At 50.1% G+C, this 68,355-nt stretch overlaps 17 protein-coding genes across 17 annotated transcripts in view; 9 read left to right on the top strand and 8 right to left on the bottom strand.

The window, feature by feature from the left end:
• Nucleotides 1-2,943, bottom strand: part of PV10_00017 (uncharacterized protein) — a 4,580-nt gene extending 1,637 nt beyond the window's left edge. Inside the window, exon 1 of the mRNA XM_016364038.1 lies at nucleotides 1-2,943. This exon is cut by the window's left edge and continues 1,637 nt beyond it. Coding sequence (XP_016227687.1) covers nucleotides 1-2,506 — 2,506 coding nt within the window. The 5' untranslated portion in view covers nucleotides 2,507-2,943.
• Nucleotides 2,944-3,932: 989 nt separating this feature from the next.
• PV10_00016 (uncharacterized protein) lies at nucleotides 3,933-5,345 on the bottom strand (the record flags this gene model as incomplete). Its single annotated transcript, XM_016364037.1, has 4 exons — nucleotides 3,933-4,169; nucleotides 4,225-4,258; nucleotides 4,314-4,667; nucleotides 4,714-5,345. The coding sequence occupies 4 exons, from the start codon at nucleotides 5,343-5,345 to the stop codon at nucleotides 3,933-3,935; spliced, it is 1,257 nt and encodes a 418-aa protein (XP_016227686.1).
• A 725-nt stretch (nucleotides 5,346-6,070) lies between these two features.
• PV10_00015 (uncharacterized protein) lies at nucleotides 6,071-7,385 on the top strand (the record flags this gene model as incomplete). Its single annotated transcript, XM_016364036.1, has 4 exons — nucleotides 6,071-6,278; nucleotides 6,325-6,493; nucleotides 6,544-7,111; nucleotides 7,161-7,385. The coding sequence occupies 4 exons, from the start codon at nucleotides 6,071-6,073 to the stop codon at nucleotides 7,230-7,232; spliced, it is 1,017 nt and encodes a 338-aa protein (XP_016227685.1). The 3' UTR covers nucleotides 7,233-7,385.
• Nucleotides 7,386-7,514: 129 nt separating this feature from the next.
• On the bottom strand, nucleotides 7,515-9,513 carry PV10_00014 (uncharacterized protein; the record flags this gene model as incomplete). The annotated part of the gene is made up of 2 exons (XM_016364035.1): nucleotides 7,515-7,582; nucleotides 7,668-9,513. 2 exons carry the CDS (start codon nucleotides 9,511-9,513, stop codon nucleotides 7,515-7,517), a joined length of 1,914 nt encoding a protein of 637 aa, XP_016227684.1.
• A 3,858-nt stretch (nucleotides 9,514-13,371) lies between these two features.
• Nucleotides 13,372-14,984, top strand: PV10_00013 (uncharacterized protein; the record flags this gene model as incomplete). Its single annotated transcript, XM_016364034.1, has 2 exons — nucleotides 13,372-13,732; nucleotides 13,782-14,984. The coding sequence occupies 2 exons, from the start codon at nucleotides 13,372-13,374 to the stop codon at nucleotides 14,870-14,872; spliced, it is 1,452 nt and encodes a 483-aa protein (XP_016227683.1). The 3' UTR covers nucleotides 14,873-14,984.
• A 3,015-nt stretch (nucleotides 14,985-17,999) lies between these two features.
• On the top strand, nucleotides 18,000-19,039 carry PV10_00012 (uncharacterized protein; the record flags this gene model as incomplete). Its single annotated transcript, XM_016364033.1, has 3 exons — nucleotides 18,000-18,086; nucleotides 18,154-18,357; nucleotides 18,413-19,039. The coding sequence occupies 3 exons, from the start codon at nucleotides 18,000-18,002 to the stop codon at nucleotides 19,037-19,039; spliced, it is 918 nt and encodes a 305-aa protein (XP_016227682.1).
• Nucleotides 19,040-21,946: 2,907 nt separating this feature from the next.
• PV10_00011 (uncharacterized protein) lies at nucleotides 21,947-23,274 on the bottom strand (the record flags this gene model as incomplete). The annotated part of the gene is made up of 2 exons (XM_016364032.1): nucleotides 21,947-22,212; nucleotides 22,260-23,274. 2 exons carry the CDS (start codon nucleotides 23,272-23,274, stop codon nucleotides 21,947-21,949), a joined length of 1,281 nt encoding a protein of 426 aa, XP_016227681.1.
• Nucleotides 23,275-34,070: 10,796 nt separating this feature from the next.
• On the top strand, nucleotides 34,071-38,160 carry PV10_00010 (uncharacterized protein; the record flags this gene model as incomplete). Its single annotated transcript, XM_016364031.1, has 5 exons — nucleotides 34,071-34,219; nucleotides 34,299-35,136; nucleotides 35,190-37,282; nucleotides 37,340-37,400; nucleotides 37,456-38,160. The coding sequence occupies 5 exons, from the start codon at nucleotides 34,071-34,073 to the stop codon at nucleotides 38,158-38,160; spliced, it is 3,846 nt and encodes a 1,281-aa protein (XP_016227680.1).
• A 501-nt stretch (nucleotides 38,161-38,661) lies between these two features.
• On the top strand, nucleotides 38,662-40,299 carry PV10_00009 (uncharacterized protein; the record flags this gene model as incomplete). Its single annotated transcript, XM_016364030.1, has 1 exon — nucleotides 38,662-40,299. One exon carries the CDS (start codon nucleotides 38,662-38,664, stop codon nucleotides 40,297-40,299), a length of 1,638 nt encoding a protein of 545 aa, XP_016227679.1.
• A 3,223-nt stretch (nucleotides 40,300-43,522) lies between these two features.
• Nucleotides 43,523-45,090, bottom strand: PV10_00008 (uncharacterized protein; the record flags this gene model as incomplete). The annotated part of the gene is made up of 2 exons (XM_016364029.1): nucleotides 43,523-44,798; nucleotides 44,852-45,090. 2 exons carry the CDS (start codon nucleotides 45,088-45,090, stop codon nucleotides 43,523-43,525), a joined length of 1,515 nt encoding a protein of 504 aa, XP_016227678.1.
• An 851-nt stretch (nucleotides 45,091-45,941) lies between these two features.
• On the bottom strand, nucleotides 45,942-47,143 carry PV10_00007 (uncharacterized protein; the record flags this gene model as incomplete). The annotated part of the gene is made up of 5 exons (XM_016364028.1): nucleotides 45,942-46,479; nucleotides 46,531-46,703; nucleotides 46,753-46,893; nucleotides 46,941-47,015; nucleotides 47,066-47,143. The coding sequence occupies 5 exons, from the start codon at nucleotides 47,141-47,143 to the stop codon at nucleotides 46,017-46,019; spliced, it is 930 nt and encodes a 309-aa protein (XP_016227677.1). The 3' UTR covers nucleotides 45,942-46,016.
• A 1,187-nt stretch (nucleotides 47,144-48,330) lies between these two features.
• PV10_00006 (uncharacterized protein) lies at nucleotides 48,331-50,924 on the top strand (the record flags this gene model as incomplete). Its single annotated transcript, XM_016364027.1, has 7 exons — nucleotides 48,331-48,423; nucleotides 48,489-48,577; nucleotides 48,632-48,792; nucleotides 48,852-49,049; nucleotides 49,095-49,625; nucleotides 49,673-50,069; nucleotides 50,117-50,924. 7 exons carry the CDS (start codon nucleotides 48,331-48,333, stop codon nucleotides 50,922-50,924), a joined length of 2,277 nt encoding a protein of 758 aa, XP_016227676.1.
• A 608-nt stretch (nucleotides 50,925-51,532) lies between these two features.
• On the top strand, nucleotides 51,533-52,813 carry PV10_00005 (uncharacterized protein; the record flags this gene model as incomplete). The annotated part of the gene is made up of 2 exons (XM_016364026.1): nucleotides 51,533-51,949; nucleotides 52,001-52,813. 2 exons carry the CDS (start codon nucleotides 51,533-51,535, stop codon nucleotides 52,811-52,813), a joined length of 1,230 nt encoding a protein of 409 aa, XP_016227675.1.
• A 4,349-nt stretch (nucleotides 52,814-57,162) lies between these two features.
• Nucleotides 57,163-58,878, bottom strand: PV10_00004 (uncharacterized protein; the record flags this gene model as incomplete). Its single annotated transcript, XM_016364025.1, has 3 exons — nucleotides 57,163-57,494; nucleotides 57,634-58,536; nucleotides 58,599-58,878. 3 exons carry the CDS (start codon nucleotides 58,876-58,878, stop codon nucleotides 57,163-57,165), a joined length of 1,515 nt encoding a protein of 504 aa, XP_016227674.1.
• Nucleotides 58,879-59,792: 914 nt separating this feature from the next.
• Nucleotides 59,793-61,595, bottom strand: PV10_00003 (uncharacterized protein; the record flags this gene model as incomplete). Its single annotated transcript, XM_016364024.1, has 5 exons — nucleotides 59,793-60,187; nucleotides 60,248-60,609; nucleotides 60,665-60,728; nucleotides 60,783-61,335; nucleotides 61,418-61,595. The coding sequence occupies 5 exons, from the start codon at nucleotides 61,593-61,595 to the stop codon at nucleotides 59,890-59,892; spliced, it is 1,455 nt and encodes a 484-aa protein (XP_016227673.1). The 3' UTR covers nucleotides 59,793-59,889.
• Nucleotides 61,596-62,263: 668 nt separating this feature from the next.
• PV10_00002 (uncharacterized protein) lies at nucleotides 62,264-63,078 on the top strand (the record flags this gene model as incomplete). Its single annotated transcript, XM_016364023.1, has 4 exons — nucleotides 62,264-62,475; nucleotides 62,552-62,654; nucleotides 62,710-62,867; nucleotides 62,931-63,078. 4 exons carry the CDS (start codon nucleotides 62,264-62,266, stop codon nucleotides 63,076-63,078), a joined length of 621 nt encoding a protein of 206 aa, XP_016227672.1.
• A 1,302-nt stretch (nucleotides 63,079-64,380) lies between these two features.
• On the top strand, nucleotides 64,381-66,416 carry PV10_00001 (uncharacterized protein; the record flags this gene model as incomplete). Its single annotated transcript, XM_016364022.1, has 3 exons — nucleotides 64,381-65,052; nucleotides 65,161-66,045; nucleotides 66,192-66,416. The coding sequence occupies exons 1-3, from the start codon at nucleotides 64,426-64,428 to the stop codon at nucleotides 66,414-66,416; spliced, it is 1,737 nt and encodes a 578-aa protein (XP_016227671.1). The 5' UTR covers nucleotides 64,381-64,425.
• Between the last annotated feature and the right edge of the window lie 1,939 nt (nucleotides 66,417-68,355).

The following is a 68,355-nucleotide window of genomic DNA, read 5'->3' as shown; positions in this document are numbered from 1 at the left end:
CACGTCTTCCAGCTTCGAGAACGAGCTGCTCTGCCACCCACTTTGTCTGCCCGTATCCATCTGCCAGCTTTGTGGGAACTTGATCAACGTCGAGGATGGTGTCTTCTGGCCAACCTTCGCGGGTAGGCTTAGGTGGCAGGACCCCGTTGGTGGACACGTATTGCACCGTGGCACCCGCGACGGCTGCAAGTCTCAATACTTCTCTTGTCCCGCGAATATTGGCATTTCTCAGGGCTGCATACGGATAAACGAGGTTGACAGTAGCACCGGCATGTACAATGACATTGACACGGTTTGCAAGGCCATCAAAGACCTCTGGAGACAATCCTAAACGATTCCGGGCAAGGTTTCCTGGCAAGATCTCAACTCGTTCCATGATTGAGTCCCTCCACAGACCCAGATCAAGCAGATTTCTACGCAATCTGGCAATGCCGTTGGCCTGGTCATCATCAGAGGGATCCTTGAAGCGAATAAGGCAGACAATACGAGCTGAAGTATTGTCCAGAAGATCGTTCAGAAGGAAAGCTCCCAGAAAACCGGTGACGCCGGTGAGGAGTACGGTCTTGGCTTTGTTAAGTGCGGTGAATGTGCTTTTTGATGGTTGAATATCTTTGTCGAGCACAGCGTCTGCACGTAAGACGGCGGGAAGATCTGCTTGCACAGCTGCGGTCTCGCCATCCCTGACACTGCGAACGGTTTCCAGATGGCCATTCAACGTGGCTGGATCGGCTAGCCGTGCGACCGGTACACGGAAACCAAAGCTTCTGGACAATCTCGAAGCAAGTTCTGCTAATGACAGCGAGTGGCCCCCCAAGTCAAAAAAGTTATGCTCGGCGGTGATGTTATCACGTGAAAGTTTGAGGGTTGACGCCCAAACCTCAGCGATATCCTCGAGGCTGATGGGATCGTCTCCGGCCTTCTTTTGACCACTAGTTCCGTTTGGAGAAGATGCACGTGGTGGTGGAGGCAGACTCTTCCGGTCTGCTTTCCCCGAAACTTCATGTGTTGGTAGTTCATCGAGCTGAACCCACAGAGCCGGTATCATGTATGGTGCCAAAGATTGTGCTAAAACACGGCGAGCACCAGGGCTATGTCCGGAAGCATTTATTTCAACAGGTGGGCGATCAGGGGAGCTTTCTTTGTCTCTAACAATGTACGCGACCAGTTGTCGCTCGAGACCTTCACCGTGATCGACGACGGCTGCCTGGCTGACGGCGAGACTGGCAACGATCGCGTTCTCCACCTTTCCGGGAACGACGGAATAGCCACGGAGCTTGATCATGGCTCCGACACGTCCAGTGATTTCGAGTAGTCCATTTGATGTCATCCTAGCGCGGTCACCTGTTCGGTACATAAGGGCTCCCGGGGTGAGATCAAATGGGTCGGGGATGAATGCTTTGGCAGTAGTCTCGGGCCGATTGAGATAGCCGCGAGCTAGAAGAGGCCCGCCGACGTACAACTCGCCGCTGACGCCTCGATCAACCTTCTGTCCTCCTTCATCCAGGATATAAGTGTGTCTTGGATCGAGGGGGGGACCGACGGGACAATAGCGAGACTTGTCGTCCAACATCTTGGAGATGTCTCCACAGGCTACCTCGTGAGTTTCACATGCACTGTAGACGTTGAATAGAGAGACATCTGGTAAAGCCTTGATTGCACGTCGCGCCAAATCGGCGGTGACAACCTCGCCGTTCAAATACAAGGTTCGTAGTTGGGGTAGTCGAGATCCCAGGTTGGAGTGTCTCGAGAGCAGCGCAGCCAATAATGTAGGAGTCATTAGCGTTTCGGTGATGCTTTTAGCAGCTAGCAGGTCGACGAGAGCAACGGGATCATAGCTTATGTCGTCTGGTACGGCGACGACAGTCGCGCCTCGCAGAAGGGGCCGGAGGATCTCCCATATGAAAAAAACATTGCAAGCAACGCGATCCCCCGGGTGGAGGTCGCAAACACCGAACCTCAGGTTGTAGGACAGAACAGGTGCGCGATGTGGATTTGCGATGCCTTTGGGCTTGCCTGTTGTTCCTGAAGAGTATGAAACAAAGGCAAGCCGGTCCAAGTCATGGTCATCCGGAAGCTGGGCAAGTGGTGCAGTTGGTGTCGTGGTTTGGCTCGGAGGTTCATCCAGTGTAATGACGGGTACTCCTTGCTTGATTTTGCCGACTTCGGCGCGATAGGTGACGACCACAATAGGATTTGCATCTGCGACAACGTCTGCTAACAGGTCTGGGGGATATGCCAACTCCAAGACTAAGAAAGCGCCGCCGGCACGGAGAGCTGCGAGGCATGCGATAACATAATCGGCGCTTCGTGGTAAAAGAACCCCTACCAGGCTGTCTCGCCCAACACCATGGTTGCGAAGGAGAGCTGACAGATCATCAACCCTCTCCTTGAGTTCGGCGTAGGTGTAAGTAGTCGACTCGTCCTCAAGGGCAACACTGTGAGGGGTCGCCTCGGCCTGCTTGGTAAACAAGGCCGAAAGATCCTTGGAGACATCGATAGGCGACATGTGGAGGGATGACGGGAGTTTGACTAAGGTAGGTGAAGGATGCAACGAGGGGTGCTCACCCCAGGGGTGGTAGAGCAGAGCTTTGGAGCGGCGTAAAGGCTGTGTGAATAAAGGTCAGATGATGCCCTGTTTACCGCACTGTGCCGCGAGAGATGAGGTTAAGTCTTTGACCACAACGAAAACCCTGACGCTGGTTGATGAAGAGCATCAGGGAGGAGAAACAAGTACAGATCAAGAGCTGGGGGCTTCCTGTAGTGGTAGTTGGGAGATGTTCGAAAATGGCCAGGTGTCGATTATAGCCTCAAAGCTTCAAGCACCTGTCTGGATTGACAGCCCAGGAATTGGATTCTCACAAAAGATAGGGATCTAGCACGGATCTAGGTAAAGTGAGTACCTATAGGTGGATGGTGTTTGTGCGTTTGAGATAGAGATTCCTCATGGCCAGTAGTTTTCCGCAGCAAAAAGAGACCAAAGCGACTGGGGGTGTTGATAGGGCAAGAGCGAACGCAAATGACGACATTGCACTTCTCCTTCCTCCGTCCTTAAGGCTTCCGTGGCTTCTCTCTCACCTCACAGTCTTTGTTGGGAATCACGGGATTTTAACCAGTACCTATTAGGTCACCATTGGCTAACAAATGCTTCGCACTAGCTTTTGCGTCTTGATGACCACGTACTTGGCTGCAGATATCTGCTACCAACATTTGCCATTTTACGGACGCAGTCTTGTACTCTTCGACTACACACTCATTGAATAGCCGATGATGGCCATGCAATGTCACTATCCGTGTCAATCTTCCTCTCCAGAAGTTCACATACGGTCATGTTCAAGATCGACGACACTCTCCACCAGCCCAGCTTGTTGCACGGCCTAAAGCAACCGGTTCTCAGTATGGGCTGAATCCGCACCCTAGTAACCCGGTCACAGGGAAACGGGTTTACAAAGCGTCAAGCTTCGAGCGGGTAAGAGTCTGGACATTGATACATTGGAATGAATCACGCAACATCTACCAGTTGTACGATGGTTTATGCAATGCCCGTGCCGCCGTAGGGTTATACTGTCTACATGAGGAATCCAGTCTGACATACCCCCTCTGCTCGCTTGTATACGAAGAGACCTTTTCGACTTGCTCCTCGACTCACGCCTTCTTTTGTCGTCTGCTTCAGTCTAACTAATGATCGATGTTACCTCCATAGGCGTACTTACTTATTGTCTTTCAATCAGAAACGAGCCCGCCTCCAAAGTTAGTCCAATCTCATGGATATCCTTGTCCCTCATATTTCCACTGCCGAGCCAACTCGACCTTCATGACTAGGCCTGATCTTTCAAACGGGGGCTAATTACACTATGGTTGCTCGGAGATTTAAGAAAAAGGACAGACAATAAAGCGAAAAATATCGTGTCCATCTGAAGTTGATCCCGGTGTTTTCACAGGAGAAGTGCCCAAACCACCGGAAATGCATAGCCTAACGCCCCAAGCCGAGAGACGGGGTTCTCAAGCCCAATACCACCGCCGGTCTCAGAGGCAGCTGGCGCTGATGACGTGGTAGTTGATGAGCTGCTTGTGGTGGGAGTGGTCGAAGTCGTTGGCGATGTTGTCGTGGTTGCTGTCCCGCTGCTGGACGAACTGGAAGACTGCACCTCTTCGTCTAATGGCGACATGACCTAGTCACAAGATAAGTCAATGACATCCACATATCCCATAGCAGGAGCAATATACCCGGTCAAGAACATGCATTACGCCATTATTGGTCCTAAGAATTGACAAGTCAGCATTTTGTTCTCTCAAAGGCTCTGCCTCGCACCCACATGACATTGGAGTTGATGATCTTGGCGTCATTGACAAAAATCTCGCCGTTCCGCTCGGTAATTTGGATCGTTTGGTTGTTGACACTGCGATATCTCTGACCATCTTGCAGGAAATTGGAATACAAGGGCTCGTTGATGATATGAAATTGAAGCAGACTGGTAAGGTCAAAGATGCTTGCCGTTGAATTTGGACTCCCCGCAGCGAGAAATGCGGCATCGTTCGGAGTCAAGCATGTCACGTTCTGCTCGACGTCTAGAGGGGCCCCTAGTCCGGTACGATCAAGTGATTGCCTGAAGGCAAGCATCTTCCATCTGCGAATGGTGTCGGTGCAGTTCAGCGGCAGCTGGAGGAATCTATTCTCTGTCAGCAATGCTTCCCAGAATTCTCTCCATCTCATACTTGTCCACAATCTGGAAACGGCCACCATCCCAATAGCCATCGATTGCTGTCATATTTATAACATGGCCTAGACCTCCCTGTACTTCGATTCGATCAGACTGCGCGTTTGTCTGGCGCAACCTAAACCGCTTCGCACCCGCCACCGACTCCTCTTCCTCAGGTTCGCTCGCCTGCATGAAGACTACCTGACCATTGTGAGGATCGCTCTCCGCTCCGTTCGATCCCAAGGCCGCTCCCGCAGATCGATTGTTGTAAGTCGGTCCTGTGAGAAACGTTGGTCGAGTGGTCCCATTGGCCACGGTAAAGTTCTCCGTTGTCAATTCGTCTACAAGCAGATGATATTGCAGAACCGGCTCCAGCTGTTCCACCGTAAGACTTCCAATCGGTGCTCCCAAGGCTTCTTCAAGCTTGTCAAACGCGGAATTGTCTGGCACAAGAACCGTTGTCTTTGTGAGTGATGTCGCATTCGAGGTCAGTAGTGCACCGGCCAGACCAGGATTATTGTACATGAGCGTGGTGAAGTTGGACAACTGGGGGAACTGGGAGATTGCTGTCAGAAATGACTGCGACATCCCCAAGGCTACCAAACCCAGCATGACGCTGACATGGTAGCTGCTTCTGAAAAAGAGCATTGTAGAGGCCAAGACGAGCACTGTAAATGACGTTCGATTCAAAGCATTATTGTCACCTTCGGGTGCGGAAAATTATTGCCAAAGTAACCGGGAAGGGATCATTGATTCCCTTTTAACAGTCAATGAAGCGTGGGGTGGCAGCCTGACTGGATCAACCCTTCGTGGTCTGTCCACCTATGCTTGAGGTTATAGCGACTGAACCCAGCCTCCCGGCCGCAGCTGAACTGCGATACGAGATTTCATCCCCGAGGTGCAGTGCAGCCCTTGGCTTTGCACAGCATTTCTCGTATCGCAAACTTCTAGCCCCGATCCTCTGGCCCCGATCCTCTTGGCTCCTACCACTAGAGCGAGCCCTCGAGACATGCGATCCATCAAGACTATTTTTACGGCGGGCAGTCGAATTTACTAATGGGGCTCATGACAGAACATAAGCATTGTTTTTGCAAGGTGTTTCTGGCGAAGGACTCGGCCAGGTTTTGTTGGAGGAATGCCCTCTCATTGTCATCGAGATGTTCGACCTCGTGGCTAGCGGCCTTGGTTCATCATCACGATAAAGATCATTACCAACTACAAGAAGCCCGAATACGAAGTGCGGCAAGCATAGAGTTTATTCTCACAGGTGCATGAGCGCCATCACAGCCCCCTCAAAGAGTACTTAAGCCACTGCATCTCGCATGCGCCAAGTTGGACAGTCAGAACAACCTCTTGCTAGAAGCATACCAGCCATGGTAGAGCCTAGACCACTGTACAGACCTGCGTTTGTTCGTTCCGAAATTCAGTCAACGTCGACCTTACAAGATCCATGGAACGCCCAGGCTCAATCCCTGGTAGCACCAACACCGACGGCTTCCTGTTATAGCCGAAAAGCCTTACTGCATCAGCGGCAGCAATCCGACTCACCTCCTACATGCGGGTATATCAGAGGAGATCCTGGTAAGTCCACCGACACCAGGTAGCCCCTAGTCTGAACGTGAGATAGCCTCTGCCGTCACGTGTCCTATCTCCTGGTACTGCGCAACCTCTCAGACGTACGTTGGATGCTGCGAGGCGTCCCCTGCGACATGTGTGGCCTTCTACACTACTTGCTATGATTTTCTCGGGAGCAATTGCGACAATGCCTGCCTCAATAATCCTCAAAATTTGGTGTGGTAAGTACAAAGATCGACTTTTGATTGATCAAACAGCTGACTTCCACTAGTGACACCAATCTTCCCTATTGTGCTGAGTACCTGTACGAGGGTGCATCGACTGGATACGGATGTGCTTCTTTCCGTGGCTATACCGTGGACGTGTTGTTGACATCAAAGACTAATCTGGGCGTCTTGACAACATCCACCCCACAAACACCAACATCAGTCAACAATAGCTCTGTGTCGACGACCAAGTCGTCCGCGGAGGCCGGTTCGGGTTCCCAGTCAGGCTTTGGAACTGGTGCCATTGTCGGCGTTTCTGTTGGCGGTGTTGCCATCATTGCCCTCCTTGCCTTGTTGATACTCTGCGTGCGAAGAAGACGTAACCGGGATAAAACTACAAAGAACGTGGCCTACAGTAACATTCCCAACTTATCCGAGAACCCGACACTAGAGGCCATGTCATATCAAGGTTATAAGAAAGAGTCTCCATCAACTCTCAATACATTTCCCAGCCCAAGATCCGACGCAAGGGGATACTCTTGGCAAGGTTCAACCACACAGAATGGGTCTCATTTCGGCTACCATGACCTGTCATCTAGCTTTCCAATGGGACAACTTCATCCCGTCGAAATGGTGAGGGACAATAGCCACTGCTGGGACAAACCTGACTAACAGCGATTAGCCCAGCCAACATGTGAATGTTTTCCCGAGCGAACTGGAGTCAGACACACGCCAGATACCAAGGACGAGTTAGAACTATGATTCAACCACCAACCTAGCCAGCCTTCGCAAAGGCAGATCAACGATACAATGACACGGAGACACATCAACAAAGTATCTCGGAAATCCCATCTCAAGATCTTCTGCGCCAACCTAACTTGGGAGTTCCACCGGGCTAATATCTGCTCACTCCTCTCCCAGCCGTAGGAGAGTAGTCTACTGTTTGCTGCATCTTCACTTCGTCGACAAAATGTGTGAATAATGGTAACAATCATCTCCAAAGGTAAACAATAACCGCAGGCTGATCGTATCTGAATCATGCAAATGGATTATTGTATCCAAAGTCGTTGTAAGGCGAATGGGTCGAAAAATTGAGATCAAACACTATTGGACTTTATGTCAGCATGTGGAAAATCGAGGTCGCAAATTTGGCCTCCTCGGGAGTCTCCCAGAGAAAGGCACGACGTACTCTGCTCAAAGGCGCCAAAGGCCTCCTCCAAGTGGTCATTAATGTACGGGACAAAGGTCTCGCGTTGAGCCGAATCAAAGAGTGCATAGGAGAAAGCAGGTTGAGCAGAAGCGTCAAGTGTGCTCATGTCAAGACCAAGCCGTGTTTCCCCTTCCAAGTCAGCCGTGCCACAACTTCCGGGTACCGGTGCTGCGTCGTAATCGGTTTCTGCGGGAGATACTTGGAGCGACGGTGACACCTTGGAATTAATGCCAGGCCGTGCGGCAGAAGTCTCTGTCCATGCCACGGGCAGCACGTTGTTTGGTCTTCGATGAGAGGCCAAGGCAAAAGTCTCAGGATCTGCATTCCTCAAGGCACTTTCCATCTCATGCTGTATCGTTTTTCGGTAGAGCTTCGTCAGAAGCTGGTTAGTGTATCGAGCAATGCTATTGGTCCTTTCCAGAGCTCGACTTGCAGAGATGATTCTCAAAACCCCGGATTTCGAGTCGCTAGCCAGCTGACTGTATGGAAGGCATGTTGGTGGGACACATAAAATGACTCCAGCGGTGAAAAGATGCATGAACGTGAATGAAAGAGCCAGGTGATGCTCAAATCGGCCAATAGGAATTCGGGAAATTCTCAAGGCTGCTGCTGCAGAGATTCCGAGTGAGTCTGGAATGTCCTTCAAGGCTGAGGTCAGGTCACTTGAGTTTGATATGCGACATTGAAGTAATGGCCGATGGGACATGATGATGGCAGAATCGTGCAAAACCTGAAGAACGACCCCTTGTAGTGCAAGATTGCGTCTGCACGAACGATCCTTTGCTGTACAAGACAAGTCGTCAACAAGAAGGTCGCCCCAAGGGTCAGAACCCGTCCAGTGGCTTGGATCAAATACAGGCGGCAATTCAGATCGCCATTTGGCCAGCTTCACTTCCGCCAATTTGACTGCTTGTACCAAAAAAGTAAGATCTTGTACTGTGATTCTAGGCCCAAGCTCTAGTGCCTTAGTCGCTTGAAGATGATCCTTGATGACCCCGTATAACTCAAATTTGAGGACATGAAACTTCAGAGGTGATAAAGGGGTGCTGCTGTCATTGAGGATCGTCAGACCTGCCGTCAATGGTGGAAAGTCTTGATCCTGTAGATCTGTCATATGTCGAAACCTGGCAAAGCTAGGATCCAGTGACGTTGGCTTGCCGTAGATCATAGACGCAAACAATTCACCAACGACAGCGTGATTCCAACAACGGATTCCAACTTGATAGGAGATATGATCCAAAGTGCTCCCATCGTCGCGATGAAGACCCAGCTTATGAGCACATTGAGCTGGAATACCAGAAATGTGCCGTGCGAAATTTAGGGAGCCAAAGTAGACATGGTAGATGTTTAATAACATGACTATTTGGTAAGCTTCGATCCTGGACTGCATAAGGACTTGATAGAAGTGGACGCCAACCTCTGTGAGTAGGGATTTCGCCATTGACATGGCATTAACGTTGAGAGGATTCAGCAGTTGATGCCCGTACCATGAATCGTCATTTGAAGCGCACTGAAAGCCTAAGGCGGCAACCATCAAGACCAGGATAACCTCACAAAGTTCTTCTTCCTCCCAAGTCGAGGTCTGGAGTATTTCAGACGCGCGGGCTGCGAAGGTTGGCTCGTGCAAAAGTTGGACAAACCAGTCGAATCGATCGAAATAAGCCTCAAGACCAGCATTGATCACCTCTGGCCAAAGATTGGATATGGTCTTCAAATGGAAGTGTTGTTGAGAATTCTGAACAGATGGTGCCAAATCATGTGGTGCACAATCGCCCCCAACATCATCGATGTCTTGATCTCCTATCAATACTTTAGCAAAGTCCATTGACGAACCCGAAGGTCCTGTCTGATTGTTGCCATGCACGGAAAGCGACCGGACGTCGTGACGACTTGGATATTCAAGACTGAACCCAAGAGGCATATCCTGTCCAAGTTGCAGTGTGTCGTTTTCCTTTAGCCATTGTTGTGAGTTTGCTTTAATTGCTCGAGCATCGGTTTTTCGTTTCCGGTTGTACAATGACCTCTCTTCCCCGGTTTGAGGCTGGCAAGATGCACCCGCCCGTAGGCATAAGGTGCAAGGTTTGTTGAAATCGCACTTGTAAAATCGGTATACCATTACTGTGCCGTCTCATTGTTGAAGAATACTCCTGCACTCACCTTTAACTTCTGCCTTCGGCAACGTGCGCAAGCAAATGTTGGCCGTGCCGAAGCTAAGGACAGGATCCCTCTCATTCTCGACACTCGTTCAACCCGCTCGCTGGGGGCAGTCAGCACGAATTTGACCAACCATAGAGCTATTATCCATTGAGTCACCGATTCAACGATATCGAAGGGAACTACAAAGCTCAAGACATTCTCAGCCGGTAAGAGGTTGACCAACAGGAGGGGTTGTGGAGACGTACAGATTTGCCGAACACAACTAGATACTCGAATGGGGGAAGCACGGGAAGGGACATACATATCTTTGTCATTGTCTGCCGCCTGACCTGGCTCATATGCACGCCCAGAAAGACCCAAGGCCGGTGGACCCCTTCCCTTCACGCTAAGGATGAGGGTCTGTAAGACTTGGCTCAAATGCGAGACTCCCTGAGGTGAATGAATTCGAGGCTCAGAGTGATTTCAGTTCTATTAACAGTGCTAGCAGATAAAAAAAAGTCTCAAAATCACCGAAGGCGGGGTTTGACACTAAGTTAATGCACACGATTCGTTCAATTTCATTTTCATGTCGACCTTGTCGCTTATACTGAGATACACCTAAACCTCATCGATTTCCGTGGTCAAGACTCGGCAGAGTTGGAGAACTATTCGACCACACATCTTATGATTTGGCGGCTTCATTTAGCTGCAACTCATTATGCAGACGTTTGCCAAATAGCTCGGCAGTTGCAAAGCGATATAAGGTAGCGCTCATATTTCAAGCCACGGCCTCGCTCGTTGTGGCCGCTTCTTCTTTCTCATCTCTCACCTCGTGCTTTTCGTCCTCCTGGTGATGCTCCTGACTCGCTGGTGTCTTACCGAAAAGCATGTCAATGTCTTCAAGGGCTAGCCCGCTCGTCTACTTCCGTTAGTCTCGAAATTTTGAATTTATCGGGAAAAAATTTACCTCGGGCAACCAAAACCAAAAGTAAATGGTGTGAACGATTCCCAACGCAATGAAGACAAGATAGTATCTCCACCCTATTGTCAGTGCAGCTGTCGGCGCAAGTTGCAACCAGAGGACGTCGGCCAGCGTCACCAGGGCGATTGCAATGCCAGTTCCTTGAGCACGAAGATGAGATGGGAAAACTTCGGCTGCAACAACCCAACAATGCGGATCAATGAATGTTCCATGACTGAAAGTTCAATTTGTTAGCAAGTCTAGGCCAAAGCTATGGCCCAACATACCAAAAGACGTAGAGAAACAAAAAGGTCAATGCGAGACCAGCCCACAGCCTTGTAGGAGTTTCACTGTAACGGGCCAGAAGCCCCGTAGCAACCACAAACATGGATGTGTTCGATATGAATCCGATCACTGAAAGAAGTCAGCAACATCAAGAGACAGTGGATTTATGGTCGTACATAGCAGCTTTCGGCGCCCGTATCTATCGGAGATGAAGGCACCTCCAAAATTCGCGAGCATTGCCCAAGTATTATACCCCGCGCCGACAAGAAGGGCTTCCGATGCGCTGAGTCCTAAAGACTGATACAATAGGGCATTATAGTTGTTGATAACCTGTAGATTTTAGTTTGCAAATCTGACTTGCCATTCAACGTCACTAACCAGGATGCCAGTGTTCTGAGACCCAACCGCCACCATACATGCCAGGACAAGACGTTTTCGATACGTCTTTTCCCTGAACAGCTGCCATCGGCCTCCGAGCTTTTGTTGTTTCTGATCTTCCAAGATCTGCTCACGAATTGTGACAAGTTCCTGCTGGGCGAAGCTGTTTTGGGGGTCATTTGTATCTCGGTGGAGACGGAACAAGATTTGCAATGCTTCATCTTCGCGGCCTTTGCTCACAAGCCAGCGAGGACTCTCCGGGATAACGAACGTCCCCGCGAGCAGTAGAAGAGCCCAGAGAACAATGACAGCATTGGGAAAGCGCCAGCCAAACGAAGTCCCTGAAGCCCAATAACACCCAAAACTAGAAATGTCAGCTAACATTATCATTGCTCGCATCTGAATGCTCACCCAATCCAGTTCGCCATGAAGTATCCCACATTGACGAAGCAGCCATGCATTCCCGCCATAATGCCTCGAAAGTGAGGTGGAGCAATTTCTCCGGTCCACACCGGCACAACGACAAAGATTTGGCCCATAGCAAAGCCGGTGATTATTCTCGCAGCAAGATACTGGGAAGCTTCAGGGAAAGCACTGAATGTGTGCTGATGAAGAGTACTCACCATACCTGCTGATGTTGCAGCAGTCTGAATGACACCTCCGATAATGCCAACCATGGATCCCAGCTGGAATACCTTTATTCGCCCAAGCTTTGTTGATATCAAGCCAGTGGATAGCGCTCCAAAGAACCCGGCGGCAAAGAACAGGCCGTTCGCACATGAGATGACGGTGTTGGTCCAACCATACTCCGGTGAAGTAGGATCGGGATCTAGATCTAAACTAGAATACCAAGTTGGTTGTCCTAATGTAGCAATGATCACTGAGAGAGTATAGCCACAAAATAGAGACCCGAAAGATGCAAAAAGTACAGCCTAGAATAGCGTCAGGACCTGTAAGAGTTCATGCTCCTCGGGGCATTGGCTCACCAAGACATTGAACCAGCTATAGGTTTCCATTTTTGAGAGTGCGAATAAGAAGAAAGTTGTGAGGTTGGATGAGAATTACAAAGACGTTCGGACTACTTGGACGTTAGGGTCAAAGATACCAGTCCTTGCCAGGCAATTTATATAGCCAACCCCGGGAAGCCATTGCCCCAACCCCGGAGTCTGAGAATGGAGAAGAACGATCCTTGTCCGGTGGACGAGGACCATGGTGATCTTGTGAAGCCGATGTTCGGGGAAGTGTTCTTTTGTTCATTCGTGCATAATTATCCTTTGCTTTATGTAAAGGTAATCGGGCGTCGACACGCGCAAGCCAAGTATTGGCTCGCGAGGGAAAGGGAGTTGATGGCACCTACACTCCTTTTTGGAAGATTTGGTCAGATGGAGAAGGATCATGCTAACATTGATAGATGATGTGATGTCAAGTCTCAGGCCGCATACGGTATGATGGCCAACAACCAACAAGTCCTCTCCTTCGAGGACCCCACGACTTCTCCGCAAAACCCCGAAGCTAGTCTGAGTCACGTTAGCCTTGCCCGGTGGACAAAAGGACAGCACCGTGCCCACTTGCACATTGAACGTGATGACAGAGATTGGATGACAAACACCAAATCAAGACCTCGAATGGATCTAGTGGTCATTGAATCGAAACGACCGTCGTAGAATGTTGCAATCCTCACTCGACTAGAATGATCCTGGTCGTGAAGATCAACACTCCGCGTACATAAAGGAAGGTGGCGGACCTTGGCCCCCCGCCGTCAGGCGTCCACAGTCGCAGTTTCTTACGACTACATTGATATTAAATCAAAACTCTGCGGCTTACGCTCCCATTTTTTGGATCCAATTCTTTGAAATTTCCTTCAACATACTGAGCCACACCTCCTAAAATATCAGCAACTGCTTTCTGAATCACGAACACAGAATGGCGGACCACGAAGCCATCACGAGACTAGAATCTGTGCTTGATCTGCAGAGAAAAGCCTTCATTCAGAACCCATGGATTTCGATTGCAGAGCGAAAAGCAAACATCAAGAAGATCCCAGAGATGGTCCTAAGTAACAAGGATGAGATCAGGGAGGCTTTAAATCAAGATTTTTCTTCGCACCCTGCAGCTGTTTCCGATTTCGTGGAGGTTCTAGGCGTTGTGGCTCGGGCAACCTATGTGATCTCCAAAATCGACGAGTGGACAGCTTCTGAATTCAGAGATGTCGATCCCCAGATGTTTGGAAAGTCGAAGGGAGAAATTCGATACCAACCAAAGGGCGTGGTGGGGAATATTGTCCGTAAGTAAAACAAGGCGTCTGGGTCTGAAAACACCACTAAAATTCCCAGCCTGGAATTTCCCGATTGACCTCTCCCTCGGGCCGTTATGCGAGATGCTTGCAGCTGGCAACCGTGTCATCATAAAGCCTTCAGAATACACTCCAGCAACAGCCAACCTTCTCGCACGCATGATCAAGGCAGCATACCCCGAGGATCTGGTGACAGTTGTGATCGGAGGTCTAGATCTGGCGAAAAGGTTCCCTCAGCTCAGGTTTGACCACATACTCTATACTGGTAATCCAGCCGTGGGGAAAATCGTGATGGGTGAAGCCGCCAAAAATCTTGTGCCAGTGACACTAGAGCTTGGCGGGAAGTGCCCTGTAATCATGACACCGGGCTCTGTGACGCCAGAAAACGTCAAGGATATTCTGGGTATAAAGATGATCAAGAGTGGTCAAATGTGTATCTCAGTTGATCATGTTTACTGCCCAAGATCAGAAATGGAGAATTTCATTTCCGAGGCCGAAACATATTTCAAGGACAACCTTGCCGATTTCGCGGTCTCTCCAGACAACACAGGGATGATCTCCGAACGACATCTTGGGCGAATCAAGCGCATGATTACACAAGCCGAAGATGCTCAAGTACGGTCTATCACGTTGGGTGGCCAGGCCAGTGTCTCTGCAAACACACGACAACTTCCCTTGACACTAGTCGTGAACCCTCCAAAGGACTTGGACATCATGACGGATGAGATATTCGGCCCTATTTTGCCTATTATTCCTTACGATGACTTACCAACAGTCGTTAATGACATCAATGTGGGCGAACGACCACTCGGCCTTTACGTTTATAGCGATGACCTTGCCACAGCCAATGATGTGGTCAATAAGACTAATTCAGGAGGCGCTGCGATCAATTGTGCTGCCATCCAGGGAGCTCTTCCTGCTCTTGCTTTCGGTGGGTCTGGTAACAGTGGGATGGGAAGACATCATGGAGTGGAAGGATTCCGAGAGTTTTCGAACCCGCGCGGGGTGTTCACTCGAGGGCGACCTGTAGAGGACTTGATCAATGTGTTCACTCCTCCATATGCCAAAGGATTACAGTTTGTGGTAGAAGGTGGCTATCAGCACGCTCTAAAATCGCTGCAGCGCGCTTGAGAACTGTTGGTTCGAACTGTCTGATGGGGTCTAACACATTCACTTGCTTTCGCAGCTCGGTCTCTATGTAGACTAAGCTAAGTGTTTCATTGATTTGAAATTACTATCCCATAATATAGGCACATGTTTCTAGGCTTTCTTTCCGGTGACTATTGGAGAAATACAACTCCTTGTGCGCTTTTGGGTTCTGTCTTGAATGTTTCCATAGTCTGTGAGAACTATCATAAACAACCAGGAGCAACGCTGCAGGGTATGACCCGTCCAATGCTTGGCCATAAGCACCGCGGGGGCAACTCACCACTACAATGATGGAGAATGTCTAGATACTATTCGATTGACAAGATAAAGCTTATGTTGTTTGCCATGTATCACCGTGACCATATCGATTGAAGGAAATCTGTTCAGACCAACATCGAATAGCCACGAGGAAACGCGGATCCGTGTTCCTCATTCCCTGCTCATTGATCCATCCTTCGATGGCATGACCAATGACTCTGGCTTGAGGAGTATTTGATCCTGCCTACAGTACACCATTGCTGAGTTGGCTGATTCGTGGTATCGCCATAAGCCATTGATGTAGAGGATAGCTCGCGCCACGTTGCCACAGTGCCACAACTGATATTTGACACCGGCTACAAAGTCTACGGCCACGAGAATCTCACATTTCCATCCTCAAGCCCCTTCAGAACAATTTCTATCCCGCCCGACTTGATGAGCCACTCCAAGCGGTGATCACGATACTGTCGCTTCATCATTCCACTCTGTAGAGCGTCATATGCCGTTGAACCACTCGCAACTCCAGTAGCGAACTCTTCTAATACAGACTTGATAGAAGGCCTTTGGTTTGCACGTTCATACCAGGACCTCAAAAGTGTTCCCTCCTTCGGCTCAAGACCATAGGTAGCAGACCTATTCAGAAACGGCCACACACATACATCAGCATAGCCAAAAACATCGCCTCCGAACCAGCTGTCGTTACCAAGCTGTTCTGTCAGCCAATGATGGATTTGATCGGTCTGGAGCTTTGCTTGACGCTTCAAACTATCCGCGAGTTGCCCTTCAGCTCGTTTAAATGTTGAGATCTCACCCATCCCCCAATTGATAGGCTCATATTGATTATCGCAGACATCCTCGATCATTCTAGCTTTAGCTCGCCCGGCAGCGCTTTCTGGCCTCAGGGGGTTTCCCGGAAATTTGTCCTCAATATATTCTAAGATGATAGTAGATTCGAAAATGACAGCATCACCATCTTGTAACGTCGGAATTTCCAGGCGATGATTTTGTTTGACAAACGCGGAGTCTAGAAGTTGGGTATTTCCGGTGCCTCCCCCTTTGGGCGTCTGAAAATGAAACGGGATTTGCTTTTCCCTTAAAGCAATGCGAACCTTTTGTGCGAATGGTGAGACTGGGTGATCCCAAAGAAAGAGTTCGGAAGTCATACTAGTGGGATATGAATTGAACGTGTGTTGCGAACTCCTGCTATCGGTACTTGTCGCTGCAAGTGATTTCGAATAACGATTAGCAGATGTAGAAAAGGTGTTACCCCCTCGAATCGCTTTCCTTCCTACTGACTCCTTATACCTCGACAAGTACACGAGTACTCGATTTTCCGCGATTTCTATCAGACATATTTTGCCGTGTCATCCTTGCTACAGTCGCTTTTTCCGTTTCCGGGCCACCTTAATTATCCGCGTATGGGCTAACACTTTTCCCGCCTCAAGACCAGGCTCACAGATAATGTCGTAGTCAACGCTCCATGCTAGCCAGCGCAGTTTGTGAGAGGAGACAAAAAAGTTGCCTTTGAAGGTTGATGACGACTACGGTGTCAAGGCGTCTCGTGGGAAGATATCAGTAGCAGTAAATCGACGTCTCGTCTCCTGTTGTATGGCACCCGAAAATAGCAGTGTTGCTATTCTCACCACGTGTCAGAAGTAAGCCAATGCTGCAAGAATCTTTGGTGCTAAACAATGACGACTATCTCGAATTCATCTATAGCGTGGTGCTTGGAAGAATTCATATGCCAAAGAAATCGACGCGAGTAATTAGAAAATCGGGTTCTTTAACCAAGTGTGCTCACTCTTTCCACTCTCATTGTGCTGGGCTTCTATGCGCCATATGTGTGAGTACCTAAATATTAACATGGCAAGTCTATAGGTATTACGATGGCGCGGATCACGTGAGTGAAGCACTGGGTTTCTATGAAGAAGATTCTGTCCTGGTTGGGGACCAACAGGTAGTTCGACAAATTCAGGCCACCTCCTAGAACTCATTGCCCCGCCCATTAGCGTAGTCTCGGCCAATTTCATAGTCTTCCCGCTTTTGAAGGCATCCTGAGGCCCTGACCTCCACGAAGTCTGCCAGTATGCAGGTGGTTATTGGAATTTGACCAAGGTACCTCATGTGCTAATGTCCATCGTGCCCCATTGCCAGAACAAATAGGATGAGGTAGAGAGTCCGATTGAGTCCCCAAAGAGGGTCCTCAACTAAATTTGTGGTCGTCAACATCACTGACTGACTCGCCATTTTATGCATACCTGGCCTTCAAGGACACCATTAGTCCCCGTCCGGGCTTTCCTGCCACATCTCACGCACTATAGTGGGACATGGCACATGTTTCTTCCCCCAGAGTGCTTTGTCATGCTCGTTGCTGGTGTCTATCGGCAAAGAAACCTGTATGTCAATTTATGTGATTCCTCAACGATCCCTACGAGTGCAGAAGGACATAAGAATCGGATGTTCGCCCTCCATTTCCCTCCTTCTATGTGGCCAAGCCCAGACTTAACGATCTCAGAGACCCATCACATTAGCTTTCATCTTTCGCTTTCGCGAAAGCATCAAGGAGGATTCTCCTTTTTCGCATGTTTCTTCGCTGGTTTTTGTCGCCGTTATACTGCTATTACTAGGGAGTCTAAAGCGATGACACTGCCAGATGAACTTCCTGGTAGCTACAGGGAGGAGATATTGAAGGTCAGCCATATTGCCCGCCGTATCTACTCCCATCCCTACAACATAACCTATCCCCCATAGTCTCAAAATTTGCCCAGTTAGGCAACATTTACCCTTTTGCTGGCTTTACAACCATTGTGAGTTTGCGATGCTGATCCAGTCAAAATGGAAGCTCCAGATAATGTTCATTGGGGGAGAAACAGCGCAACCGGACTCGGAGACCACCGCGCTGATTGAAGCGATTGTGAAGGAACAGGTGATTGAGATGGTACAAAGGCCTCCACCTCCAGCGACGCTAAAGTCATACACATGTAGGAAATCTAACATGCTCTCAGATTCTTCAAGCGTTGAATCTAGCAAATCGCCGAGGAATAAAAACAGTTTCAATCGTGGATATCGCATTTCAGATGCGCCATAACTGCTCGCGAATAGCTCGGTTGAAGAACTTTCTATACTGGAAGGACATACGAAAGAATGCAAAAGATTCGGACGATCGAGCCACTGATGAAGTTATTCCATTCGGGGATGGTGACCAAAAGGTGCAGTTGAAGACCTAGATGATGGTTCTGTCCACTTCAATTGACTAGTTGAAAGGAATCTGGGCAAGGATATCCATCCAAGTCGCAGCCCCGTCGTTTTAACCATACAGCTAGGATAGCTTTCCCTTGGGAAGACCCCTTTCTCTATTCAGAACAACCCCCAGAGATGATTGAAGATGAAGTGGGACAAGAAGAAGGAAGGCAGGAAATGCTGATCCAACTTGCGCTGGCCGACTACCGCACAAGTAACATGACAAAAGATGAATACGCCTACTGGTCTGATTGCCGCCAAGCTAGCTTCACATTTCGAAAGGCCAAACGATTTCGGCGCTGGGTGGGACTCGACAGACTGGTCGAAAGTAAAGTGAGCGACGATGTTATTGACGTGCTAGGGTTTTTGATTTCCGAGATTATCAAAACTCTCACGAAAGAAGCCATAAGTGTCAAAGAAGCCAATGATCGAGCAGAAGTCAAAGATCGAGCGGCTGCTATGGAGGAAGTAGCCAGGAAAAGGCAAGATACGGAACCTTGTGGCCTTTTTAGTAGACCACACGTGGATACAGCACCTGTCTCCTCAAAACATATCCAAGAGGCATATCGAAGGCTGCAAGTCATTCCTAAAAAGTACACTTGCATGAGACTTGGGGCTTCAGCGCCAAGGGCCTCATTAAGACTGATATAACTTGTTCAAGGCCATCGAACAAGCTGACTGTCCCTAATGCACAGAATAACCTGTTTGCCGCTGCATTATGCGCTAAGTAGATCATAGAGCGTCTGGTAGAGAAGACAATGTTTATCGACCTCGTCAGTCTTCGTTGAATCGAGCACGCTCAATAATGGGCCTTCGTCGCCAACCGGATTATGGACTCTGGAATGGCCTAATTCACCCATAGCCTGAGGTACCTGTGGCCAAGGTGGGCGGCCAAAGCCATAAGGATCTTTTGCGAAATCACACCATATCTTCTGAATGTAGCGGCTCAGCTGATGCTGATATGGCGTTGAACCATTGGGAGGGAATGTCCCAGATACCAGCGCGATCTCACTCGAGTGATAGACCCCTGCGTCATCAAAGATGTCCAAGTTTGGGAAGCTGGCGTTATAATAGTACCTCCAACTTGGAACACCTACCCGCGCCGTCTCCAGATGCACCAATCGTGCCGGGCATTGGAAGATAAAGTCACGGTACGGGGCGGCGAGTTGCTCGAACTCATTCATATAGCCATCGCTTAGAGGATAATTCTCTAGAAACGCATAGACCTGTTCATCTGTCGTGAAGCCTAAGAGTGGTTTTAGGAACGATGTCGCATTGATGGCGGAGACGGAATACAGTCGACCCTCATCCGCATTACTTCCACCAAGGATGGGAACACGGGCAAAGTCGCCAGGGTTTTCCTGGGTCGAATTGAGACGGTTTGAGCGCGCGGTCAGAGAACTGGTGACGTTATCAAAAATAGGTGCCCAAGGTACACGATTTTGCTCTTGGTAATTTCTTAGGTCATCCACAGGCACGCTCCGCATACATTCCAATATATCCGTTGCGTTTGTGCAGCCTACCCCGTTAACGAGAATATTCCATCCCGTGGCAGGATTTGCAGGACGCGCGCGGAATGTCGACGTTCCTGATTGCATGATAGCAGCTCGGAAATTGAGCGGTTTCGGCGGCTGAGTCAGAAAATAGTCGACACTATGAATCCAAGGTCAGTGCTATAATGAGACCTGTCCGAGCTGAAGTGTCGCATAAGAAAAGAAAACACGAAGCAATCTTTCTACACCCACCTTGCAGCTCCGGCACTCTCGCCAAAGATGGTCACTTGACCAGGATCACCTCCAAAGGCAGCAATGTTCCTTCTGACCCAATCTAAAGCCAGACGTTGGTCCAGAAGACTACGACCCCGGTAAGCATGCTTGAAATCTAGAGTTAAGGATGGGCCACGTACCCAGGGTTCCCTTCTGCTACTGGGATCTGAGGCGAACCCGGAAACCCAAAACCATTAGTTCTGTAGTTTGGCACAACGACAATAACATCATTGTTCACGGCCATATTAGAGAAGTCATACTTCTCGACTGCGTTGGACCCATATAAGAGGCCCCCACCGTAGTACCAAACCAAAACAGCCTTTGGCCTTTTATGGTGACCATACGGCGCATAAACGCAGACACTTAGGCAGTCTTCACTTTCAGCAGGAGTTGGTGTATTGAACCACAGTCGAATTAAGCCTCGTCTTGGCTCTGGGTAATTAAATTGCTGGATGCATGCTGGTCCGACCCTGCTTGCATTGAATGGTGCATTCCATGGCTTTGGAGACTTTGGAGGGCCCCATCGTAAGGGTTCATCAGCAAACGGGATTCCTAGCCAGGCGTTAAGCTTCTTCCCAGAAAGGAAATCAGTTTTGGTGAAACCAATCGCGTTGCCGGAATCGAGCTTTGCAATAGGGTTATCGCCATAGTTAGGGGTCGAAAGGACTCCAATCTGGAGCACAGCAGACCACATATAGAGGGTGATAAAGGATCTCATCTCGCTGACTTCAGTGACGGCAAAAGTGTATCTCAAAAGTAGATCAATGATGAGGGGAGTATTAAATCAAGTAAGAGCGGGCAGGACTATGTACATGTCGGAAGTTCATATATGCCGTGGTCGCACGGCAGTGACGGCACTGACTCTAAGACTTGATTTTCACCTGACTAGTAGAGGGCTCGGTACTTCTCTCATGAAGAAGACATGGCTAACACAGCCTCACAACTTTGAATGACAGTAGGTAAATACTCATAGACCCGGTGGCATCATGCCGGTGGGAGCGCTATAGAACTCCGCCGGATGTAACATCGCCTAGGTCTTGTGGGGGCTTCAACGCGGGGAAATAGGGTGATCTGTGGGGAATATCATAGATTGTTATGACTATACCCTTGGATCGCTTATGCCCCGTGATATTGAGCGCTAGTAAGAAGGTTTGGTTGAAGGTCGGTGTTAGCGGGGTATCTAGTAGGCTCGAAAACGATGTTGATCTACTCGAGGAGTAGGTTCTGTGTATATAATGCTTCTCTGCTGGCCTGATGTGTTTGACCCAGCGCCGATTGGCGGGATAGACCGCATTTATAAAATGTGGTGAGATTGGGGGCATCTTGACGACAAGATTATCGAATCAATCACGGATATCTCAGATGGCCCAAAGCAAAACATCAATTTATCACAGTAGTCTATGTCAAAGATTGAACTGTTTCAATAAAGAATGATGATATTGTATTTAAGAACAGTGCCTGGGAAGGAAATCTGCTTCGGAGAGTGATGATCGATTCGTTGATGACATGAAGCTGTGCTTGAACGAGCTGAGCGAGGCTTCTCCAGATTCATTCCCATCCTCATTATTACTGGAAGATCTCTGTCATGTCTGAGCTAGTCATGTTTCTCGCCAGATATCATGTCTAACTCAACGTCTCCATTCGGCTATCACCCCTTCTATTCCTCATTCCAAGACCAAAGGAAGACAAAAGAGACATTTCTCTGTTTAGTATTGCCCATTGTTTCAATGAGTGTGGGCCTCATCCCCTCCCTATTCCCCCAATGCTTTGACGCTGATTTCGTCTAGACTCTCTACAAGCTCAGTAGACGCCGGCTACGGTACGATGGCTCGGCTCGGTGCAGCTGGATTGGCCATTTGACCTTAACTCCAAGTTCGTTGGCCACCGTAAGAACGTAGCTTGGGTTTCTTGAGAACTCCCTCCCAATGAAGATCGCATCGGCCGAGCCATCTCTCAACACCCTTTCCGCCACAACAGACTGTTGCAAGATACCCACTGAGCTGACCAACAGTTCCGGAACCTGGGATCTGATGTCCGCCGCCAGTGGCGCTTGATACGCTGGTCCAGGTACTATCTTTTGGTCCGGGTGTAATCCTGCCCCTCACAGTTAGCCAGCAAATCGTCTACGCACGTATACTTTTGAGTCTTGCCTGATCCGGTGACATCTATCAGATCCACACCACAGCCCTTGAGAATCTTTGCCAGCTTCACCGTGTCGTGAATCTCCCAACCTCGGCCTTCCTCCAAGGAATCGGTGGCCGAACACCGGAAGAACAGCGGCATTCCTTCTGGGATGGCTGCTCGCACCGCCTTTACAATATCAATGGCGAATCGTATGCGGTTTTGAAAACTTCCTCCATAAATGTCTGTTCGGTGGTTGGAGACAGGTGACAAGAAAGTGTGGATGAGGTACCCGTGAGCGGCGTGGATGTCAATGACATCAAATCCGGCCACCACGGCCCTTCTAGCAGCATCGGCAAAGGCTTGAACACAGATTTCAATGTCCTCGACCGTCATCGCTCGAGGGACAGGGTGGTCCGCATCATAAGCAATGGCGCTGGGAGCAACCACGTCCTCGAGGAACCCATTGGCCTCCTTGGACGCCAGACCCAGACCAAGCCACGGAGCCAGCATACTTCCCTTCCGGCCAGCATGCGCCAACTGAGCACCGGCCTTTTGACCTTGCGAATGAATCATCTCGACCACGCGACGGAAGCTGGGAATCTGTTCATCCTTCCAAATCCCCGCGTCTTCTGGAGTCGTCCGGCCTTCAGGCAGGACCCCAGCAGCCTCCACAACCACCAACGACGCCCCTCTGCAGGCATAACTACCTAGCTGCGTCACGTGCCAGTCAGTTAACAGCCCATCTGACGACGAGTACTGGCACATGGGCGAAACCCAGATGCGGTTCTGGAATGTGACATCCCGTATCTGGATCGGCGTGAAGAGAATCGGCCGCGCTTGGCTGTCGTCAGACATGCTCAAAAATGTCCCTGGAGGAGGTTGCTGGATCGGGTGAAAGTATGATATACCGGGCATTGGGAGATTCTGGACAACTGTATCCGTGTTTGCTGCATCACGCTCGCTCCTGGATGGATCTTCGTGGTTGGAAGACTCCATCGCGACGGACATAGTCCTGAATGGCCGTGCCTTCGAATTCTCGAAAGTGTTTCGACTCGCTCGAAGCTTCGATTTCTTTTAAAAGCATGCAAGAAGGTTACAAAAGTTAGCTGTCCTAGTGTCGGGGGTTGGTCAAGAAAAAGAATTTACCTCTTTGGCCGCGGCAAACGTGCCCTGAATACCTACATCTCCCTACCACATGATAATATGCGCGATCCTTTCACATGGGCCGCCACAAGAGTGTTGTCAAAGCGGAACTAGGCTTCTCATTACAAACTCCAATCCGGATTGGTGTCTCGAATTAGTCAAACTAGAAGTTGACCGAAGATGGTCGGATTTACGCGAATATTACCTTAAATTGGAGTTGACACTCGTACCACCAGAGTTCTTGGTCGCCTTGGTCCGCTCCAGGGTTCAGACGAAAGTATGAGATTCGCTCATTCAATGTGCTCGGCTCAGATGCGGTCCTTGCCGCTGTTGAATTGTCCCAGATGTCGTAGTACACGTCTTGGTAATCATGAGGACTGCTGTGAATAATGAATACTTCCTTGGTGTTGGTAGATAAGCAGGCCGTCATTGGTAATACTGTTTCACGCTCTCGACAACAACTCACAATTGATAGCCGGCATCATTTCGACCATCCAAGGCGAGCCACAATGTTGGACATCTCTTGCTCAGGAACTCCGTATGAGGTACGCACCGTGTGAGAGTGAGGGGGATGTTCATCTACTTACCATCTTGTGCAGATTGGACTCAAGCACGGATCTGAAGCCAAATCTCAAGTCCATGGATCACTCAAATTTTACGAATCCATTTTTCAGACCATGTCAACCATGGAATGGCCCGAAGTCCGTAGACAGTCCGAAGCCTTTGCACCCTACATCGCCACCAATTACCCGCGGTACGAGCAGGAGATGCATGGCATCGCTGATGGAGCCGGTGCCGACTACACTGATATCCTGGCGCTCAACATCCGCAGTGAGATTGCATTCAGCATGTTTCAAGACCTAGCATCGGAGACATCCTCGTCAACATCCGTAGATATAGACAGTGACGGTTGCACGAGCATCGGGTGGATGACCCCCAATGGCAAAACATTCCTGGGCCAAAACTGGGACTGGAAGCCTCAACAGATGCAGAACCTCATCATCCTTAGAGTCACACAGCCAGGTACAGATCTGGTACCCTTTCAAATGATCACCGAAGCCGGTATCATCGGAAAGATTGGTTTCAACGCCAACGGGGTTGGCTGCTGTCTCAATGCGATCCGCGCTCGCGGCGTCGATCCACTGCGAATGCCTATACACTTTGGCCTTCGCACTGTGCTGGAGTCTGCCAGTCGAGAGAACGCACTTTCAAAACTGAAAAAGGCCGGCATTGCTGCCAGTGCGCATATTCTCATTGGCGATAAGACGGGTGTGACCGGCCTCGAGTGCAGCAATATCGGATTCGCCGAGCTCGCGCCAGACGGGCTGGGTCGCATCTGCCATGCCAATAATTTCCTTCTGAAGCACCACGGCGTCGATGAACCTGGCTGGATGGTCGATTCGCCCCTTCGAGCTGCTCGAATGCAGCAACTTGCCACATCTGATGTAGGTCAGAATGCGTCCCATGAGTCTATCATGGCATTGTTCAAGGATGAGGAAAATTTTCCCTCGGCTATCAATCGGAAAAAGCAGGGGCTTAGCACCAGCGAGACTTTATTCAACGTCGTGTTTGAGCTGACCGAGCGGAGGGGCTGGGTGTCTCTGGGTAGACCGACAGATGTGTTGGAACGAGTCGAGTTGGTATTTTAGATAGCATACTGCACGAATGAAATTCTCGAAAACAGTTTACACGTTGTCATCAGAGCCACTTAGTTCTACATACCCAGTACAGCGATATTGACTACGGTTGACAGTCATCGCCTCTAAGTTGGCCAATGCAGGAGGTGACACTTTGATCGAACTGTTCAGATGATAGAGCTACTGGGACCTGAGAGTCATAATGTTTTATCAGTGCTATCGCACACCGTCAGGCGACTTTCTCCACAGCCTTATCATCGTCACATAATTCCGTTACTTTGTCCTGCAACTGGAATTCTTCCATCGGGAGGCAAGTAAATGTCTCCATACGCCTTACGAGGCCAACATTAAGCCTCTCCTCGACGGCCTCTTCGAACTCTCGTACACGCTTCACTCGTAGATCTGCTTCTCAGTGGCCAGAATTGCCTTCAACTTGTCCGGAGATCTGGGGACAAAACGGATCAGGAAAGGCTTCGGGGCGTTGGCCACGCCGCTCGGTGTCTCGCCATATGTGATGTAGTCCGTGGGAGGTAGGGCATTCTCGTCTGGACATAGTCTAAAGGCCAAAATCAGGCGCATGAGGATGCCATACATGATTCGATTAGTGATTTGCCATGCTGGGCAGACCCGCGAGCCCACACCATATGCGTAATGAGGAAGACCAGGCCCGTTGATCTCTGGTCTTTCCAGCCATCGTGCTGGGTTGAATTCTGAGGCGTCAGGTCCAAAACGACCCGGATCTGTCAATCGCACGTAGAAATTAGGTTCATAATCTCGCAGGTGCCGCGCTCCGTATCCAAAACTCACCGTGATTGCCACCTTCGGAATTCATATACACATACGTCCCAGCAGGGATAGTGACTTCTGAGCCCTCCCCGTTGTGGACCTTGATCGCCGCTGTCGTCTCGCGAGGAAGTGAGAATGGCACGATGGAATAATATCGCAGCATTTCCTTATATAGCGCCGTCACGTATGACACCTTCTCCTCGCGGAAACAATTCTCGATTGCCTCCTCATCGGTGGCATAGACCGCACGGATCTCTTTATAGGCTCGTTCTTGGTACTCTAGTCCTTGGGGAGAGAGCAGCCCTCCGAGACCTGCAAAGACGTGAGATGGAATGGTTTCCACCCCCCCTTGGAGCATCGACATGCAGCACTTGACGGCATCTCCGAGAGTTAGAGATGCTTCTTTGTCTTTCAGGACCCAGGATGCGATGCAGTCGACTTGTTCTCCGCTGTCGATTTTCTCCTGTAGTTCCTTCAGGATCACAGCAATCATATCGTCCCGTTTCTTGGATGCGATACTTGCTACTTTGGCGTCTGTGGCCGCCCAAGGATTTAGTCGAAGTAACGGGACGAAATCAATCCAGGTGTTGGAGGCACCTCGGACCCTGCATCGTTAGCTTTTGGCCAAAAACAGTCATCGGCCTGTCTCATACTTTGTGATCTTCTGAGCATTCGAAATGTACTCTTGTAGCCAGGGGTCGTTGGCATTTCTGAACCTCTTGGCGAAGGTGAGTTGGAAGGCGATGTTCATGCTGACCTTGCGTAGTAGATCAAGAACTAACAGCGATTTGGTTCCATATCCTCCCTCTTCAGCCATGTATTGAACCAACTCAAACCCCTCACGGGCAAGCATCGGGTAGTATGATGGCCACAGTCGAGGCTGGGTTGACTTTAGCCCCGCTGTCCTTTGACGCTTGAAACTGTCGTTGAGGGAATGTGTTCCAAGGTCATAACCTGGGTTGGGCAAAAACATATCAGTCGCATCGGTCAATCCTTTGCCCGCAGCCATCTACGTACCGACAAAATGCTCGAAAATGTACTGTCGAGGCCTTCCAGAGGTGGAGTTTGCATTCTTCACGAACATCTCACGCACTGCATTGAAGGAGTTGGCGACGACGATTCTCCTGCTCCCAAACTTGCACTGGAGCAGCTCAGTATCAAGTCGCTTTCCCCATTGACTCCATAACATGGCGTCGTTCACGCCCGTGGCACCAGCATGCATATGGAGGTGGCCGATGAATGGCTTAGCCCCTGGAATCTCAGGGATGCCTGGGATCTTGCTAATGTCTGTAGAGTAGGCATGCTGCCGCCAGAGTTAGACCAAGGACTTGAGTTAAGTACCGAGATGGAACTTTGCAAACCTTCACAAGGAGCAATGCCAAAGAACCCAGTACAAATCCCAACACCATGACCCACTTTCCTTGCAGAGGCCCCGGTAGAGCCCCGGTAGGGTCATCAATATGGTGTGTAACGATCGTTGCCATAGTTGTCACTTTACGTCTTGACTTTGGCGTAGAGAAGTCGATGTCGATTCCCGGGTTGAACAATGCTGCCCATCTGTCTAAATATCAGCCTACCAGTGGTGACCCATGAGAACCACCTCTGTTCATCGATCATGCAACGAAATGCACCTGGGCACAGCAACTGAACATGTCCGGAATTATACATCCTCCATGACAATCTCCATGTCGCTCTCCCACGTGAGATTTTGTTATTCCCATAAATTTAGCGTCGCGTTGTTCCGCCGGGATCTCAGGCCAAGTCTGCTTATCAGCAGTGCCCCACCAGGCTATTCAGCTTCCATCGTGAGACCGGGGGACCGCAGCTCTCCCGGGCTGTCGCGTCTCTGGGTGACAATGTACTGCATAGTGTTTGTTTGTATCATTCCAGGCTTTCGAGTCTGAGGCTCCAGACACAGACATCCGAAGAGCCAACCTTGTCGATGTTCAGGGTTCCGGTAGCCACGTGCGTTCGTCTGCCAATCTAGAGGAGCTTCGTAGTATTAGTAAAGTGGTGATAAAAGCCATGCCTGGAACCAAAGACTTCAAGCAAGAAATCTCTTAGGTCCTGTCAGTGCCCAAGACATCCAGTCCTCTGTTCAAACAACCAATCAGACCATTAGAAAGAACAACAACATGGGCAAAAGGGTTCTGATCGCGTACTGCATTGATGTTGACGCCTGCTCCGGATGGTAAGAAATGTAGAAGGAATGTTTGGCGCCTTGATCTGACTGCTATAGGCTCAACACCAAGGATGGCTCTGCGGCCAATGCAAGTGATATCTCGCGAGGCATCTTTGGCGCCAACGTCGGTGTGGATCGACTGTTAAAGTACTTCACCGAGCGCAACATCAAAGCTACTTGGTTCATGCCGAGCCACACTATTCTGTCATTCCCCGATCAGATGGCAAAGGTTCGTGATCAAGGACATGAGATGTAGGCCTCTCACTTCTGTTTCAAAAAGCTATTCTAATGCACGTTCCTGATAAGCGGCCTCCATGGATACACGCATGAGTCTGTCTCTCGGTTGACAGAGGAGCAAGAGCGGAAAGTCATGGCCAAAACAATCAAAGTCTATGAAGAATTCACGGGCAAGTATCCCAAAGGATGGGTGGCTCCTTCATGGGAAGTGTCACCCAGATCGATGCAGATTTTAGAGGATTTTGGGATCGAATATGACCACTCCATGGGCCACCACGATTGCCAACCATACTACGTCCCTAATGTTGGCAACACTGTGGAGTATCCAGACTACTCTAAAGACCCAGACACCTGGATGATGCCAATGCGAGAGAACAAAGTGACGAAAGTGGTGGAGGTTCCAGGTTCTTGGAACATTGACGACTGGCGTGAGTATACAGTCTCTTGGGATCATGAAATGAATCGTCTTTTGTGCTGACTGAGAGTGCTCCAGCACCCATGCAATTCGCCATTCGCAACCCTGGCACACATGGTTTCATCAATCCAAGAGATATTCAAGTGCAGTGGGAAGATCAGTTCTCCTTCTTCTATCGCGAGTATGATACTTTCACTTTTACTATCAGTATCCATCCACAAGTGAGTGGTCGTTCGAACATCATGTTGATGCATGAACGTTTCTTCGACTTCCTCAAAGCTCACGAAGGAGTCAAGTTTGTCACTGCAGCTGAGATCTGTGCTGAGTACGCGATCACTTTTTCTTACGGCAAGTAAACGATAACTGACTCTTCTACAGGTTTAAATCTGGAAAATTAGAGGGTATTAAATCGATGTCGCTAGGGGTATGAGAGCACTCCATAGACAAGATCTTACATAGTCATTGATGTATGGTATATAACACCTCTATGTCCACTGTCCGAATATTGCTTGATTAGAGCTTCGAAGTCTTAGCAACCACTTTGAAGTCTGGATCATACTCATAGTAATACTGGCAGACGCCGTTTTTCGATACTTCCACCTCTCCCACGCTCATCTTAGCCACAGAATTGGCGCACCATTCTGGTGGCTCCATACCCTGATCTCGATCCCAATCGACAAACTTCTGGACTTCGTCATCTGTCATGATTCCAGTATATTTACGGGCCACCATGTCATTAATCATTGTTGTTCTGGTCAAACCGGGATAGACACCAAGAACCTTGACATCTGATTCCTCATGCCCAAAGACCTCAATGAACCGTGTCAGAGCGGCCTTGGTGGAACAATACTGCATCCAGCCGGCATATTGTATGCTTCTGTCCACCGCAGAGGATAAGATGATGATCTTTCCCCTGGACTGACGAAGATCAGGGAGAAACAATTGGCACTGGAATGTATCAGCCAGTCAGTAAGCAGGTGACACCCCAACCCAACAGGGTGGTATGTGTAATCCAACAACGTACCAAGTGCATAGGTGCGAAAACGTTGACGCTATACGTCCTGACGATACTTTCAGGACTCATCTGAGCCACCCGCTGAACTTGGCCCATGATGCCAACCGTGCAGACCAGACAGTCGAGGCCACCCAAGAAACTGTGCACTGCTTCCATGGCTTTAGCCCGGTCGTCTTCAGATGTTGCATCTCCCTGGACTATTCGGATCTGGCTGCTTGTGGATGTTGACTTCTGAAGCTCCTCCGTCACGTAGAGACTGAATACAACGACTTTGGCGTGATGCTGTTGAAGCAGAAAATTGCTAATGTGTGCACCAATACCCATGCCGCCACCGACCACGAGAACTCGTTTACCCATCGTCATTGTGCTGGATGCTTGACCGGCCGGAAATAGGATGTTTGACCAGAATTAGTGTCATATCCCCTGTGCGTACTCTCTCTTCTTTTGAAGATGCCCAGAAGCATTCGTCGACTCAGAAGTCTGACCGGCCTTGGTTGGTTAGTGACACAGCCTTGCTCCTCTCTCCTATCAAGTCCCCACGGTATACCGCTCCACTGTAGGGCAATGATCAACCGTGAACCCGTGCTGGCACGTCTGTTCGAATATTCCATTAGTCAAACGAACGCGTGAGGGGAAACGTTTTACCTGGCGTCGCGCAATCCCGACACTTGTGAAACCTTCCATGACCTAGTCGGATAGATACGAAAGAGATCCCGCAAGTAGCCAATCATGCTTTTGTTCATATCTACTGGTTTGGTCGCACTATGTCAGCACTTGGTAAAGAACTCGCCTCTTTCCGAAGCTTTTATTCGCTCAATAATTCTACCAATCGTCGGAAATGCGGCCGAGCATGTTACCGCAATCACCGTCGCCGCCAAGTCGAATTTTCCCAAACTCGCATCTTCGGGTTACCAGGTAACGCTAGGAAAGAAGCCTACAAGAAAAGCCCGGCGCTGGCCCTGTTGCTCACCATTTCTTGATCCATAATCGATCATACGATGCAGATGAAATACCGCTAGCTAGATCTGGCGATTAGAGGCCCCTCGGCCCCGACAAGCAATGCTGAGGCAGCCCAAGAAGGGGTGGCGCATGCTAAATGTTTGACTGAGCTGTCGGCGTAACGCGAGAGGGGTTTTGGGGTTCCCCAAATCTATGCCCTGCATCTTAGAATTCGAGGATGAACACGATTTGGTGACTCACTGTGGCCTGTTGGAGGAGCCGGGTCACACCGTCCCATACTCCAGAAGACTGGATGCTTTCATGACGTGTTTATCGACCCCCCCTATCGCGGACTTGGGATATCTTGTTATCGGGCTAAGGATATCTAGTCTAGTGATATACACTGAATTTTGTCTTTCGTGGCTGGATCATGCCCTTGGACATCGAAATCAAACGGCCTGAAATCGAACTACTATCGTACCTCAACAGGTCTTGAGTGTGCAGGGTCTATCTTGTCTTGATAGACGTCAGTCTTAGTATACACTGTGATCTTCTAGTCATGCAAGGTTTGGGATATATGTCTACCTTGCTCACCTCGTCTTTACCGATTTACAACATCAATCTTTTGTACCGGAGCAGAGGATCTTTTGCAGCCTTTGACTTTGCGTTTTGGGGAACAAGGTCTCCTATAATACTACTATATTACTACGTTGATCACAGGGTTGAGCTGAATCAGCCTTGTGTCCCACCATGGCGCCGCAAGTTACTGGTTACCGAGATGCCGAGGCCGTGGATAATGTTGTCGAGATGGGAATCACTGGCACAGTCCATCTGGTCGATCTGGATGGTTCGATGGGTGCGGTACACGACAAATCCCAGAAGGATGTTGTCTTGTACCCAACACCAAGTTCGGATCCCAACGATCCTCTCAACTGGAGCCAGAAGAGGAAGTGGTTAAACTCGTTCTGCCTTCAACTGTAAATTACCCCTTGATGGCCACAAAGATCTAGACCTTCAATTGATACTAGGACAGGTATACATTTATGATAGCTGGAGGGACCGCGACAGGATATGCTGTCTATCCACAGATCATCGAAAGTACTGGTATTCCTCTCTCAACTCTCAACTCTGCAATCGGAGTCATGTTCTTGATTCTTGGATGGGGCTGTCTGTTTTGGTGAGTACGCATACATGACTTGTCGAAGATACTGAGGCTGACCATCATCAGGTGCCCAATCGGTCTACAGTATGGCCGTAGAGGTGTCTACCTCATATCTCTCCTGGGCTGTATGGTAAGTCAGAGGTCAACTTCAACTTCGCCCGCTTAGAATTCTAATCTTCAGTGAAATAAGGCTATGAACTTGTGGGCCCCATACACCGCAAGTGCTGGCACTTGGTACGCGCACCGTTTCCTATATGGGTTCTTTGGTGCGCCTGTTGAGGCTCTGGTAGAGCAGTCCATGCCAGACATGTTCTTCACCCATGAGAGAGGTCTCCACGTTGGGCTCTTCTTGATGTGGCTTGGAGGTGCCAGTTTCTTGTTTCCCATTGCTGCAGGCTATGTGGCGCAGACTATGGATTGGAGGTGAGTCCCCGGACATGACATCGTCTCGTCTCAGCCCGCGCTGACCTTCTCCTCAGGTGGTGCTTCTATTTTCCCGTCATCTTTAAGGGAGCAAGCATTATCTTTCTCTATTTCTTCATGGACGAAACAATGTACGACAGGAGTCTCATGCAGCAACAGGCTCTCGCACGGGGACAGGCTGCTAGAGAGGCCTCCATGCCAGCTTCTGTTGAATCCCAACAGACTCAGCTTCAAACTAAGGAAATGAACAGCGAGGAAAAGTCTGCAAAGACACCCTCAGAGTCGAGTAACAATCTCGAAGCTGTTGCTTCCGGAGATATCCTTATTTATGAACCTTTGACGCTGTCGAAAAGGTTGGCCTTGTTTAGGGTGACCCCCGGCAAGGAGAACAAGCTGCGGGCGATGATGATTCGACCTTTGAAGCATGTGATTACCTTTCCAATCATGGCCATGGCTGGATTGTAAGTCTCCAGACCCACGAGATGGCATCGCAGCCACTGATTCTCATTCCAGTCAATATGGGACTTACCTCATGTTCTTCGTCGTCCTAAATGCGACATGGACCACCATCTTGCAGGCGGAGCCGTACAACTTCAGTCCTGGAATCACTGGAGTGGCGTGTAAGTCGACCACTAATCATTGAGCCCTTGATATTCTGCTCCCGGCTCGTCTTGGAGTTTGTGACACTGACCGGGTTTGATCTTTCCAGATGTTGCCCCATTCCTGGGTGCGTTGGTTGGGTAAGTTTCCCATTCCTTCTTCATGCACATTATAACTGATGATATCCTCTCAGATCAGCATATTCTGGATGGTTCGGAGACCGATTCCACCTCTGGATGGCTCGACGAAATGGTGGCATCCGAGAACCAGAACAACGTCTGTGGCTATACATCGCATGCTCACTCGGCCTCTTGACGGGGTTGCTGCTCTGGGGTGTTGGCTCTGGTCGCATCCATTGGTTTGGCGTGCTTTTTGGTGCATTTCTGCTTGGGTTCACCGGTGTATTAGGCGGAGCATCACCGATCGCGTACATCAGTGATAGTTATCCTATGGTGAGAACAGCGAGGACCGATTGATTTGTCTTTTTTCTGACATGTTTCAGCTTCTTGGGGAAGGTATGATCACCATGACTCTGATCAGGAACACCATGGGTTTCGCAATGGGGTATGCCATTACACCATTCTTCGAGAATGTTGGAATCAGAAACACCTTCATCACCTGTGCCTTCCTCGCTCTGGGTCTCACAAGCACTTTTCTCATCTTCATCTTCATTGGAAAAGCCGAGCGAAAGAGGACCACCGCGAAGTACTACGAGTACGCCGCCAATGCGACTATGACGCATTGAAGTGAGGCGAATGTACGGTGTGTACTAAGAAAGGGGAGACGCTGGCAGAAGTTTATGAATGGTTACTGTGTTTGTGTCTCGGACGATCTTGATATCTGCATGTGTCAATCAATCCAATGGCAAAGATGATTTGCACGGTGATAACAGTTAGCCTAATCCTTCGCCGCGAGAGGCAATAATCTCTTCTCCGCATCGTCAAAGCGCCGTAAATCAGTGTCGTTTGTAAGGTTCTCGACCTGAGACGCTACCGACACGCATTTGTTGGACCTGTTGATGACTTGGCGCAAATTTAAATACGTCCAAGTCCGTCATCGCCCCTCCTCGGCTCTGCTGCCTCGGCCAGCACCCGCAGTTGAAGAGATAACAGCGGGTGCATTCTGCTTATCTGTGCCACATCATGCCCCGAATGTATTCGATTCCCATATAAGACTGAGGCTTTTTCAATATTCAGACCGTGTGAACTGAGCACTGAAATTCCACGAGTCACCACTTGCTCCAGTTGGATAAGATGGCACGCCGTCAGGCATTTGCCTGTTCACGGTGCTTTCGCAGAAAAAAGCGCTGCGATGCCAAATTCCCGGCCTGCAGTAATTGTCAAGCTGCTGGCGTCGAGTGCGTAAGCATTGACCGCGAGTCGGAGAATGATGTTCCAAGAAGGTTAGTCCCTATCATATACGCACAGGACATACCTGGTCCACGAATGCTGTCGACACGATCAATGCTAACCGCACTTTAGCATCGTCAAGTTTCTGGAACAATCAATTGCCGAGCTGGAGATCGAGATCAGTACAAGGGACGGAGACAAAAACGTCAACCCGGAGACGGGGACAGCCTTCGAAATCCTCGCAGAAGGTTCGTCCAGCACTCATATCGGTTTACCACGCCCGGAAGAGTCTGCGGACCATGCTATGGCGGTTCTCTCAAAAGTCACTGCCGACGCGCAAAATCTACTCTGTGGCACGGACGTCATCCGAAACAGTGAAGAGCTTCCCTATCTGAACGTGATGCTGCATGAGGCCCACCTCCCTACTCCCTTGTGGCGGGCCAATGCTGGCGACGAAAGACAAATGAGCATTCCACTCAGGAAAGGCTTGAAGAGCTTTGTCCCTGTCTCGGTCGCCAGAACGTTGCTGGACACCTACATTTCCAAGATCCTGCCGCAATATCCCATCTTCCTGGTGAATGACCTCGAGGACCTCTTCAATTCCGTTTATGGGCCGCTAGACCATCCCAACGCTCCAGCGACACACTACTACATCATGTCCATGATCATGGCCATCACGACCATGACATCAAAATCGGATGATATCTATCGACCGTTAGCATTGGCGGAGTCCCTCCATACAGAAGCACGGGCCCATGCGAGTGCTCTTGGTACGACAAGCATCCAGTCCTTGCAATGCCTGCTTCTCTCCATCCAACTCGGTTTCCTTTTGCCTCACACTGGCGATCTGGTTCACTTGGTCAATGAAGCCATGCGACTAGCTACCGAATTGGGCCTGCACCAGGAGCGAACAGTGCCGCCAAGGATGCCCTCATGTATCATTCAGTTCAGGCGTGCCTTGTTTTGGTCAGTAAGTCGGACCCTCCCTGTCTAATGAGGAGCTGCAAGTCTTAACCCTATCAGTGTTATATATTGGACAGATCAATCAATCTAGTAGGCCACCGGTGCTTCGCCATTCGGGACGAGAACATCTCCATTCAATTTCCCGACCCGCCACCGTGCGCGGGCATCAGCGATATCAATGGACAATCTCCTGAGACGCTAGACTACTTGAGATTTATCAATGGTATACGCCACAGGCAAATCCAGTCCGAGATATGCGCCGTTCAATTCTGCAATAAACCGTTTCCTCAGCCTTCATATGCCGACTGGCGAGAAGAAATGGGGCAAAAGGTCTTGAATTGGCGTACACAAGCTATGTTTGACAGCCAGGTCATGCCGTACTGGATAGAGCTCGCCACATGGTATAACGTCTTCACCCTCCACCGGCCTTGTCTACCAAACCCCAGTCCGGATGTCACTTCGATAATCACATGCTTCACAGCCGCCGAGAATCTAACCGCCTCATATTGGGAATCATGCCGCGAAGGACGTTCCAGGTTTCCTTGGCATACAATTCACAATTGCTTCGAGATCGGCATTGTTCTGCTTTACAACATCAGGAGCCAGTCCACCTCCTTCACAGACACTCTGCCGAACGGCCTCACTTCGGCATTAGACGTACTCAACAAAATCTCAAATATTTTCTGTGCCTTGGCTGACCGATGGCCGGCAGCGTGGCAATGTGGCGAATTCTTCGACAAGGTCAAAAAGGAGGCGCTCAGGAGCTTCTTCAGCGTTTCTGGGACGTCTAAGCCTAGCAATTTCTCAAACAATCTCGTCATCATCGACGACATGGTACTACACCGCCCAGGTGACACGCAATATGTTCCAGCTTTTGGAGGACGCTCAGAGTTTGACTTCGGTAGGGAGATGGCCAATCTACAAAACTGGCGCAATATTAGCCAGCCCATGGAAAATATCGAGGTTCAGAACCTGAACAGCGTTGAATTCTCTACCTTTGACCTGGAGTTTGACGATGTCGACTGGTCACAGTTTGTCTCTCTTTCTGCCTACAGCGATCTGGATATCTTACCTACTCTCGACGTAGAACCTGTCCTGACACAGGTGGAAACGCCATCAAAATTGACATTTGACCTCTCATCCACCGAGCGATACCTTGAAATTGCCTTCAAACATCTGCCACCTTGCAGATACTGCCGAAAACGGAGGACCAGATGCGATCGCATGCTGCCCTCTTGCCGCCAGTGTACAAAACTGGGCGAAGAGTGCAAGTTTTATGACCCCGTTCTGATGAAGGACATCCCCCGGCAATATGTCTGTGCCTTGAAAGAGAATTACGAGAACCTCCGGTCTGCGTTGAAGAAGGCTAGCAGCTCAAGCCGGGGTACTCCCATTCAACAAGAAAAGAAAACCTCATCCTTGTCAGCGACTAGTTTCCCCGCACGCAGGCATGAAAATCAGGCGAACGACTTCCTGAACGAGGACCACACTCTGGCCGAGGCTGCCTCGAAACTTGGTTCTATGAGCGTCTTCGACCAGCTCTTTCGGCTTGCTTCAAAAATGGCCTTGATGGATATGCCCCTCTGTGTTGTTTCTCCCCCTGGATTGGAGGAATTTTTGCAATCCATGCTCGCTCCGGCTCGACCCAGCCGCGGAGGAACAAGTACTAGTCCTCCTCATCATGTGGCCGAAATGCTTGTACACCAGTATCAGCACTCAATCGAGCTGTTGTTTCCTATTCTGGGAGCTGCAGTTCCCAAAGTCGCAGTTGATATCGCATATCGCAAGACGAGGGCTGGCGATTCCGCTACGACCGAAATGAATGTGACATTGTATCTTGTTTTGGCCATTACAACTCGAACGCTGAGCAAGAAAAATCGCGACTTCAAAGACTGGTCCATGACACTATTTGAGCGCGCGAGAAGTGAGCTTGGTACCGTGATGTCTGCATTAACTTATCCTTCGGTGCTTTCAGTGCGTCTGAACCTTCTCGTCTGCATGTATCTCTGGCTGGATCCTGCAGCAGGCAATGTCTGGAGATGGAGTGGCCAGGCTTCGCGATCTGCCATGGATCTGCGAAGAGTGCTATACTCGCAGGATAATCCCTCATGGGACGAATGGATCATCTACACGACTTTGTTCCGAATGGAGACGTGAGTATTGCGCAGTTCCTTAAGCCGTCACCGAATCTTCGTTAACATGGCCATCAGCGATCTCAGCGTCTCATATGGGCGACCACCGCAACTCATTGAGGCCGAGGTTCCGGCTAATGTGAGTGTATCGCACTACTATACTTATGATAGAGGTTACTAATTTCATCTCGAAGATGGAGATCCCAACCGACCAGAGGGTGTTCCCCCACCTCCTCTACGAGCTATCACGGTTCAAATATCGATCTCACGTGGCAAGTCTAGGCTCGCAACTTGGCGACCTCCAAGTCCAGGCAAAATTGCAGGGCTGCAAAGAAGGGATCGAAGCATGGCTTGGGAAGTGGACGCAGAGTATTCACTCGGTATGCGACAAAGGGTCCGACAACACCACCGCCAGGGCTAGTCTCATCTCGTGGCTTGAGGTGTACGGCACGTTTCACCACTCTGAAGCGCTTCTGCGGGTTCACATGCAACCAGTTGGAGAACAGACTTCGGCGCCCGAAGCTGTGGCTGTAGCTCGAGAGGTCATACGCAGCTTCTCTAGCCTCTATTTGGGCCAAAGTTCCATCGTGGAAGGCGAGCTGTTCCCCTCCAGTGCTCAGAAGCCAACCCTGCTCCTGGCGCCGCTTCCATGGTCAGCTGTACACTCCATGTGTGCAGCCGGGGTGTTTCTCATGGATGTCCTGACCAGTGAGCAGGATCTCGAGGTCGTGGAACGACTGAAACACGACATCGAACTTTGCATATCACTGCTGTCATATTTAGAGAACGATTCGGATAATGCAGCAGCAGGACTATCTAAATCTCTCAAAACACTACGCAAAGCATGCGGCGAAAAGCGATGGCCTCAGCAAGGGGCATGCGGGGACATCCTAAGCTGAGACAATACTTTGCTTGCGAACTTTATCGCAAGCCGCGGAAGGGTGGCAACCACACATCTCGCCTTATTCCGACAGACGCTTATTGGCGTTTCAATGACCTGCAATCGCAGGAATCCGGCTCGTGGGGCCCAGCCTAACACCTATCTCGGTCTCCCGCCAGGGAGACAGGTGTTTACTGTTCTATCTCAGTGCATCTAGCAAAGAACGATATTAACCTATTAAGTTGGACACGAAAATGGAGTGATCAAGATTGTCCATCCTTGGCTCCTATGAGACAACCTTTGACCATTTTTGAAAAGATGGCTTCGGCCTCGGTATGAAGCATTGGCAGCCAGTATAATTACTGATCTTGGCCCTTTGACTGGCCTGAACGTTCACTTCAACTGTAACTGCTGCTATTCCTATCCTGTGCGGCGACAGGCTGTTTGGACCATTATCATACCTCTCCAGTATCGGAAGCTACCATGATAGGTAGCTTCCTCAACCCACTTCCTCGCCACCATGCCAGAGCAGGCCCCCGCGGCGAGCTCGGGCTCAATGAGACCAGACCAGGTTCCAATCGGCACAAAATCGACTCACTGTGCACCCAAGGTGATGGTAGTCTCACCAAGAGAATATCGAGAGGACGTCGAGGTTCTCGACCTGCAAAGGAGTCGTACAATCTCCTTAAGCCTCGGCCCCAGATCCCCCCAGGATATCGTTCCGGTGGCACCAGCGGTTGATATTGACGCTGAACAATACACACGGTTTACGCTGGCCCGCAAAGTTGTCATCACCTGTATCCTCGCATTCTGTGCACTGTTGTCACCAGTATCGTCGACAATGATCCTTTCGGCCATCCCGGAAGTCGCTGCGGACTACAACACTTCGGGAGACATGATCAGCGTGTCCAACGCACTTTACCTGCTTTCGATGGGCTTCTCCGCTTGCTTTTGGGGTCCCATGTCTAGCGTATTTGGACGTCGTTGGGTCAACGTTGCCTCTGCAGTGCAATTTTGCGCGTTCAATATTGGCACTGCGCTCGCACCTAACCTCGGCGCCTATTTTGTCTTCAGGATCTTGACGTCGTTTCAGGGTACAGGGTTACTGATTGTCGGTAATTCATGTCTTGCAGACATATACGAGCCGACAGCCCGGGCCACTGCTCTTGGATGGTTCGCCCTAGGGACCATTGTCGGGCCTGCCTTTGGTCCCTTCATCGGAGGCGTCATCGTCACTTTCCATTCCTGGAGAGTCATCTTTTGGGTCCAAGCCTCACTGGGTGGGCTGGCGACTGTTTTGCTGTTATTCTTCCTACCGGAGACAATACCACGGACGAAACTTAGGACGCTGCAAGCGATACCGAATCCAACGAGTCGAGTTGTGAAGGTGGTATCATGGATGTCTCCTTGGCGTGTTGTGGTTCTCTTATTCTCCTACCCTAATCTTTTGATCACGGGGCTCGCCTCTAGTGCACTGATTTGGAATATGTATTCGATCTTGACCGCCATCCGATATGTGCTCAATCCTCGCTTTGATCTGACCTCCCCTATGCAGTCAGGGTTATTCTATATTGCCCCTGGATGTGGCTACCTTGCTGGAAGTCCGCTCGGTGGACGCTTGGCGGATAACATAGTCAAGAAATGGATTGGCAGAAGAGGCGGGGCGCGGATCGCAGAAGATCGACTTCGAAGCTGTTATATTTGGCTAGGAGTCGTCCTTCCAGTCTCGATCATACTATATGGCTGGAGCGTGCAGGCGGAGTTTGGCGGCATCGGTCTCCCTGTGATCACACTGTTTGTTCAGGGAGCCGTACAGTGGCTCTGCTTCCCCTGTCTCAATACCTATGCTCTGGACGTCATGCAAAGTCATGGTCTGTCAGCCGAGGTCGTTGCTGGCAACTACATGATCCGTTACTTCTTCGCAGCACTAGGCAGTGCCATTTGTCTTCCGGCGATCAATGGGATTGGTGTTGGCTGGTTCAGTACCATTAGCTCGTCATTTCTGGTCTTTGGGGCTGTTGGAGTGTGGGCGACCATCATGTGGGGTCCATCCTGGAGGAATCGAGTTGATGCACATAAAGATAGACGCCGTGCCGAAAGATCGAGAAAGAGAGAAGAAGCCCGGGATACGGAGGTGGGACCTTCAAGCATGGATTAAGGTGGTCGAAATGGAAGCAGGGTAAAGATGTGCCAGTCCATCTATTCACAGGCCTCCATACCAACATTATATTGCTCCAGTTTAATGCCTGCTCCACCGGCTTCTTAGCCCACTAGTGATTTGACAAGCGTAAGATATCACTGAACATCACGTAGACAAATTATACAACTTGAGTCTGAGGAATGCCTTGGCGTGCTTGCTGTTGCCTCCAGGCTTCTGCGAATTATCGATCGGTAGAAGGCGCTTTGTTCCTTGGGCATCGACAAATCTGGTTTGCATTAATAAACGATATAGTCTAGTCAGCGACTCTGAGCTCGATAGCATCCTAGCCGAACATTCTGATCACGCTGACTCTGTAGAGAGAAAGACGACTCCGCCCACATTACACAGCATGGTCACCAGACGTTCTTCTGCGGATAAGTTTTTGTCTCGTGATTATCGATTTTGGCTTTCCTATGCTTGCGTGGGACTTCTTGTTTTCTTTTGTGAAGATTTCAAAATTTGCTCATGCACTGACCCATTCTGGCTCTCGGGACGACTCTCTGGGACACCCGTAACCACGACCCAGAGCGAATGGCCGACGGAAAGAATAACCTTCCGCTCACTATCCGCGGATCGTACTCCCCGCACTATCCCGCATATCCACGGAGTAGTGCATCATGCGTTACCACTACCATCCCCGCTTCTCCGCTGATGGTTGGAGCGTGCTGAAACGCGCGGCATTTTGACTACTCCAGCTGTTCCCCTCTTCCATCAGATCCAGTTTGAGCGACACATATAAAGTCCTGCTGGGCGGCTTGAAAGCTTGCGCAATTCAAGCATCCCAAGTCTTGCCCAGAAGCCTTGGCCAACTCTTGTCATCTTTGGAAAGATTCGATTTCTGCGCAAAGATAAAACACTAGATTTTCGAGAACCAGGTCACAGTGACAGGCAGATACTCACCAACGAACAATGCGTCCTTCAAGGCATGCGGTGGAGCCTATGAGCACCGAGACACCCCGTGAGGTTTACAACTATCGCGTGTACGTCCTGGCGATTGTCGCTTCGTTCGGCGCTATCATTTTTGGCTATGATCTGGCCTTCATTGGGACAACACTTTCCCTCGACTCTTTCAAAAAGTCAGTTTGCAGATGGCTGTCTGGCATTGATGCGTATTAACCTCAGTAAACAGGGATTTCAAGCTGGAGGGTAACACGGATGCCTTCTCTGCAAATATTGTCTCACTGCTCCAAGCTGGATGTTTTTTTGGATCGCTCGCAGCAGCTCAGATTGGTGATAAGTTCGGCAGACAACGGGCTCTTATCTTATCTGGTATCATTTTCTGCGTCGGATCATTGATGCAAACAGTATCACATGGGAATATACCTGTCATGTTCACCGGCCGTGCGGTTGGAGGCGTGGTAAGACCCGTTGTACCTCTCCCATCAAACCCGGCTAATCTAATCTGCAGGGGGTTGGTGCGGCTAGCATGCTAGTGCCTCTTTACATTGCCGAAGTATCACCTCCTAAAATCCGAGGCCGTCTAGTAGGTATCTATGAAGTTGGAGTACAAGCAGGTACTTGCGTTGGCTTCTGGATCAATTATGGATTGAAGGTCAACATGGCGCCCAGTACTTCTCAATGGATGATACCGTTTGCCATTCAACTCATTCCCGGCGGTATTCTAATCATTGGCATGTTGTTCTTGCCAGATTCACCCAGGTACGACAAGTGTTCCGACCGAGTTCGCAGCAATTTTCCTAGTTCTAACATTCACTCAGATGGTATGCAAGAACCAAAGGTCGAGAAGTGGCCACTGCGGTGCTTTCCAAACTCCGAAACCTGCCAGCCGAGCATCCTTACGTACAGGAAGAGATCGACCGCATCATCAATCAAATCGAGTACGAACGTCAGTGTACCGTTGGTAAGGGCATCATGGCTGAGTTCAAGGAGCTTGCGCGACCTGGAAATCGCAACCGTATTGCTATTGGCATCACGATCTTCATTTTCATGCAGATGGCGGGATCCAACGCCATCAACTTCTACTCCCCCCGGATCTTCAAATCAATCGGCTTGACTGGTAGCAATACCGGTCTTTACGCCACGGGAATTTACGGCATTGTTCGATTCATCGCTGTCGTCATTGCAATGACATTTGTGGTCGACCGCTTTGGACGAACCAAAATGCTTATCTGGGGCTCGGCACTCATGTCCGCATGCATGTGGTACATTGGCGGCTATGTGATCAAAAGCAACCCCAGTGCATCAACACACATCTCTGCGGGTGGCTACGCCGCCTGCACGCTGATCTACATTTATGCAATCGGCTTCTGCTTCTCCTGGGCCGGCGTACCCTGGATCTACTGCTCTGAGATCTTTCCCCTGCGCATTCGAGGCATCGGCGTTGCGCTCTGCACCGCGACTCACTGGCTGATGAATTTCGTGCTCGCCCGAAGCGTCCCGTACATGATCACCAACATTGGCGGCGGTACTTATTTCGTGTTTGCTTCGTTCCTTGTCGCTGCGGTTCTGTTCGTATTCTTCTTCGTCCCTGAGACAAGGGGCCTCGATATGGAGTCTATGGACGAGCTGTTTGGCGGGCCACAAGCTAGTACCCTTGCTGCTGCTCGAGTGGTTGACGAAGAAAAGGCTACGAGTGAGACAATCGAGGGCAAGTAGGGTTGGTTTCCCATGTCTGCTGCCCGGCCTGGGTGGCAAACCTGTTCGGAAGCTATGCACTCTAGATGACGTCGCGTATCTAGTAATGTATCTATGTTCAATACAATGATTCAAGAATGACTTGTTTATTTGAAATGGCGTTTGGCACTGGGAAGAGGACCCCCCGATGGGTTTCGACCCTTCTTGCTCCTCTGGTTTCAGCGTCGAGATACATCGGTTCTTCAATTAGGTGTCAGCTTCTAAATAACAACGCTGTGAGTAGTAGACAGACAGCATTTCCTTCCCCGCGATAGGGAGCATGTATAAGCGATAATAGCAGGAAAACAAGCTCCTACAGTATTTCTCGGATTTACTAGCAATGGGAAGTGTGGTGAACTCGTAAAATGATGACTAATTTTCGCCGTTGGAACGACGTGAAAGTTAAATGATTACATAACTGTCAGCCTCGATCTCCCTTGTCCTGAAATCATTCTTAGTATTGGATTCTTAGAGATCTGCCGTTTGTCGTTCTTTTAAAAGCACGTCGTTTCTCCTAGACAACCTGTGAGACATCAACGCTAATTGCTTAGTAAACATAGCGCCATCCTCGCTCATTTCCAGAGTGAGGAGTCCAACCCTCAGCCTCATCGAGCTTCTTGTTAAGCCTCTTAGCTCTCCATGTAACTAAACCACAAATCACGCAGGTCATAAGACAGCCGAAGAGAATGAGACCGCCGCCGAGTCTGTAGTAAGGCTCCTGGTATCGAGGGAAGAAGTAGGGGCTGAACCAATGGCTCGTCTGCGAAACGCAGTTGGCGATGGCGATCAACGCAGCTTTCTTGCTTTTGGGTGCTGGCACAAGCGTAGTTTCCCAAGATAGTTGCAAATTGAGACCATTGTATGTGCCGCTGATGAGGAGGATGATACCGAAATATCGAACTCCGACGTTCAGAGTGGAGATCAGCATGGCGCAGCCAGCAGCAGCGGCGATGATTGGGCCAACAATGTGCCAGCATGACTCCTGATATCTACCAGATGTCCAAGCAAGCCCACACGCGGTCATGTAGGCAATAGCGTAGGGTGGTGCTTGAACAAGGTAGGTAGTCATCTTGTCGAAGCCAAAAGTCTTGACGATCGATGGGAAGAAATCCTTGAAACTCTGTGCCGTGATGAGGGCAAAGTGCATTCCGCAGAAGAGCCATGTAAAAGGATCTGCAACAGCAGCCTTGAGTCCGTCCCAGGTGCCCCCAACGCCCTCGTCGATGCCACCGTTTGAGACCAACACACGGTACTGTGCCATCTCTTTCTCTTCTTCACTGAGGAATTTGGTGTTATGTGGCCAATCTGGGAGGACCCAGAAGCCAACGAGAGCCACGAGTATAGATGCCATACCTTCAATGAGGAAGAACCATTGCCAACTCTTGAGTCCTGCGGTTCCTTGCATGTGTTCGAGAATACCAGCGGCGAGAAAGCCAGAGATGATATTTGAGATGGTGTTGCCAGCGTGCCAGATAGCCATGCGAGTTGGATTCTCGTGCTTGTTGTACCATGATGAGGTTATCAGTGTGATACCGGGAAAGAAAGGCGCCTCACAGAAGCCGATGACGAAGCGAACGGTACAAAATCCAGCGCCACTTGTCATGGCAGGCATGCAGATAGTCGCAATACTCCATGCAAGCATGATAATGGGCAAGAACTTGCTGGGATTGGACTTGGCGAGCCACAAGTTTCCTGGCAACTGGCCAAGGAGATATCCGACGTAGAACGTACTGATACCCGCATTCCAGACAGTATCAGACATGTTGAGATCTTCCTGAAGGCCCGCCAGACGAGCGTTGGAGACGTTGATACGATCGAGATAGCTGTGAAGTCATCAGTTGGAATTTGTCTCATGTTGTTAGGCTGGAATGCGTACTTCATCAAGAACATGAGTGTGATGCAAGGCATGAGGCGCCAGTCGATCTTCCGCAGTACTTTCTTGTCCAGCGCAGTCATCTGCTCATCGCTGAGATCTCGCAGTGTATCAAATCGATGTTGGATTTCAGCAGGGAGGAGCCAAGTTCGCTCGACCTGGTTGGTTTCGCCTTCGAGCTTCTCCTCCAACTTCTCGTCATTGCTGACAACGATCGTCTCGACAGTGCCCTTCTGAGTCATTGTTGCGAGTCTTGATTTTGATTCTGATTCTGATTCTGGTTGCTGAAACTTGTTGACGATGTCTGATCTGTGGAGGGGGGGCCCATAACTTTTATATTCTGATCTGTGCTGGAAACCGTGGTGTGAGGTAGAAAATCGGGATCCGCGGCGGGATGAAAGTCTCGTTCACTCCCTTCAAAGCCAACAGAGGGGTGCCAAGGGGCGTGCCACACCTTCCCCATGCTTAATGCGGAGGGGGTACCACCTGGGGAAGGAATATTTCGGGGGCGTGACTGGAGCCAAGGACTGCGAAAGCAGAGCCAAGGGCTGGGCGAACTCTTTTTAACAAGCAGCGGATAAGTCTTTATACCTGATGTGTGTCCATAGCCGTGGATAGATGGACTGCACCCCGGATATGGGAGCCTTTCGAATACGGTTATGATAAAATTTGCGGATTCAGCAACGGGTATGGAATTTCTATGGGAGCAGCAAGGTGTGGAGACCCGTTGTCGCAGCGGGTGCAGTCCTTGCAGTCTTTCTCCAGGCATTCTGGGTTGGATACACGGCGCACACCGCGTCAGATACGAGCAATGATACCCCGGAATACACCTAATGCCTGAGGATCTGGGAGAACGCTCAAGGGACAGCCACCAATCGTTACTAGCATCAGATGCCCTTTGTGTGCACGTGGAAATGATTAAGTGTTTGTAATATATCATTCTTAAATTCCTGGTGCTCACAGTTTCCTGGCAGCCTCGTTTGGTACTAGCCCGCCCGCCTGTATCAAACATCAATATATCCAAAACATGGCCCAGAATGCCTTGCGCAACTTTTGGGACTCCCGCCCTGCTGCTTTGCTCTATTGTTCAAGCCCAGTCTAATAACGCCAGTGAGTGCCCAGTCTAATAACGCCAGTGAGTGCAATGATCTAGGATACCTATTGATTATCATCGCGTGAGTGGACCCAATGCATCAACGATCTTCTCGTATACCGTGAAGACAATTCCACCACTGAAGACCAGTCGACCCAATCTCATGGTGCTTCCACGCCAGAAACCCCGTACTCCCAAGGTGGAGAAAATGTCGCGGATTGCATTCACAGTGCTAACCTTAGATGCACCCTGCGATCTCGTTTTGATTGTGTCAAGAGGCTGAGTGGCGTAGACGGTGATTGTCCCAGCGATTGCACCAGTTGCAAATGTGGTTATGCTGTTAGTGGGAATGTTTTGTCGCTTGGTGTATTCCCTCAGTACATTGTATGAACCCATGCGGACTGCTGATGTGGCAGACTGCTTCATCACTGTCGGAAAAATGCCTCGATATAAGCCCGCTAGGCCTTGCTCTTTTAGTATTGTCTTGAAAGCATGGACTCCGCCATTGAACCTCTTTTGACCTTTCGCGTCATCAATTCTATTGACATTAATTTGCGTCACGAACATTTGGATCATATTGTAAACTCACATTGCTGTCTTCAGACGCTCGGCAGGCGTCACAGCTACACTGGCCTCGACACAGCCGGCCACCATTCCCGCAAGTACGCCCCGCCCTGGCGATAACCGGCCGTGCTCGTCCGCGAACAAGTTTCGGACGGCATCGAAAGAGAGAAATCGAACGCCAGCTTTGAGGGTGGTTCCCTTTGTACCGTCTTAGCCGAGAGCAAAACATCCTGGCAAAGCCACTTACCACAACCAAAGTTGAACAGCCGGTGTATATTGCACCTAAACCTTCTCCACGTATCGTTTGCGTGATGAGAGAAATGGGGTTTGAAGAAGACAAGTTGGAGCCCTTTAGTTGTGCCCTCGTCTTTGCAAATTCGAAGGGATACTTCAAATCGTCAGTCTGGAACTTTCAATTCATCAAATGACATTTACTGTTGCAGCAGCCTCGACACCTCCAGCTACACCCCCAGCAAATAGTGATAGAGCAGGTGCAATATGATGTTTGGCCTGCATAATGTCAGTCCACCATGAATCGTGGTTCTCGCCACTAAACTCACCTTAGGTGCTGGTGCCGGTGCCGAAACAGCCTGCGCAGCCGGGATCGGCGACAGGAGTGGTGCCGGTGCCAATGCCATTTTGGAAACAATTTTGTCGAGTGGTCTGGATATACAGAGGTCTGTTTACTGGTACTATGAATGAAAGTACTGAGAAAGTGTTTCGCCAAAGTAGTCGTGGGGGTTTTCACAGAATTATCTTGAAATTGCCATCTGTAGCAGAACACGAGATATGGTATACAAAGGATAGACTATACCTGTCCCAGCTGGCAAGCATTGTGGAGATACTAACATGGTCGGACTGTTGTCAATAATGTTATCTGACGGGAGGCGGCCACCGCGAGGGCATCTTACAGCCACTTGCCGCGGAAGCGGTGGCATGGTCAGTATCCGCGCATACTGTCATTTTGCGGCTCGATGAAGGCCGAGAAGTTGCCGAACCAAAAGCCGCGTTCTTGTTCGGCAACTCGTGCCTATTGCCGTCGCGAGACTAATTAATCACCTGATCGGTCTGCGTAGCCAACAGTTATCCGTCCGTCGTGTATCGTCACGTGGTTCATGGCTTGCCAAGCTTTGCACCACTTCAAGCCGCTCACAGTGGTCCCTGATGTATGTCCACGGATAATAGGATTTGGCGATTATTCACGGCAGAGTTGGTATCGAATCGCATTTTAGTAGTTGAGGCATACTTGACCTAGACTCCCTATGCTTGAGCAACGGGAATCCGGACTTCGAGGGTCGTGGGCATCGTATTAGCGAAAGCGATGTCAAGCTTGATCCTACGGCTTTGGCTAGGTCTGTTTGATTGTACAGCAAATCCTTTTGAAAGAGGAAAGCTATCGAATTCGACAGCAATGACATAGGCACATCCTATACTGGCAATGAAACACGTTTTGGTTGGCCATGGCTCGCATTCTCGTTGAGAAGAGGCCATCAGTTGTAATACCCCGCAGAGATTAACACCTCGGGATTCAAGGTTTGGCTTGGCGTCTCGTCAGTTGAAAGGCTTGTCTTTAGCTCAGGCTTTCAGCTGGGGAGTTTTCAACCGATGGCTTCATCCTCCAGGCTCTCTTCGCGGGTGTCACACTTCCTTGCAGAGGACACTATCAGCCTTTGGCACCCTCATTTGGCAGTCTAGACCTGTGGGGTAGATTGCCTCCGTCGCCACTTCGAGCTTTCCCACCCCGCACATTTAGTTCTTCGCAAAGAGTTTTACCCGCGGCAAAAATCAGCTTCCTACTTCTCTCCTGCGTGGCGAGCACATCCAGATGGACGTCCCTGTTGCCCCAAAGGCTACTACTGCCAAAGGGAAGCCACGGAAACGCGTTTTCGAGGCATGCGATTTCTGCAAGCGGAGAAAGGTAGCAGCCTTCCCTAAGACCTTGGACCGAAGTATCTAGCTAAGCACAGCTTCGTTACATGCTAGATCAGGTGTACCAGTGAACGGCCGACCTGCAGTAGCTGCAAGACCTATGGGCATGATTGTGTGTACTCACAAAACGCACGTTCTGCACGGTGAGATCTTGTTACGATGTTAGAGGGAAATGACAAAGAGAACTAATGGCCTAGTGCTGAGGAGAGACAACGACGAGCGTCTTCCGGCCTGTCACAGCAAACTCAACGGCCAACGCGTCCAAAAACCGCGACGCCCGTTCCTAATGACGGATTTGAAGGGGTGGTTGCCGCGAACAGCGACATTGACCATGGAGAAGAAGAACCAGCGCAGCCAGGTGAGCTTGAGACCACCATATCTGCCTCGCCCATCGCTCTAATGGACGCTGTTGCTCAGCCTCTGCAGTAACTGATCAATCAACGCCAAACCGATCCGTGGCTCGCATTATCTTCTCAGACAATGGAGCTTCTAGCTATCATGGTCAGACCAGCGCATTGTTCGAGGAGAATGCCAATGACCGAAGGGGATCCAAAAGAGAAGTCATTCCACCAAGCTGGGTCGAGAAAGGGTTGATGGCAGAAGCCTCCTTGCAGCGTAAGACCTGTCCAAAAATTCGTAAAACTTACTCATGATCCCCAGGACAAATGGAAGTGATCAACTTTAGGGAGAACAAACTAGACTTTGATGGGGTGGAGCCCGAGCTAGGAATGCACTTACTCCGTCTGCATTGGAATCGACAGCACCACTCCTTTCTGATCACCTACCGACCAGCTTTCATGCGAGACATGGCTTGCAATGGGCCTTACTTTTCGAAAATACTACTAAATGCCATATTTTATGGATCCTCGAAATTTAGCACTCGTCTGGAAGTGCGCAAAGATCCCAATGATGTCCGCACGGCTGGCTGGAAGTTTAGACAACGAGTTAGAGAACTGCTCGGTAACGCTCTGGATGGGAGCGAGATCACCACGATTCAAGCACTGCTCGTAATGGCGAACTCACTCTTCGCCTTGGGCGATGAAAGGAGTGCAGCATGGTTATACTCGGGCTTGGCCTTTCGAATGATCATTGACCTTGGCCTGCATGCAGAGGCGGCTACGCTGTCCAGCGGTCGCAGTTTATCCCATGAAGATCTTGAGATTCGCCGGCGAGTCTTCTGGGGTGCATTCGGTGAGTCTCAACCCTGGAAGCTTAGACCCGTACTGAACTCCAATAAGTCGTGGACAAAATCATGAGTCTTTACCAAGGACGACCTGTGAGCCTGCAGGAAGCTGATACTAGTGTGCCGATTTCGTTCCTGGACAAATTTGAGGAGAACGAGAACTGGGCACCATTTGCGTACGGCTCTGATAGCAATAACGATTACGTGGGCGGACCCGCGTACAGCGTCTCTACATTTACAGCACTTTGCGAGTTGTGCAGGATCATGAATCAGATCCTCAACAATATATATGCCGAGCGAATCTTCGACCGCAGTCCTAGTGACCTAACACAAATGCTTGACGATCTTCACTCCAAGATGGAGACCTGGAATACTTCGCTCGCTTCACACCTGCAATTCGACCCATTGAGGCCTCAGGCGGTGACACCGCCACCTCACGTTTTGTCCCTTGTGTAAGCTTTCACACCTCGGGCTGACTTTTTGGTCTGACTTTCTTCAGGGCGATGTATAACGTCCTGTTAATTCTGCTTCATCGACCGTTTGTGGCCGATGGCCATCTGTTCAATACTGCACGATCAGTGTCCGTCAACTCTCTACTCACTTGCGCGACTGCTGCAACGCAAATCGTAAGATTGCTACGGATCTACGACAAAACATACTCAGTACGAAGAGCGCCCTATCTCATCTCTTACGCCACGTACGTTAGTGCTACCATTCATGTACGGATCGCTTCGAAAAGGACCTCTTCTTCGGATGCACATAGAAGCTTGACTACCTGTATTGCAGTCTTGAGTATAAACCAAGAGACAAATTGGGCAGCACGAAGGGCCAAGACGATTGTTGAGAGTTTGATGAAAAGGCTCCAAGTTGAGATTCCCAACGCAACAGCCAATCCACAGGCATGTATCCTTGGATCGGAGTCAGAGAGACAACTGCCGATACCAGAGAACTTAGCCTCGAGAGACCACTTCACCGAAGAAACCTTGCTTCCTGATGGCTTTTCACCTGGTCTTGACATAGATGCAGTCATTCAAAGCTTTGTTCCAACGAACGAAAATGGCTCAAGCATACCCTTTGCGGCTCACCCAAGTCAGCAACCGTTTGCAGACGATCCAAATAGGCAAACTGGTTTTGCAGATCACAGCGATAAGACTTTCGCAAATGGCGGGTTTCCAGCAAACCAAGTGCAAGAGAACAGCGGATGGTATGATCAGTTTGCGACACAGCCGTTCGCTTTCGATGATCTGCTGTTCGGCTTCAATGGCTCAATGCTAGACGATTTCTCAATGTCAACATATCCTTCATAAGGATTTTTGAACTCGGGCGCAGATCCCTCAAAGCCGAAATGATCCAGGAGCCTTATTATTGCCAGGGCGATGTCATACGGCTTTCGCGACGTTCCCATTTGTGAGATTTCATCGGTCATTCTCCGTGGTATACGTCACCGGGCTGGAGCCGTTCCGGTCGCAGGTCAGCATCCGCGGATAATGAATTTGTCGAGCCTAGGCCTGGGCGGCTCCCGTTTTCCGCGGATACGGAAACCGCAGTCAGGGATGAACTCACGCTTTGCTAATAGATGACAGCGCGATGAAAGTCACCCCCGGGAGTATTCTATTGCCCCAGCACAATCCCACTTGCCGGATCCGCATCATTCTCTACGGCTAAAACAAAGCCATGACTGTTGTTTATGCCGCAGTGCTCATAAACTTCCGATTACGATTATATTGGCTGGGTTTCACGATCCTCTATCACGGCTCTCAATGTGCTTAACGCAGAATCAAAGGAGGTAGCTTCAACATATTACGTATAGATGACAGTCCTTGCAGTTGTCAAAATCCCTTCTGCAATCATTTCTCCCAGGCTTAGTGCACCTAGAACTCGAGGTTTTGCACAACTTGTCACGGCAACTGGAACGATGATCACCAAGCCCGACTCTCCCCCTCCTTTCCTGGTGCAAGGGATCCGCCGAAAGCGACACGTCTTACCTGCAACATGGATGAGGGCTGGTACCTCGAAGGGCCTTTTTATCCACCGAAAGTATCTTCCGAGCCAGCAAGAATTATGGTCACCCTGGATACTGGCAGCAATGGGGTCCAGAAACGGTGACCCGCGCCAGCTCAATGGTATTGGCGGAGCCACATCGACGACGTCCAAGGTTGCGATTGTATCGCCTTCTGAAACACCTGGAATCGATGTTGAATACACCTTTGCACAAGTGGCAGTTGGAAAGCAGAAAGTAGACTATAGCGGAAACTGTGGCAATATTGCCAGTGGTGTGGGGCCTTTTGCGGTGGAAGAGGGTATTGTCAAGGCAAAGCCAGGCCAAAATTCCGTACGAAACCTTTCTGGTCTCTTTTTCGCTTGACACGCTAACCTCACCTAGATTGATGTTCGAATTTTGAACACGAACACTGGGCGTGTCCTGGTCGAGACGGTCGCTGTGGATGAGGACGGCTTGCTTCTTGAACAGGGAAATTACCAAATGGCAGGCGTTTCTGATCCAGGTGCCGAGATCAAGGTAGCCTTCGTCGACCCGGCGGGCTCTATGACTGGGAAGCTGTTCCCGACCGGACGAACCGAAGACACAATCACCGTCGAAGACCCGACGGCCTTGGAACGCCCATTCAGTGTTCAGGCTACCCTCATTGACGCCGCAAATCCATTCGTCATCGTCGACGCTCAAACATTGCCATCAACATTTGTACAAGGCTCCGAGGAATGGTTAGAGACCATTGAAGACATTCGGCGGGAAGGTGCGGTCATGATGGGACTTGCAAATAGCGTCGAAGAAGCTGCGCTGACGCGTGGAACCCCAAAAATCATGATGGTATCTTCCCCAAACACACTGGACGGCCACGGAAAGGTAGGCTCCACGCCCGATATTTCTGTCCTTTCTATGAGTATGGGTCAGATCCATCCAAGCGTTCAGCTCACTGGTGCCGTCTGTCTTGCTGGGGCGTCATGCATCGAAGGCACTGTGGCTCATAAACATTGCAGGAGTGTTGAGCTTCTCGACCGCTTTGGAGTCCAACCAACAAAGCAGGTTTCCCAATCTCCCAAGACAATAATGATCGGACATCGGAGTGGGCAGATCCCCGTAGGTGTTCATCTACAAGATCAAGGCGCCCTTGAGCGTTGCATTGTTTCGAGAACAGCGAGACGACTATTTGAGGGAAACGTCCTTTTCTACGCTTGAATCAAGAATTGAATAGTATACACTTCTTTCCTTGATCATGAGGTGGTACTTAATCAAGTAGAAGGATTAATATGCACTTCGTGTCTCCGGTTTAGCAGATTAAGCGGATGCGAAGGCTTCTTACTACACGATGCTATGATTTGAAGGCACTCAATAATCATTATAGTCTAAACTTGATGTCAGATACTTCCTATCTCCAGTTTTGGCGTAGCAGAACTTTCTAAATAGTAAATATCTATAGCTGAATTAGTGCCACCAATGAAATAGTGGGATCTCACTACACATGCCCCTTAAGGGGAGACATGAAAAGTTTAATCAAATTTAGGGACTAGTTTGCCGCTATCGGGGTCTAGAGGACAGGAGAGAGTATTTACTCCAGATATTATTTTCGTACTAGAGATAGCGTCTTAGGCTGTGAAACCAATCTCAAGGTCTTGGCCGCTAACAACACCAGTCTAGTCTTCCTTCTCGTCAATTTTTTGGTTCTACAGGTAGGTCAGTAGTACATCGACTGCACCGATGAGCAAACCCTCAAGGAGTTCAAGGCCGCCGAGGAGAAGGAGTTCCAGGTAAAGAAAGCGGCCAAGTCTACTAGGCCTAGTATTGAACGCGAGGCTAGTGGCTTAGAGGGTAAGAAGATAAGGTAGGCGCGATAGAACGTACTCCGTCAAGTAGTTGCCGGGGTTTATGTTTTTAAGAAGCAATACATATTTAGAGGGTGGTGGGTTATACATAACGAACGGGATATTATGCGTTGTTCGCTCCCACGGCAAAAAGTGCACGCATATCGGGAATTCGATGAATGGCAGTTGGCCGTTAGAGCCCTTTCGAGAGTGGTTGCATGGTTTTTGGCCCCTTCCCGCCTGTATAAATGCATTAAGTCTCTGGATATCTCCATTGGGCAATAGCAAGCCGCACGCTGACTAGGCGAGTATTTCGTCTGGTGTACATTAAATGTACAATTTCTTATAATAGGCTTGGTGGTGGAAGTTTCCCCCGTCTTGAAGCGTTATAAGTCAAAACAGTATTAAACCTTGAACTTTTCCTTCTTTGGCACCGACTCTTTTGGTGTGTATTCTCTAAAGCTCGAGCGCTCTCACCTCAAGCACATGCATGATTCGGTGACTGCTGGGCCAGATGTCGAATATATGGTGAAACGATCTTTCCGGAATGCCTACAGGGTAGATGGCATGACACGTGAACTTCAAAAGCCCCTGTCCTACTAGGCAGTGATTCAACGACATGCGAGGATTGCTATCCGGATAACCGTAGGTAAGGACACCATGGGGTAGGGGAAAGAACGTCGAGGCGGGAAAGTGTATATCCAAAATCGAGCCTTTCGATAAGGTTGACAGGCGTAACCTCAATTAAAGAGCAAAGAGGGCCAACGCGACTGCAAAGATGGCGCTGATTAGTATCTAATACATGTGTCTGCATGTTCTGGCGACAGAAGAACTCAAGAATGTGCCCTGGCCTTGATTGAATTCATATTTTACAACAACGACACCTTGATGATCGAGTTTACTCCCAGACTTAATAAACTCCGTGGCGTAATTTATCGCTACTTGATGCCAAGATGTAGCTGAACATTTGACTCCCTCCTTAGCGAACAATCCAACTCCGTTACTCACCCTTAAGTTATCGTGTCTGCATTTTTACAAGGGGTTGAAAATTAATAGGCTCGATAGAATGTAGGCTGATACTTAGCAGTTCGCATGGAAAGTCTCGGACTACTATGTGCAAGAATGTAAGTGTCCAGGAGATGCTCGGGCTAATAAACTTGGACGCTTGGTGGAATAATGCATATGCAAAAAGGTGGATAATAATGCTTTGAGCAAGCACTCCTTGTATACATTAGAATTTAGCTCAAGCAACTAGAGGGAGCGCAATCAGTCATCTCAGTTCGCTTCCCCGAAGCGATACTGCTTGTACCCCTTTCGATCTCAGGCCTCTAGAAGGCGGCTTCGTCCGCTTGCGAACATATATACCATATCTACCTTCTGTGTATCGAAGTTCCAGTGCCATTGGATCCCTTACACAGAGTGCCCTGTCGCCAGACGTGCGTGATGTTGTCCGGGTCCACTAGAACATTGATGTCCTCCAGTGGGCTGCTGGAAAGAGCGATGAAATCAGAGTCATAGCCGACAGCAATTTGTCCAGAGCGTGGTGCCTGAGCACCAAGCGTCAGCGGGCCGTTGGCGGTGGCAGCTTCGATTGCAGCCAGGGGAGACATGCCCGCATCGACAGCCAGGCTGAGTTCCAACGCGTTCTGGCCGTGGGCCGCGGGATGGCCCCGGATGCTCATTCCCAGGTCTGAACCCAGGGCCATCGTGACCCCGTACTGGATCGCTAATTGGCATGCAATTTTCAGATGCTTGCTGGCATCGATCATCTTCGTTGCTGAAACCGCGGATAAGCCACTTCGGAGGACCTCGTGCAGCGTGCGAGTGGGGACCAGAATGGCGCCTTTCTCCTTCATCATGGTAACGCATTCGAGATCCAGATATGTCCCGTGTTCGATTGTCCGGACCCCAGCCTTCAGGGCGGCCATGATTCCAGCCTTCCCATGACAATGGGCAGCGACGATCCGCTCACTGAGAGCAGCTTCGTCGACAAAGGCTTTGAGTTCCGCAGCGGAGTACTGCTGGTGCTTCGGGTCGTCGTTCTGGCTAAGGACTCCGCCACTCGCACAGATCTTGATGAACTTTGCTCCTTTCCGGGCCTGGAGCCGTACTGCCTTTGTACATTCGTCGACACCGTCGCATAGATGGCACTGCAGGCCTCCACTGCAGGAGTCCCGCCAGGTGGAGAGCGGGATGTCATGAGCATCTGCGTGGCCCCCGGTGCAGCTGATCACAGAACCGCACGAATAGATTTTGGGGCCTATGCAGTAGCCATCTTCGACAACTTGGTCGAGGAAAATTCCGTTGCCGCCGCATTCCCGAACCGAGGTGTATCCCGCATTCAAAAGTAATTCAAGGTCCCGCACGCTACGAGCCCCGGAGACAATCGGATTCAGTTTCCAAAGACCACTGACACCTTCGGCCAAACCAAGAAGGTGGACATGGCAGTCCCAGAGTCCTGGCATCAAAACGGGCACATGTGCCCTGTCGAGCGAGTTATAGCAGTCCGGGATGTCCGCCTGCGGTCCGACGTAGAGAATTGTCCTGGTGTCGTAGACAACCGCCGCATTGGAAAGAGGATCGCCACGACCCGGGATCAAGAGATCAGCATTGATGACGTGCACCGAGCCTTCGGTCGTGCCAATAGCCTTCCCGGCATCAGTTGTCATGTCGGCGTTTTGCAATGCCTTTTGGAAGTTGATCGGAGAGGTAGATGCGACAAGTTCAGGGCGGCCTTGGGTGCTCCAGTGTCCGAATATACGAATTCCAATCTGTCCTCCATCGGTTCTCGGAATTTCAATGAGGGCACATTAGATATATGTCTAGAAGTCGAGACATGTCGGTGAGGACGCCATCCACGACCGCAGGCCCAGACGAATGCTAAGCCTCACTTGGTTGTCCCCCTTAGAAGGTTATTGCACGGAGCCCCGCCCTGACCAGGTTTGTAGACACACTGGAAGGTCGTTTCGAGTTCCCCATTTGGCTCTGGGCTGTGGCTGTCAAAGCTTTGACACCCGTGGTTGGTGATGGACAAGTTTGCAGGTTAAATAAAGTTAGAGATCTAGAAGGGTGGGAAAGAATCCATCCGTTATGCACACGTTTCGGCAGAGCTTGATCCGAAATCAAGGTGTGTGGTCAGCCTGTTCTAATACATCAGTACCCTGTATGGCTGCCACTGGCTCTACGAGTGAATCCCTATCTCTTGGTGAACCGGCCGACGAACTGTTTTGCCATCACCGCTGAGATTTTCTCTTCTTCTGCTCCTATAGGGTAAGTCCCGTTGGCTGGGGAGGAAACAAAAATAAGAAGTTTCTTTGCAGTCCAATTGACTGTCTGCTTCCCATCCACACCGATGAATTGCTTTGATCTTTTACATGTTAAACCAAAAAGAAATCCTTATAAATCTACAGCCGGGTAGCTGCATCATACAGATACAACTAATCATAAGTACTAGAGGCACCAGCTGCTAAGGTTTCCTCGGGCTCCTGGCTGTCTGTCTTTGCCATAAAGATTGGCCAGGGTGTTGAAGATACAAGGATGTTGCTTCCATGCATGTACCTGACGTTAATTGGGTGTGACAATGACTCCCTATCGAGCTGTGCTCAACAGACTTCCTCCTTCATTTGGCCTTCGTTTGGCTATTCTAGCCTCCCCTCCTATTCTTGTCCACCATATCGATTTCACCTTCACAATCTCAGGTCCGTCCCTACTCAAGAATGGTATCTCTTACAATTTATATTCAAAGTTGAGGGCGCGATCGCCCGTTAGGCCATTGTCGGTCACGCCCTCGCTGAGCAATCTTTTCTTCTCCTTGTTTCTCTTGAGGAGAAGAAAATACATGCTCACCACGAGGATCACAACCATGACAGCAAATGACAAACTGATCGAGTTGCCCCGGACGAAGCGTGGCGCATCATCTCTCTGGTAGATATACGGCGAGCAAATGCCGGAGAGGTTGGCTATGGAAACAAGCGTGGGAAGAGCGACCGACCGTTTGGAATCTGGGGCAATGTTGTTGGAAAGCCAAGTTAAGAATATGCACGTGAAAGAGATTAAGCCTAGGAAATCGGTCAGTGAGCCGTCGCAGAGGAAATTGCAGGGGAAAAGAAAACGTAAAACTAGGGCCAACAGCTCAATTCCCATAAGCCTACATCCAATTTTGGGACTGGCCGTGGGCATGTGTTGTTTGGTTCTTACCAGCTGCGCATAGATACATGCCAAAATAACCGGCCGCTCTGTTGGAAGTGCCAATAGCAATGGAATAACCAACGATGGGGAGGAGCGGAAGCATGGCGAGGATGATACCGCGACGCTGGAGCCGGTCGGAGGTGTAGGCAGAGGACATAACCATGATACCGGTAAAGGCGTAGATCGGAATGGTCAGGTAGTTAGCCTGAACGGAGGTGTAACCCATACCGGCCAATATGGTGGGCAGAAAGACGGCATAACCCGTGACGGCGCAAGAGTTGGAGAAGAGGGTGACGCCGGCCAGCCAGACGAGGGGCTCGAGGCAGGCCGCTTTGAAATTAGCCCAGGTGAACAGGGCCTCGCCCTTGTAGACGATTTCGCGCTGCTTCTTGGCCATCATGGCGGATTTTTCGCGCTCGGTCAGGAACCAGGCGTCTTCAGCAGATTTGGGCAGGGCGATCCAGCAGATCATGGCGAGACCGGTAGAAACGACCCCTTCGACAATAAAAAGCCACCTCCAGGGTTCTAAGCCGTGCCTCGTGCCCGAGATCTGGATCGCGTAGGCGATGAGACCACCAAAGCCGCCCGATATGGATGACGCGATGTAAATGAACCCGACTCGCTTGGCCTGAGACTCACGTGGCCAGATGAGGGAAATGATGAAGACCAAGCAGGGGACCAAGGCCGCCTCAAATATCCCCAACAGCACACGAGTCGCGATTGCCTGGCCGTAGTTGTGGATGAAACCCGTCCCAAGAGTGACCACACCCCAGCCGAGCCCGGCGACGGCCAGGACCCGATGGATGCCAAAGTACGGCACAGCAACAACCCAAGGAATCTCAAAGAGGATGTATGTGGGCGAGAAAACCATGGCGATATCGTTGAACTGCGAGCCAGTGAGACCAATCGCCTCTGAATTTTAGTCAGCCTCCCTACCGCGGATCGGGCGTAGTAGGTGTGCATATATAACATACCTTCAAATCCCATCACCCTGGCATTCCCAATGTTGATGCGGTCGAGGGCCGCCATGATCGCAATCATCATGATCTGCGGAAGCAGAATCCAATCAAACTTGCGCAATGCACTCTTCTCGGCGACCAAGTCGGTTAATTCATCGTTGATGAGCTCGTTCTTGGCGTCCAACTCTTCGTCATTTTGCTTCTCCGAGCTCACCCGTTCAGCAGAGACGTGGACAAATGCTTCATCCGTGAGGTCAGACTTTGGAGAAGTAGTGTTACTGGTCGCCGCGGCCATGGCGTGTGCGTATGTATTTATTTGTTTGCAGAAGACAGAAAAGTAGTTTCAAGCACGTCGCACCGAGAAGTTCAAGGAGACGGGAGAAAAGGGAGCAAATAATCTCCGCTCTATGTTCTGGTCTTTTGGAGAGTTCTGGCAGTTGATGTCTGTTCTGACCCGGTTCGTGTGATCGAATTTGTACTTTGTCGATTGATATCTATGGCTCTTGGCCGTTACGATACACTCATTTATGTCACAATGATGTGTTCTAGACCTTATCGTTGACATCGCGTACGATGCCTTCTCTGTCTCTCGACTGTAATAAGGTCTCATATAAGACCTGGTGTGATTGGTGCACTGGCCGTGGAGACGCCAATAATGCCTCCACCAGATTCATAGCCCCCATTGGCCGACCCTCCCAACGAGCTCTTCCAAAGGGTTCTGGCCTGAGACTTTGTCGGCTCCAATTTCCAACGTGTCTACCTTTTCCCAAGGTCAAGGATAGTTGACAACACCGCCTTCGTCGCCTCACGTCGCGAATTGAAACTACATCCACGACAACAATTGTCCAGGCACCATCACAGCGAGATTGACTCACGCTTTTGAAAGGGGCTTAGACCCTTGCATCTTCGCCCTCCCAGCCCACATTATCTCCACAGCGATTGGGTATGCGAATCAACTTGGCGGATGGTAAGATAATTCAAGTTGTGTCCAACTTCTAGCCCCACCCTGAAAGCTGAAGTTGGATGGCAGATGGTGGTAACTATTAGCTCTTCCCCAACGCAGGGACATGTCTCGATTGTCACTCACAACTCTTATGAATGATTGAATGGATCGCCTATCTGATGAATAATTCTACCCAAAGGCCCCCATGGTGCACAATTCCCCTCACTCGATAGCATCCGAGCCAGGGGAATATTACTTTTGATTGACACGTTTCTCCTTATGCAGCCGCGCTACCGTCCCAACTATACATGCAGCTCCTGCAGCTCCTGCAGCTCCAAGGTTGACCTCCAGCTCCAGCCTCGCTTACACCTCGATCGGGATTCCGGCTTCTTGCTTGGCTAGCAGCTCGTCAATGTTCCAAGCCTTATAGACATATCCAGGTGGAACATTAGTGTTCTTGAACGGCGCACCTGTGATCAGGTGCTGGACAGCCAGCCCATAATTCTCGTATGCGTACTGCTCTGGATCATGCGCCCACAGCCAGCGGTCATATGACTCTTTGATCGCCTGCGGATTCTTCAAAACAAGGTCCCAATTGGTGTTATGGCGATTTGCCTGGTTCCTGAAGCCGACAAGCTGACAGCAAGACACTCGTTCGGCCCTGGTCGGTCCATCAGCACGTGTTGACTGCCAGAAACGCGACATGATTTCGGGGACTTACCTGAGCAGATTGTGCACCCGAAGAGCCATGGGGACGTTACTCTTCCCACCAATCTCCAAACAGCTGGCCAGGGACATGGCATCCTCAATGGCCTGGGTAGCCCCATTTCCCGAACTGGGGACAAAAGTATGGGCGGCATCCCCGAGCTGGATTACTCGACCTTTGGGAGAAGTCCACACCGATTCAGGATCACGCCAAAGGAGTTTCCAGTCCACCAGGTGATCCTCGGGGGTGGTATTGAAAACCTTGCGAAGAATTTCGGGACAAGAACCCAAGGTCGTTGCAAGGAACTGGATCGCGTCCGCTGGGGTGCATTTGGAGTGAGTCCCATACCAGGTCTCGGCCGAGTTTGCAGATGTGTCCTGTGCGTACTTCAGTTATTTTCCCACCCGAGGGTGATGGTCGCCGCCAACATACCTTGTGGGTCATGTTCCATGAAAATATGTCTGGAGTCCGGGAGATAAACAAGTGCATATCTGGCCTAAATCGCGTGTAAGTGCTCACGAACGGAGGGAAACAAGCTCAGTCCACTTACCCCACCCACATCTGGGAGTTTGACTGCCCATCAGGGAGGAGCCCAAACTTGCTGTCGACCTCCGGGTCTGCCGTAGCAAACTCTATCGGGTAAGCAGTACGATACATGGCATAGCCGCTGCTTCGCGCGCGCACTTCCTTGCGTGTGACCACTTCAAACGACTTGGTACCTATTCCGTCAGCGGCGACGACCAAGTCGGCCTCAACCCGAACGCCGTTGTCGAACTCGACAATCGCTTTGTCGTGAGTTTCGTCGTACTTGACGGCTCGATGATTATATTGGATGGACACTCCAATCTCATTCAGCTGCTTCAAGAGTACCTTTTGAAATTTGGAACGAAGATGGCGGTGAACACGGGGTGTGTTGGTGGTGCTTTCACCAACCTCGTCTGTCGTCGTGAACGACGACAACGACACCGGGCCGTAAATGTGCTCGCCATTTTGTTTGTGATAAGAGAGGCAGAAATCGTAGGATGCGGCCTCGTGCTCTTCCTTGGCAACCGGCCAATGTTCGAAGGCTTTGCATGCGCTCGGGCCAATGGAGAAAAAGTCTCCTACACGATTCATGCAGGTTAGCAATATTGCGCCGGCAGAGGTGGTAGCAGAGGTCGCAGTATGCCGCAGGGTGCCTCCCACCTTGGGTTTCCGGCTTCGAACTGCGTTCGTAGATGCGCACTTGGATGCCCTTTCGCCAGCACTCTAACGCAGTCATAATCCCGCCAACCCCACCGCCTACGATGACAGCTGTGATCCCAGTGTCGGGGTGACGCTGTACGTGCGACGTGTGAGCATCTTGACCGGAAGCGTCTCCCATGGTTGAGTGCAGGATTTCTAGTTCGTTGAGAGCAGGAGTAGGGCTTTATGGTGAGAAGAGCGACAAGCGGTGACGATGGTTTTTCGCGTCTGCCGAATGTGTCTTTGAAGAGTGGTCGTCGACTTTATAGATGTAACGCAAAGATCATATCAGGAGGGTGTAAATCTCTCCGGATCCACCAGAACTGCCTGTGCCGCGAATGGTCCCATAACCAACATATAAATGCCTCTCGCGTTTCATCATTGTACTGACATGCCACAGATCAGGAGAGGTGGGCTGTACAATTATTTCACTGACATATCGGTCATTTCAGGCTAGGTAGTAGCAGCCAAGTTACTTCTTGGGTGAAAGTTGGACAGGAGAGCAAGTAGATCCGATGGGCGATGTACTGAAATGTGGCTACCTTATGCCCAGCCAGGTCCATGCCGGATTTATTCGGGGCCACGTTCCCCACCGGTCGAGTTCCAGCCGGCCTTAGCGTTCTTCTTTCCTCGCGGCACAACCACGACAGCAACCACCAAAGAGCAGGCCATCTCCCTAAAAAGATAAGAGAATCAACTGGTGAGGTACATAAAGGCGATGGGCAGCTCATCAGGTCCGTCGTCTCTTCACCCGTGAAGCATTAAGCGCTCCAAACCCACCTCGAACTGCGTTCCCCCACCACCAGCATGGTCGACTTTGCCCCTGTACGCAGAGTACTGACCGCCAACCTACCGCTTTCGTCTTCCTGTGATGCAACGAGCAGTTCACAACCAGCAGTGGCCGTTTATTCGGAAAATTTACCCAGCCCGGACCTGAAAGAATTGCTGCAGCTAGGGGCCTCTTGCAGCAACACGAGTATCTTCGCCCACGCCAAAGTTCCGACCTCTAATGATGGATTGTATGTCGACCCATGAAATTTCCATTGGAATCTGTCGAGAGCCGAAGCGCATAGCTGACAGTTGTGACCTCTACAGCAAGAACGTGCAGCCTGAACAGGTTCCGCCACCTGGAATATACATGCCGGCTGGGGTTCATATCACTTGCACCCAGGCCGCTCCAGGCTTTAGCGCCCCTTTGGTAATGAGCGCAAGTGGCTTTGTGCTGGGTCAATGTTTTGGCTTACTGTTCGCAGCACCGAACGACGTCGACTGACTATATCTTCGTCCACAGCGGCGAGCTTACACTAATCACGCCGTCCACCGAATACGACGCTGACAAGGGCCAGGGAGAGCTTCAAGAGACAATCTGCAGGGCCGGAGATGTCATTGTGCAACGGGGAACCATGCACGGGTGAGAGAGTCTTTTAACCATTGTTCAACCAGAGATTACAGGCTGAATGACGCATCCGTTTAGATGGGCAAACAAGGGCACCGAGGTGGTCCAGTATTTTGCCGTCATGGTTGGGAGTGAGGCAGTCAGTACCGAGATCAACCGCACTGATAGTAGACATATACTGCCAGATTGGTTTCCTAGGCCGGTAGAAAGGGTCCGAGATCCCTGAACAGACTGACAGCCAACCCCCTTCTCTGTGTGAAGTAAGGTAACTTCCATTACACACGATTCTCTTTCTTCAATCAACATTTATGACATCCTCGCACATCAATCCCTGCCTAGCGATGACTCATTGAACTCCCTAGACGTCATGTAATTCGTGAGATATAGTATATCCTATTCCTCGAGGTCCTATTCCTCGAGGAGATGTTTATCACGAAGCAAGATTTATATGACGACTAAGACGACATTCCTAGGAGAGATAGTAGTCCGAGGATGCTTCTCCAACGGCATTTCGAGGACGAGGACATGATTAAAAGCCGGCAGGTAGTCCAATGATACTCTCCCTTTACCTCAGTGATAGACAAGATCGAGTCCTTGGATACTTGGGGTTCATTGGCAATGCAAATCACGTGGTTCGCACTGTACACTCCGCACCCGCGTAGTAATGCGAAGGAATAAGTTGTCTTTTTAGGTAGATAGGTACCTATCTAGGCAACGGTATTTTGTAAAGGGCGATTAGCGTTTGCAAAGGTGGCACTTGCCCGGTCGGGCAAGTGCGAAGTAATGAGTTCGCGAATAAAAGCAGCGGGGTGTAAGAGGGCTTGATTCGATCGATAGGACTAGGCGTGTATAGGCGTGAACACTCAGAGATGGCAGCTAGCCGTCTACGGTAGACATAAGGACTACGATCACCGATAACGAGGAAGTTGTGAGCAAGCAAGTGGCATGATCTTGGCAAGCCCCCTCGGCCGCCCCATATTAGCTTGTTCAGGGTTAGTCACGGGGGTTTCGGGAAGCTGTCCCGTGACAAACTCGGAGGCCGTGACAGCCGTCCTTAGGTACGTTAGGATTTTTCAAGCTGCCTGCCATGGCGGGGGCCTCTTCAATTGCCAATTCTTTCCTACACTATAGTTCCCCATGAATCCGGGTCAATCGTGACCATAAAACGTCCCATATCAGAACCTCGCAGCCTTCTCGCCCCCCCTTGCTCCGTTGCAACACCGCTGACAGATGGTCAATCGACCGCACCCAATAAACCAAGGGCCATCTAGGTTTATAAGTTTGAATGTCATATCCTTCTTAACATGGCTCGAGTGCGCTCCGGATGCACGACGTGCCGGAAAAGACACCTTAAATGTGACGGTGTGTCTCCTGTTCTTCTCACGACAACGAGCTCCACCCCTAACGAGATGATGCGTGTGTGACAGAATCGCGTCCACATTGCCGTCGTTGCACCCGATCTTCGTTGCCATGTGACTACAATGTTACTTTAGTCTGGACAGATCCAGCCTTTTCTCTCGGGAGACCTCCCAGCCGGTCGGGGGCTTCTTCCAAATCAGAGTCTTCCAGGCCCATGACCACCGGATCCAGGTTCAGCGACGGGCAGTTCCTAGACTCTAGTATTGTTATCGAGTCCCCGCCTCCGCCCTCTCCGCAGGTCTGTCGAGGCTTTCTCCATTTCACCACTAAGACCATGGACTTCTACTATCGCCACTTGATGCCCACGGGCAGCAGGACAGACACTGTGGAGGACGAAGACTCCGACATGATCAGCACCCAATCCCTCCGGATTGAATACTCAAGCCTCCACGAAGTGGATGGATTTCAAGCTTCGAACGACAAGCCAAACCCCACCAACTTTGGCACTATTTACTTTAACCCCGGCAATAGATCTGAGACCGAGAGTCTCCTAATCGACTTCTTTATCAACACCATTCAGCAGGACAAGTTGTATTTCCTGCTGGATCAGGGACAGAACCCGGTCACGTACATGTTGATGGCATCATGTACTTCTCCTACCATCTATGCTGCTATCTTGATGTTCACTGCAGACCGACTGGCGCAGTTAGACTCGAAATTCTCACATGTGGTCATGCGCTATCGCCAGCGTACCCTTAAGGCGTTGAGGGATCTGCTGATCCAATGGAACGGGAGCATGCGAGATATTCTGCTCGTTTCCATGATGCTGTGCGTAGTCGAGGTTGGCCATCCCGTGATCGTCCACATCTGCTCTTTCCATTCCTAGTCATTCCTCTTCCACCTCACTGTCGATAGCTCACCCTGGAACTAACTGACGCACATGAATCAGATCAACGAGCCGCACCCAGGGAGTTGGGTCGTCCATTTTTCCGCCTATCGCCATGCAATTCAGCAGCGCCTGGCTCGAACCACAAGACATCAAGCTGAGGATTACGGCTATAATCTGGCCTACCGGTTTTTCACCCACCATCTCATCATGGCAAAGACCATGTTCAATGTCGACGAAGCCAATGGGGGTTTCATTGCTAGCTCCAATGACGGTAGTTCTGTCGACGGCCTCCCTCCCCGGTGGACCTCGACGGAAAATTTGGCCCTCGAGATGGACAGCGACTCGCTACAGATCATCGATCCGTATTCGAATTTCAGCAACGGACTACTCCTCTTGGTCAACGAAGTTGCAGATCTCAAACGCTTACAGTCGTCGACGCACAGACTCAAACATTTGAGAGACAGACGGAAAATGGAGGCGCATCTCCAAACCAAGATGCAACAGCTCAAAGCCAGTCTCGCCAGTCTGACGCAAGTCGCCCCTGAGTGGATGAAGGAGAGTGAACCCGAATCGGTGGTGGCATTGATCGAGCAAGTAGCCGAGGCGAACCGCCTTGCAGCCTTGGTTCTTCTCCTTCATGAACCCTACTTGCCACTAAATCAGCACAATGCCGCCTCTGCGAACCAAGGTGATTCTCCTAACCATGACATTCTGGCCTCGACATCCGACAATGCGATTCCAGCTGCGTGCAGGCGAGAGGAAAAGGAGCAATACTTAAAAAACCTTCTCCAGCTTGTTGACAGCTTCATTGCCTCCACATGCCTTCTGGCCCCTAGCTGGGCACTCTGGTCAACTTTCATCGCCGGATGCTGCACAGAGAAGGAGGATAACAGGGTTACCGTCATGGGAATTTTCAATACTGCCATTAGAATGACTCAGAGATCGGTAAGTCTTCCTGGCCTTGTTGATATATTGTTATGCCAAGGAAGTAAGCCAGTAGGCCATGTCGACTAAAGGGCAAACCACCCTATGAATGACAAACAGCCTACGAATCTATTTCAGTGGACTGGCTGACGTATAGTATTTCCTAGAATATTGTCTCCGCATTTCGCGTTCTCCAAGCGGTGTGGCGCCAGCGCGATCTACAGGCCGACGTGACTGACGTTTGTGTTCGCACCATCTCACGGCGGAGGAAGCATGAGAAGGAAGCTCGTAGCGGCAAAAAGGCGCCCTCGAGTTCCTCTACACCTCCAGAATATATTTATGAATGGCAGAGCGTCATGGACATGATTGGAGAACGAATCAGCCCATTCTAAGAAGTTAGAACTAGTGTAAAAGGGCCTGGTTAGAACGATAGGACTAAACATATAATACTTAGAGATAGTAGCTAGCCGTCTTCTAATATAATAATATAGTACTATTAGCGTTAAACTCTCTACACCCCAAAGCACACAAGTACAGATACTTGGATGTGGGATGGCTGAATTGGGGAGTATTATTCAAGGCGCTCTTTACATCTCCTATCGCACAGCCCGCATCTAGACGCAATCCTTGACTCTAGCCCCTCCCTATCGTTGCACTCACCCTTTCCTTCCACCAAGAGTCACTCATTTGGCTGCATGTTAGGACCCTCACTAAGAATAGCTCTGTAATGGGACAGTTGATGCAATATAGTCTATTGAATAGTCCTCTGTAACAAGGACCCACAGCCTGAAGAGCGAATGAGTAGTCTCTACCTAAATCGGGAGGGATTAGGCTTCTTGTAAGCTTCCCCTTATCGGAAATGTATTTCCAGCTATGTTAGGTGGTACCCTTCCTTATCTCGTCCTTTCCTCACTGAGTCGCTAGAGATATCCCTTGTCCAGGCGAGAATCTATCGTCTCGTAACAGTTCTTGTCCCTCAGTGCGAGAAGGAATGATAATTCCACTTCTCGGTCCTCTCCGGGAGTGGGGCCGATGGTTTATCGATATATTCGGGCTCGATATAGAAAGATATATCACCCCCAGTGAGCTGAAGGTCAGACCAGCCGTTACCTAACCATCTCAGAAGCCGGTCATCCACGGCGTTTTCACCATAGTCGTACTCAAAGTCTTCCCATCTTGGTGATCGTAAAGTCTCGATGGCATGAAGCGTACTGCCTGGCCAGAGACCTATAACACGGTTATTCTTCCTGTACCAGGTGTGGCAATCGTCCAGGAAGACTGTCTTCTCAAAATACACTTTCGTGAACTTGACCCAGCTGCAGATTGCCCGTGAAGAAATTTGCATCGATCTAATGTCTTCTTTCTGTAGCTTGCGGATGCATTTGATGATATAGTCACCAGCGCTCTCGAGGATCTTGGTAAGACTGCCGCTGGCCACACCAGAACCTGGACCTAACATGGTGAAGTGATTAGGAAAACCGTCCACAGCCACACTCATGTACGCCTCCGAATATGGTTCCCAGCGATCACTCAGAGTTTTCCCATCAGTGCCAACGACTGGAAAGGGGGGTGCACTTGCGGCCTTAAACCCTGTTGCACAGACAAGAACATCAAGCTCAATAAGTCGGCCATCCTCGAGCACCACGCCGTTCTCCGTCACCGCCTGAATGGGTGTGTTGATGAACTCGACATTGTCTTCGGTCAAAGCTTCCAGGAATCCCGGGCCAGGCGTTAGGCGGCGACAGCCTGGTGCGAAACTGGGAAGAAGGAACTCTAACAACTCTGGTTTCTTGCTTAAGCGACTCTTCATGAGCTGCGTAAATGCCTCCCGGGCATACTCGGACAATGATGAGCCTTTCAAAGAAAATGGATGCATGGCGTTACCTTCGGTCTCGATCATTTTGCGGAAGTCGTGATATTTTTGTGGATCAGACATGTACTTATCGTAGTCCTCCTTCGTGACTATCTCAGTCAATTAGTATTCCCTCGTGACACGATGGAAAGGTAAGATTCGCCGTACAATCTTCATGATCAAGGCCTAGCTTCTGCATAGCCGAAGCACCAAACGTAGTTGAAATCCACGTCTTGCTTCGAATGAAACAGCTCAGTCGTGTTCCAGCAAGTTTTCGCAGCTGTGGAACAATTTGAATGGCACTGCTGCCACCCCCAATGACTCCAATTCTCTTGTTGGAATAGTCAAACCTATTGTGACAATTAGTGCAGGTTCCTGGTTACTTCACCAGGGGTCGGGTGAACATACGATGTATCCCAATTGGCAGAGTGCACTACTTTCCCTCCGAACGACCATAGTCCATCGATGTGCGGCCAGAG

This window comes from Exophiala mesophila, assembly GCF_000836275.1.
Source record: "Exophiala mesophila strain CBS 40295 unplaced genomic scaffold supercont1.1, whole genome shotgun sequence".
NCBI lineage: Eukaryota > Fungi > Ascomycota > Eurotiomycetes > Chaetothyriales > Herpotrichiellaceae > Exophiala > Exophiala mesophila.
This window is presented reverse-complemented; position numbering and strand designations above follow the sequence as displayed.